The following is a 72,089-nucleotide window of genomic DNA, read 5'->3' as shown; positions in this document are numbered from 1 at the left end:
CCACCTCCATCTCGCCGTTCTTCTGCTCTTTTCCCTTCCCTGCATGCTTTCCCTCTGTGAGCATGTTGGAATAAACTACTGTTGTACATGACGCGCTGCAGGGACGTGAGGCCTTGGACAACTTTCTTCCTTCTTTAAGTGGGCCGAGTGTTGCGTTCTCGGACTTGCGTGCTCGCCGTGTGCTCGAGAGCGTTAGCTAACCTTGTCTTTCATTACCGTTTCTGTCTTTCGGCAAGTTGTCTTTCACAAATCGGTTTCGGTTTCACTTTCCAGGTTTCACCGACGAGGACGGACGTTGAGTAAGTTATTGCGCGTGTTGAACATGGCGCGCGTCCTGTAAGGCATCACGCGCCACCCCGGCCCACCCAAACGAAAGGAAAGGGCAGTACAGTACCACCAGGCTAATGCTAGCGCCGGGAGAAAACCTGTTCTGTGTTTGTTTCACCCTTTTTTTCCTCTCTTTCATCCAACCCGTTGCTGGGATGTCCGTCTGCTTTATGCGTCCGTGCTGTTTCCTGTCTTGACCGGGCCATTGCTTCGGAGCTGATTTTAGATGCGCGTGTTTCTAAGTCACCTCCGCCACGGCTCCCTCGGCTGAGAGACAATCCAGATGGGGTCGGAAATGACGTCATGCACAATGCACGCGTTACAAGCATTGTAGGTAGGATTTAGTGCTGGTGAATCGCTTCGGTGATGGGATAGAAAAATTAATCGATTGTTATTTTGATAATCAATTTTTAGTCGTTTATCGAGTATAAATACCAAACACTGCCTGGACACAGCTTCACAAGTGCAAAGATTTGCTTGCTATGGGGCGTCCGGGTAGTGTAGCGGTCTATTCCGTTGCCCACCAACACGGGATCGCCGGTTCGAATCCCCGTGTTACCTCCGGCTTGGTCGGGCGTCCCTACAGACACAATTGACCGTGTCTGCGGGTGGGAAGCCGGATGTGGGTGTGTGTCCCGATCGCTGCACTAGCGCCTCCTCTGGTTAGTCGGGGCACCTGTTGGGGGGGGGGACTTGGGGGAATAGCGTGATCCTCCCACATGCTGCGTCCCCCTGGCGAAACCCCTCACTGTCAGGTGAAAGGAAGCGGCTGGCGACTCCACATGTATGGGAGGAGGCATGTGATAGTCTGCAGCCCTCCTCGGCTCGGAAGAGAGGGTGGAGCAGCGACCGGGATGGCTCGGAAGAGTGGGGTAATTGGCCAGATACAACTGGGAAGGAAAAGGGGGAGGGGGGGCGCGGCACAAAGAAAAGAAAAAACATTTGCTTGCCATATCATTAGATTGAATACTTCAGGCGGGATTTTGGGCTGCAGGTCAGACTAAGTAAACAGTTTTAAGGCATCACGTTGGGCTCTGGGAACCTGGGATGAGCATTTATCATCATTTTGGACATTTTATAAAGTAACTAATTTGTTAATTCAGCAAAAAAAAAAATCTAAATAAAACTGAATGCATAATCAGTACTGAAAATAACCACTAGTTGCAGCCCTGGTGTTAAAGCATGCATGCATGCATCATCAGATTAGACGGTAGCACTCCTCTTCAGACGGACTCACACAACACGCCCTCCCACTTCAAGGCCCGAGCAGGGAAGAGGCCTCCGCCTAAACCTTCCCACATAGCGGACGGTTTTGTCAAACGGCCCCAGGTATAATTAAGGCTAAATAAAACTCTGGTTCTGGCGAGGACTGTCAACACTTGCACAGCGTGATAAATAATATAATTCAGCGCTGGCTGGCGTGCGCACGCACGCACGCACACGCACGCACGCACGCACGCGCACACACAAGGATTGGGGCCTGCAAGAGACATATGCAAAGACTGAAGCCCGGTGACAAGTTAAGAGAAGTTGAGGCAGACAGTGCGCCACATTCATGAATACAACCCCAATGTGTCAGGTTTTGGAATCCTCCTCCAATCCCCGAGCAGCACGCGGCGGGGACACTCACGCTGTGCAGAAAGTAGGCTACGCTGTGCTTAACATGGCACCGCAGCCACTTTAAACACGAAAAGGTTAAGCCAATGTAGTCAGCGATCCCCCTCCCCACATCCCTGACACACGCGCACACACACGCGCGCACACACACACACGCACACTACGGTATTACACACGGGAACGAAAATGAAACTTTGCATTATTTTTAGAAGGAAATTATGTCTCCGCATCACAGTAATTATAAAGCAATTCAGAGCTGACTGATAGGCCTTCAGTCCACTTTTTTCCCCCCTCTTTTTCTTTTCCCCTCTCTCTCTCCCTCTCTCTCTCTCTCTCTCTCTCTCTCTCTCTCTCTCTCTCTCTCTCTCTCTCTCCCTTTCTCTCTCTCTCCCTTTCGGCCTTATCTTTCTCCACCACCACCGCTGCACCGACTTCCTACATGCATTTTAATACAGTCATTATTGAGAGAATTCTAAACACCGTATACGACAGAGCTGGTGAGAGAGAGAGACAGAGAGAGAGAGGGGGGGAGAGAGAGGGAGAGAGAAACATTTAAATGGGATTCAGCTTTCCGTTTCCTCTATTAACACAACTCATACTCCCTTTTTTTGTGATTAGGAGGATTTATTCATGGTATTTATAGCCCCCCCCTCTGTGTGTGTGTGTGTGTGTGTGTGTGTGTGTGTGTGTGTGTGTGTGTGTGTGTGTGTGTGTGTGTGTGTGTGTGTGTGTGTGTGTGTGTGTGTGTGTGTGTGTGTGTGTGTGTGTGTGTGTGTGTTTTGGCAAGCACGCTGTTTACAGTTTTCTGCACCCTCAGCTCGTTTGGCTGATGCGCAAACGAGATAAAACCAAACCTGAATGGCCACAATGGACGAGAGAGTTGAATGAAGAACAAAATAACAATAATACAATAACAATAATATAATAATAATAATAATATCATTGTTAGGGCTGGAAGCGGATGGCTTGGTCTCAGTGATATTGTCCGGTGTGGTCCGGCCCTGCAGGGTTTTCAGTCCCGGTCTTCTTGTTGTAATGGAATACAACGCTCGTGGGAAGCTGAGTTAACAGATCGCTGTTTGCTTTTCCGGTCTCGGGCTGAGCTACAGCGGGGGGGGGGTCCAGGTGGGGGGGGGGGTCCAGGTGGGGGGGGTTCTTATTTGACAACCCCGCGGTCTCCCAAGTTATTTTTCGGCAGCTAAAGTAAACGGATACATATGGAGATAGTGAAAAGAGGAGTAAGGGAAGGAGGTCAGGGACCTCCCCGTGGACCTCCCTACCTCCGAGCAAGACCTTTTTTTTCCTTTCTCCTGGTTGACGGAGCTCAACAGACAGGAGGTTTTCCCCACCGTGGCGAACTTAAGGGGGAGGCAGCAGCTCCGGTGGCACGGGTGAGAGCGGCTCGACTCGGCTTACCAAATCTGTCAGAGCGGACAGGATGCCAAGCGTGCCCTGCCCCCCCCCCATACTGGAAAAGGTCTGGAAGGTCCATGGATCCACGCCTTGCAAGTTTGCCCCCCCTTTTTTCTCCCCAATTGTATCCGGCCAATTACCCAACTGTATCCGGTCAATTACCCCACTCTTCCGAGCCGTCCCGGTCGCTGCTCCACCCCCTCTGCCGATCCGGGGAGGGCTTCAGACTACCACATGCCTCCTCCCATACATGTGGAGTCGCCAGCTGTTTCTTTTCACCTGACTGGGCACTTTCGCCAGGGGCACGTAGCGCCTGGAAGGATCACGCTATCCCACCCCAAACAGGCGCCCCGACCGACCGACCGACCAGAGGAGGCGCTAGTGCAGCGACCAGGAAACATACCCACATCCGGCTTCCCACTCGCAGACACGGCCAATTGTGTCTGTAGGGACGCCCAACCAAGCCGGAGGTAACGCGGGGATTCGAACCGGCGATCCCCGTGTTGGTGGGCAACGGAATAGACCACTACGCCACCCGGACGCCCCCAGGTTATCCACCTTCAGCAGAATGTGCAATTACGTCAATTTCGTCCTTTTCCACAGGAGTAAGCCTGGGTCACGTGATCAGTCAACTGGGAAGTGAATCATCTACAATAAGCTACAGCCAACCCAAGCTCACAGACAAAGCGTTTGTATAGCCTTACTGACACCCTACTGACACCCTACTGACACCTTACTGACACCCTACTGACACCCTACTGACACCCTACTGACACCTTACTGACACCCTACTGACACCTTACTGACACCCTACTGACACCCTACTGACACCCTACTGACACCTTACTGACACCTTACTGACACCGTACTGACACCCTACTGACACCCTACTGACACCCTACTGACACCCTACTGACACCTTACTGACACCCTACTGACACCGTACTGACACCCTACTGACACCTTACTGACACCTTACTGACACCGTACTGACACCCAACTGACACCTTACTGACACCCTACTGACACCCTACTGACACCTTACTGACACCGTACTGACACCCTACTGACACCCTACTGACACCTTACTGACACCCTACTGACACCGTACTGACACCTTACTGACACCGTACTGATACCTTACTGACACCTTACTGACACCCTACTGACACCTTACTGACACCTTACTGACACCGTACTGATACCTTACTGACACCTTACTGACACCCTACTGACACCCTACTGACACCCTACTGACACCCTACTGATACCTTACTGACACCTTACTGACACCCTACTGACACCTTACTGACACCGTACTGACACCCTACTGACACCTTACTGACACCCTACTGACCCCTTACTGACACCGTACTGACACCCAACTGACACCTTACTGACACCCTACTGACACCTTACTGACACCCTACTGACACCCTTCTGACACTTCCCACAGTAGAAAGAAAGCCAATTCCCCCTCGGGGATAAATAAAGTATTCTGATTATTTTGTCATTGTGCAGGTTGCAGTGAAATGTGTTCTCTGCATTTAAGCCATCCTGTTGTATAGGAGCAGTGGACAGCTGCAGCGCCCGGGGACCAACTCCAGTTCTTCTTCCCATTGCCTTGCTCAGGGGCACAGGCAGGAGTATTAACCCTAACATGCATGTCTTTTGATGGTGGGAGGAGACCAGAGCACCCGGAGGAAACCCACGCAGACACGGGGAGAACATGCAAACTCCACACAGAAAGGACCTGGGACGGCCTGGTGTTCGAACCCAGGACCTTCTTGCCGTGAGGCAACAGTGCTAACCACTGGGCCACCGTGCAGCCCAAGGATGTTGCTAGTTATCTGTTAGTGGATGCACTGTATGTCCACTAGTCTAGTTACCAGACACATCTACGTCACTTTGTGGTGAGACTACCTGCTTGTATACATCGGGCTGGTGAGATTACATGTCAGACCACCTTCTGTCACGTGCATGTCATAGGTATTAGGACAGGCATGGTACCGTTTAGGTATGGGTTCGGTGTGGTTAGTGTCAGATTAGGGATCTGGCAGACCGGCCATTAAGTGTAATTATCCGTGTTGGGTGTGAATTGGGGTATAAAGTAGATCTCAGCGGATGTGCTTAAATACATCTTCGGTTACCAGTGAGTAGTCAATGAATACGTTTTGGGAGCTGCAAACACGTTGGGTACAAACAGTTAGTCTCTGAGACTGGCCCTTCTGCAGCCCAGGTTGGCGTTTTGGGGCGACAAAGTGGAAGTTGCAGGAACGCGTTGCGCAATTGTGACGCTGATTAAACATCTAAATGGTGCTGTGTACTGTTCTAGTGGGCTGAACTGGGCCCAGCAAGAGCTTCAGCAAACAGAGCCACTAATAAACCAAAAGCAATTAAAGCTTGCACAGTGCAGGGACTTGCATCGTGCATCTGGGCAGTTGGAGTTGTTTGGGCGATGACAAAAGTGAGCTACGTTTAGCTGGATGTGCTCTGAGCTAACATGCAGCCGCCATGTTGAAATCGAGTCTAGTGTGCAATGACATGTTCTGCACCAAGTTCCCTCTTAAAGCAAGAGAAGCTGTGCCCCCACCAAAACAATACATATTTTGTTAGATGATGGAATATATATATATATATATATATATATATATGTGTGTGTGTGTGTGTGTGTGTGTGTATGTATGTGTGTGTGTGTGTGTGTGTGTGTGTGTGTGTATATACGTGTGTGTGTGTATATATATATTTATATATATGTATATGTATATGTATATATATATATATATATATATATATATATATCAACATCAGTTCAGAACTGTTGCCTCCAAAATTGGTGACCGCCATCGATCCGCACACTGGAGATTTGATCAAGTCGGAGGTGACCATAAATCGGCGAGATGAGAAAGTCTCGCCTGCATCACTTTGTATTAGAGGTGTGCATGTGTCTCCCACCTCTTGACAGGCGCTCATCCCTCTGCTCAACCCTCCATCGCTTATTCTGTCTATACACTGCCAAGACTCCCGCTCTATTTTTCATGCTTTCCCTCTCGCCCTCCTATTCTTTCCTCTACCTTGCTCTCGTGTCGCCCCCCCCCCCCTCTCGCTCTCTCGCTCTCCCCTCCTAGGTTAGCTCTGCAGCCTAGCCCGTGGGCCCGGGGATGTTGTATTAATTAACTCGCCTCACTGCACTCTCATCAAGCTGCCGGTAAATGGCCTCGCTCCAAGTTTCCCTCCCGGAGCGCGCCAAGATGGCAGCATCCGTAAACAACTTCAGATTTACGGTACCGCAGTCACAGCGGCGCGTGCCCCGCTATTCCATATGCTGAGGGGAGGGGAGGCAGGCAGGCAGGCTGGCGCGTGCGGCTCCAGCAGAGGGGCTTCTCTCTGCTTGCCCCTATGTGCTTTAATATGTAGCCCGGATGTATTTTCCCACAAACGCAAACTACCATATTCTCTCTCTCTCTCTCTCTCTCTCTCTCTCTCTCTCTCTCTCTCTCTCTCTCTCTCTCTCTCTCTCTCTCTCTCTCTCTCTCTCTCTCTTTCTGCTTCTCCCGCATTTGCTATTTGCAGTTGCGGCTCGGAACAATACAGTCGTTTTTAATGTGCGCTGCAATAAGCAGCGCGCCTGCTGCACGGCGGCAGGGCGGCGGGAAACAACTTGGTCTAACTTTTGTTATTACGGCGCGTGATTAAAGCGGATGTGCGGATCTTTGTCAATATTAGCACGGCTGACAAGCAGCCATGCATATGGCTCCCCTCCTCGGAGAGGGTGCAGACTGTAATGAGGTAAATACTACACCCCGTTCTGTTCCTCTGGCTGGGGACGTCAGAAGAATTTGAGCTGGGCTTGCTGAGGGGAACTCAAGGTGGGTAAATAAGCCACACGAGCCCCCACCAGCGCTGCTGCTGCTACCCCCCCCCTCCCCCCGTTCCCACAGGACTCCCGGGTCCCACTTTGTGTTTGATTAGCTGCGATAAATTACAATCACATAGGAAATGTTAATAAAGTGTCTCCTCAGCAAAAGCATGCTACTTATGCATGGATGCAAATGGCTTCATTTGCACCCCCCCCCCATTTCTGTGTGTCCCCGAGAGTGCAGTTCACCCCCAGTCTTGGTTATTGTTCGGTAAAGCGCTGTCAAACAGCGCACGTTATCCAAAGTCTGCTTCCATTTGTCAGTTCCAAGACGTCCACGAGGAACCGAACACAGCCAGCATGCGCGCTTCCTGGTCGGGATGCTCTCAAACCAGTCCGCTTTACTGTGCAGCCATTCAGTGTTTCACAACCCCTGCTTGTTGAACCTGCACCTTTGTCTGCAGGTTCAACCAGCCAGTTGTTGTGTTTTCTCCATGTTGTGGTTGCTGCTGCTGCTGCTGCTGCTGCTGCTGCTGCTGCAGCAACATCGGCTCCCATCAGACGGCATGCATGTGAAATGCGGCCAACCCGAGCTGATCGGGAGCTTTTCTTCGAGATGCACCGAGGGGCAACAGCGGAGCGTGACTCACACCAGACATGGGCAAGCGGGGCATGTCTCGATGGCAAAGGCCCTGCACAAGGAGCACACCATCCAGACAACATCCCTAAAACTGTCTGATGGCTCCTGCTGACACACACTCTACGTATGTGTGTTGGCCTCCTGCTACTGGCGGCAGCTGGCGGAAAATGGCCCTGGCAGAGACACACCCGGTGGCGAGTCCCATCAAACGTCATTATCCCCCCCCCCCAAATAAAGATCGCATCTCTACACGGGCTGCAGAAATAAGAGGTGGAGGCGCTGCTGTTCCCGCGGTGCTCTGGTCATCCTGAAACCAGGCGCTATTAGAGACGGAAGCGGGGTGAGACAACCAGAGAAGCAGCCAGCAGCTATCTCTTCCTCTCCCTGGCACACACATATAAACACAGCCATGCAATACTAACATGCATGCATGCAGACATGCACACGCATGCACACGAACTCACACAGGCGCCCAGCGATGCAGCACTAACGCACACGTACATGCGCGTGCGGCATATACATCTAGTTATGTGACACGCAGAGTGATGTGTAAGACAAATACGCACATATGCACACGCGCGCGCGCATGCACACGCTCTGTAATGCCGAGCATGTCCTCCACCAGGGCATCCGCGTTCCATGGAATGTTCCATTTCTCAAGGCGCACATTATCAGACACAGCGGGGGCTCTGCCCTCCATACAGAGTGCCCGGGTTGTCTGTGTGATGAGGGAGTGGTTGGAAAACACAAATACATAGTAAGACTCCGTCTTTTCCCGGCCTGTGCGTCGCCCCCCCTGCCCCCTCGCCCCCCCCCCCCGCGCCTCGGGCTTTTAATCACATTTAGCGGCGGTGAGTGCACCGTGGGAAAGAGATGGAATGGCAGGTATGGTCGGGGGGTGGGGGGTGGCTGTGGGACCAACACGTGTAAGGAAAGCGGGAATCACAAACCTGTCTCACGAGGGCCCGGGCAGCACAGAAAGCCCCAACCCGCACAGCCCGTCTCCCCGAAAAGACACGGCTGAACGCCATCCTGGCATGCTGTCGTGTTGCCTATGGAATGAGATTATTCCACTTGTCGTGAGTGCAGAAAACACCGGGCCCACGCTGTCGGCCGTCACACCGCGGCTCACAATGGCGGAGTCGCAACGCGGTGGGTGAATTGAATCACAGGTCGCACCTGTACACAGCGCTGCTTCCCATTGTCATTCACACCCTCGCCTGTATACATAGCGCACAGATGGTACAAAATGGCCATAGAGAATCTCGTTGCGCTCTTTTTGCGATGGAGGTGGCTGACACCCGTGTTGAATAATGCTAAGGCTGCACCCCGCCCCCCCCCCGTGTGTGTGTGTGTGTGTGTGTGTGTGTGTGTGATGCTTTCTCGTGTCTGCTGTGATTTCTCAGGGATTGTATTGTGCAGCGTGGAGGACAATGGCCCTGGCAGCCGGTGATTTTACAAGCCCCGTCCGCACATCGTCAGGCAAAACGTTACGCTCGTCACGTGTCCCAGTACAGGTTCACCGAGGTATTCCATGCACAGCATTCTGATTCATTGTAAGATAATAACTCAGTATGGGTGTGCTGAAATACGGGAGAATGGGCAGTTGTTGGCTCAGAAAAACTTGAAAATGGGGCGTCCGGGTAGCGTAGTGGTCTATTCCGTTGCTACCAACACGAAGATCGCCGGTTCGATTCCCCGTGTTACCTCCGGCTTGATCGGGCGTTCCTACAGACACAATTGGCCGTGTCTGCGAGTGGGAAGCCGGATGTGGGTATTTGTCCCGGTCGCTGCACTAGCGCCTCCTGTGGTCGGTCGGGGCGCCTGTTCGGGGGGGGTGGGGACTGGGGGGGGAATAGCGTGATCCTCCCACGCGCTACGACCCCTGGCAAAACTCCTCACTGTCAGGTGAGAAGAAGCGGCTGACGACTCCACATGTATCGGAGGAGGCATGTGGTAGTCTGCAGCCCTCCCCGGATCGGCAGCGGGGGTGGAGCAGCGAGCGGGACGGCTCGGAAGAGTGGGGTAATTGGCCGGGTACAACTGGGGAGAAATTGGGGGAAAAGTCCAAGAAAAGGAAAAAAAAACAAGTATGGATGTGATGAAATACAGGAGAACGGGCAATTATTGGCTCAAAAAAACAACTTGAAAACTGGGACTTGGATGATTCACAGGATTTAATCCGTGTGACAGACAGTCGCAGTCTATGCATGCACCACATCTAAAGTCCGCTTCACACTCTCCTGCTGACTTTCCAGCAAACAAAAAAACGTCCCCAGAACGTCCCCTAAAGGTCCTCCGAACGTCCGGTAAATGCTATTGTGTAGGGTTTTAATGACGTCACGGGGACGTTATTGCGAGGACATCAGGGGGACGTTAGAGACGTTAGGGGGAAGTCTTCTAGACGTCCCTGGGACGTCATTGCGGGATGTTCGACGGACGTTTGGGAAAAGTAATAATGATAATGATAATAATGTTATTACTAATAATAACAATGGTATTAATAATGTAATCATTACTGTCATTGTTGTTACTACACTACAACAACTATTACTAATAGCGATAATAATCATGTGGTGTTTTCTACAAAGCAAAAAGACGTCAATAACGTGCCGGTACCGTCCCTCAGAGAAGGTTGTGGTGGGGACCAGTGGGGGATGTAATGAGTGTCCTGTAAACGTCTGTAACGGACGTCCCCACCCAGCTGGGTGGGCGCCGCCTGTTCCTAACCGAGGCCAAGAGGAGAAGGTTTGTCCATGACAATGCTTGGCAGCGCGGCGCCCCGTCCCCCCGATGAGGAGGCCGCCGTCCTCAGACTCATCATCTCTGATTTCCGAAGGCAACGGTCTGAGGCACCGATCCCCCCCCCCCTTCTCCTCAGACTGTTGTTGGCAGGGGGCCTGAGACGAGGAGACAAGTGAAGAGGAGCGAGATGGGGAGGAAGCTGTGTTTTTGTTGATTGCCATCCCTTCGCCGGCGGCGTGCCACGGCCGCTTTTCTGGGGGCTTGTTTTTGCGTGGGGGGCTAAAGAGACAGAGGGAGAGATTCTGCCGCCGCGCTGCGAAATGAGAGATGACACGCTTTCTCCCCAAACGTGGCGCCTCATCGGCCTGATATGGATTAGTTAAGGCTGTTATTCTAATCCGCGCCCCTTTTCTTCACCACCTCATTATGGGATGGAGGTGCCAAGGCCTCATAGGGAGAGCAACGCGGGGCCCTGTTAGCGGCTCTTCGGAAAAGATAGATGATGTCTTGTCGATGGGAGCCGGAGCTGATCTGACAGCATCGGAGGGAGCCAAGCTTCCGCCGTTAGTGGTGTAGGCGTTCAAATCCAATCAGCGAACATCCTCCGGTGTGGACCCGAGGAAGTAGCAAGACGTCAGCAACATCCGAGGCCCAGCCGGAAGCCAGCGTTGATGTGTAATGAATGGGGAGACAACAAGCGTCCAACATCCTAAATCACAGCAGAGCCAAAGATAACGGGCACGTCTGACACCGAATGTGTGTGTGTGTGTGTGTGTGTGTGTGGGGGGGGGGGGGCGGTGTTTCTGCAGGATCTGACAAGTTCTGAGCACCATATTTGAGTTTTTGTTTTGTTGTCTTCAGCCTTCGGGCTTTAATTGAAGTTGGTGACGGTGGGATTGTGCGACACGCCGGTTTGGGTCCATTTAAATGTCGTCAACTTTTTTCCCGTTTACTCTCATTTGGATTTTGCGCGCAATCAAGCGGAATCGTTAATCACCTCTCGAGCAGATGTGTGAGACGTCTTAACCTTTGCAGCTGCTCGTGAGGAATAATGCTGCAGGAGGTGCTTGACGGCGGACCAGACGCACACGAGCGCACTCATCAGTTTGCCTGTGAAGCGTCGGTGACACTTGGCCATGAAAAAGGCTGGTATATAAAAAGGCGTGTAAAAAAAAGGACGCCTCTCAGCCACTCCACCCCAATCAACTTAAAGCCCCCTTCCCACCGAGACCCTTCAAGAGCGACTCCAGACCTGAGATGAGACGGCTGCGCTGGTGAAGCTATGAATAAACAGAAGACAAATGATGCTGCTTGACTATGTTTGTTACCGCCTCTTGTTTGTTTTTTGCCCCCCCCCCCCCAAATTGTACTTTACCCAACTCTTCCGAGCCGTCCCGATCTCTGTTGCACACCCTCTGCCGATCCGGGGAGGGCTGCAGACCACCACATGCCTCCTCCGATATATGTGGAGTCGCCAGCCGCTTCTTTTCACCTGACAGTGAGGAGTTTCACCAGCGGATGTTGCGCGTGGGAGGATCACGCTATCCCCCCCCCCCCAAACAGGTGCCCCGACCGACCGGAGGAGGCGCTAGTGCAGCGACCAGGACACATACCCACATCCGGCTTCCCACCCGCAGACACGGCCAATTGTGTCTGTAGGGACGCCCGACCAAGCCGGAGGTAACACGGGGATTCGAACCGCTGATCCCCATGTTGGTAGACAACGGAATAGACTGCTACGCCACCCGCACGCCTCCGCCTCTTGTTTGAGGAAGTTCAAAACAGCACTTATGTGATTCCTAACAGACAACTCGCAGTGTCATAAATAAATAAATAAAGAATCGGGTGTGCAATATCGTGGTGCAGATTTCTGGTGTGACGCGTGTCAGGGGTGTGTTTCAAGCTCTCCGCTGTGACACTGCAGCAGATGCGCAGCGGATATACGGTCCAAGTACAAGGCGGGAATGGTTTAAGCAGTTCTGTATGGGTTCCTACGCTCGAGCCAGAGGCTGGCCTCTGGCACGTGTCTGAAGATGGCTGCAGGCTCAAGTTTACGACTTGCTAACAGAGACCATGCGAGCCTCAAGTTCAGTCCTGGACTCATGAGGTCTCACTTTTTAAGTGACCGAGTACCCCAAGGCGAGAACGTCGCGCTGTAACTCCTCCGTCTTATTTGTGACGACACTTCCTTCTCGAGAGGAAACACGAGCGCGCTCACCTCCCTCGGTAAAACAGCGTAACGTTCAAAGCGGAAGAGAATTCAACGAATGGGAAACGTGCAAGCGCTCGCGTTCAGGGGCCTCGAGGTGTGGCGCGTGGAGGTAACGGAGAGCGCATCAAATGACCTGCAAAGCCAAGGACGCTGACTTCCCGTTTCCTCCCTCGTCCCTTCCTCTTACCTCATTCGGCCCGAGTTCGGCTGGGATGAATAATAGATGGGTAAACAAACCGCAGGCTGATCGGTTTTGAATGCAGTTTTATCTCCAAGTCGCCAAATAAATCATGCATGGCTTCAAGATGGCGCCGACAACGCACGCGTGTTGCGTGCTCGTGTCAGCAGGCGGCAGGATCTCTTCATAACCATCAGAGCCGCGACGCCATGGTTCCGGATCGCCAGTGCGGCCTCTGGGCCAGGCGTCACGGCACTGGGTACACGTGTAGAGCGCAGATAAGGGACGGTGTCAGCATCAAGTCATATAGGAAGGAGCCACGAATGCTAAAAATATGTTGCTGCGTCTGCTTATCTGACGTCCATGTTATGTGCCACACAGTGTCTCCGCGGAGGCAGATTCTACCGAATCCACGGGGCGCTTTGGTTTTGATAGCTATGGATTATGACAAAGTGTCCGTCATTGTAATCTTCACAGTTGTCTTGCCAGACCAAGTCAGGGCTTCTATTTCGAGCACCGACAGCAAAACTTCATGCACGACTTTCAGGAGCATTGGCCAGTTTGGAGACTTCTGCTGTGATCCAAATTGTTTTGGGTCTCCCCCCCCCTTCTGTTTTGGTAGTATTCACCTCTTGTTAACCCAATCATGGTCACTCGTCTGCACGAGCTGCCAAAACTACAACAGTGAAAACAAAGCCCGTGTGGATCAGTCCAACAGAAAAGGCGCAGACTAAAGTTAAGCATAACAGTAAATTTGGGGCGTCCGGGTGCTATTCCGTTGCCTACCAACACGGGGGGTCGCCGGTTCGAATCCCCGCATTGTCTCCGGCTCGGTCGGGCGTCCCTGCAGACACAATTGGCCGTGTCTGCGGGTGGGAAGCCGGATGTGGGTATCTGTCCTGGTCGCTGCACTAGCGCCTCCTGTGGTCGGTCGGGGCGCTTGTTCGGGGGGGGGGGAACTGGGTGGACTAGCGTGATCCTCCCACGCGCTACGTCCCCCTGGCGAAACTCCTCACTGTCAAGTGAAAAGAAGCCGCTGGCGACTCCACATGTATTGGAGGAGGCACATGGTAGTCTGCAGCCCTCCCCCCGGATCAGCAGCGGGGGCGGAGCAGCGAGCGGGACGGCTCAGAAGAGTGGAGTAATCGGGGAGAAAAAGGAGGGGGAAAAATAACAGCAAATTCGGCATGCTATATAAGCTAGCAGACGCACCTCGTGCAAATGTGTTTATGGACATCTGCTGACGTCGACGGAGCACGAGCGGATTTACTGATGTTTTATTTATTTATAGTCTCTCCCCACTCCTACACTCACACATGGCAGGCTTCTTAACAAAACGGGTTTGATAGTGGGATGTGTCCACAATAGGGAAAACATCCGTCTTACCCCAAACACGTCTTTTTTTGGGGGGTGGGGGGTGAAGGTATAGAAGGCACCGCCAAAGGTCAGATGTGCAGGCTGAACGCCTCCCCTGTGCTCCGCTTTATATGCTGCAGCCTAGTAAAAACCCTTCGCAGCGTGTTGGAGCTATAGCAAAGCGTTCAAGGACAAACATCTAGCTTGTGCACCATCCTCAGAGGGCCGCAGTGGGAGCCGGTGTTATCAAGTGTAATTATCCTCTAGATACGCTGGTAATGCAGCCAGCATATTCTCTTCTTCTTCTTCTTCTTCTTCTTTTAAAGGTGGAATTAAAGAGAAGACATCAATTAATATTTCCCTCATTCGACAGAAAGGATGCCGGCACACATCTGAAGATATTCAATGCGTTTCCCCTGATGGTGTGAGGTCGCTTTTGACCTGTGACTTTCCATCCAAATGCAATTTCGTATCGCGGCCCTCGCAGCGCGGGCACAGCGGAGAGGTCGCCGGAGATGAAATGGTGCGCCTGGTACAATTTAAAAAACCAATTCATCCCCTCGCACATTATGCGTCGTTCGCTCCGAGCCGCTCTCATCTTGTGACGTGAATGACTGCGCGTTCAAAGCTAAAGAGTCGGTCTCAACTTCAAGCACCAGTCCAAAACTGATTAAGCGTGCTAGCAAGGGCGGTGGCAGGGGGGGGCAGCGGGCGGGCGGGCGGGGGGGGGGGCGCATACAAATGTGCTGAAATACTGGAAATCCGTTTTGCATGCCTTAAAATTTTTTTTAAAAGAAATTGCGGGATAAGTCATCGACTTCAAACCACTCACGCGAGATGGCCATTAACTCGCTGCAGCCTGTCGTCTAATCCTGTTTTTGCTGGTAGCGTGTAATCACAACATATGGCCAGAGGATCCTCCATCACCGCCGTCCCTTGTCCGCCATGACAACGCCGGGCTCCAGCTGGGCGAGGGGCGTCAAGCAGGCCCGATAAGACCCAACGTGCGGCCGCCGAGCCGAAAGCCTCGCACGTGAAAGCAGCAGAACGGGACGCTTTTCAGCGAAGTAGCTCAAACCCGTTCCCCCTCCGCTGCTTAGAAATGCCAGTCAAGAGAGATTACTTCCGTTTTAACATGCCAGGCTAATGGACCAGTAAATTTTACACAGACCCCCCCCCCAACCCCCCTTTTACCCTTCGCTGGCCGTGCAGAACCGTAAATAGTCTAACGCGTGATTGAAAGCGGCATAAAGACCCTCATCAATAGATGACGTGTCAGGCCGGGGCTGTTTTCAGCGCAGCATGCCTGCCAACATTTCGGACCAAGAAGAAGAAGAAGAAGAAAAAAGGCGGCGGCGTGTTTTGCTCCAGCGCCCCTTAAAGCGACAGCCCGGCCGGCAGCGTGAGGCGGCCGCCCAGCAGGGGGCGAGCTCTTCAAAGCCGGCCATCTCATCTCCGCCGCGCCTCAAGCGGAGCGCGAGATGAGGAGAATCGATACTTCTCCATCAGGCCTCTTCCCTTCTTGTGCCGGCGTGTTATCACGGCCTTGCCCCTGAAACGCCGCCCCAATTATCCGTCAGAGGCGCGACTCGGTAAGCAGTACGGAGCCTCGCACACGGGCGTTCAACTTTGGGGCGTTTAAGCACCCCCCCCCCGCCGCGAGGAGAAGACGCAGCGAGCTGATTAACATTATGTGACTCTTCCTGTTACTTCAGTGTCGTGGTGCGATAGGAGGCTTGGCTGGAAATGCGAGTGCGAACTACAGAAATAACTGTCAGAAGGATGAAGGGAGCATTTTAAACTGCCGGAAAGAAGCAACACAACCAAACGCCGACCCTCACCAGCGGGGCGATGGGGGGGGGGGGGGGGTTCTGTCTGCGCCGAGTCCTGTATTCCCAGCGACTCTCTGGAGATTCTGGTCTATCTATTTGTTTTGCCCTTTGTTCGTGACTGCTCTGTCTGGGATTTGTGACGGCTCCGGCTGCACGTCAGTCTCACGTCGTCTGGGAGTGACGTGTCTGGGTCTGCCTGCTATAAAGCCTACGAGCTCTAGTCTACTTCCTACAAAGGGCTCTGTGGCCCTCTGCTAATGTTAAGCAGGACCAAAGTGCTGAGCGACATGCAAGATGTGATGATGATCCGAGGGAGTTTCACACCGCCGATACATCACACTATCTGCTTACGTATGCAAAAACACCACGTCACAGGACCCAGCTGAGGTTGATTCCCCCGAAACGTCTGCAGGAACACTTTATTTGAAGGGGTGTGCATAAGACTGACATGACACCTGTCGTAACCATGACATGACACCTGTCATGAACATGGAGTCTTCATGAATGTTTATGACCATTGTCATCAGCTGTCATTTGGTCGGTTATGCCATTTTCAATGCAAAGCTGACATTGTTTGAGATGTCTGGTTTCGAGCCACAGATGCACCAAGTACATCAAAATCGAGCGGATTGGTCCCACTCGAGCTGCTGCACCAAAGTCATCTCAAACAATGTCAACTTTGCATTGAAAATGACATAACTGAGAGGCATCTGGGTAGCGTAGCGGTCTATTCCGTTGCCTACCAACACGGGGATCGCCGGTTCGAATCCCCGTGTTACCTCCGGCTTAGTCAGGCGTCCCTACAGACACAATTGGCCGTGTCTGCGGGTGGGAAGCCGGATGTGGGTAGGTGTCCTGGTCGCTGCACTAGCGCCTCCTCTGGTCGGTCGGGGAGCCTGTTCGGGGGGGGGGGGGGCTGGCGGAAATAGCGTGATCCTCCCACGCGCTACGTCCCCCCTGGTGAAACTCCTCACTGTCAGGTGAAAAGCGGCGGCAGGTGACTCCACATGTATGGGAGGAGGCATGTGGTAGTCTGCAGCCCTCCCCGGATCGGGGGGGGGGGGGCGACCAGGACGGCTCGGAAGAGTGGGGGTAATTGGACGGGTACAACTGGGGAGAAAAAGGGGGGAAATTTAAAAAAAAAAGAAGACATAATGGGCCAAATGACATTTAATGATAGCAGTCATAAACATTCATAAAGACTCCTTCCTGTTCATGACAGGTGTCATATCAGTCTTACGCACACACCTTCAAATAAAGTGTGCCCCCGATTGCCGAAGTAAAGCCTATCAAACCCAGGCACGTTTTCGAATAGTCTCACATATGCCTCCTCGTTCTGTGAGAAAATTTAGGCGACATTCACCAGACGACAAAATGGCGTGCCACGATATGTCGTCCAAATGTCACCCCAACACAATTCCGCTGACACTATTTGCCTATGCTGGCGGGATGGCGCTGCAGCTGTGATGGAGTTTCGTTCATCAGTGGGGTCTTCCCCTATAGCGGCTAGAGTATTGCTAGAGTATTGCCAGAGTATTGTCACCCACTGTCCTTCACCGCATCTGCCCGTTGTCCCTCCGTGCGAGCGTCAACCCGGGAGACTGCGGCGGATTTAAAGCCAAGCACACCACCTTGCGTTGTGACGGCGAGCCCGGCAGGGTGCGCTACACTCACGGCCAAGGCGTTAGAAACGTCAGTCGCAATCACACAGCGCCCCGCCCGACTCAACTTTGAAGAGCAGTTAACGGAGCGAAGCGGTTATCGGTATAGGTTACACATCACAGGCACGTTTCAGAACAAAGAATAAAATAATAATAATCATTTGGAAAACATTATTTGGTTCACATGGCGCGTCGGTGATCAGATGTCAGGCTGCATCAGCGCGTTAACGGCAGTAAACGGTCGGTGAATTCCGCGGCTGCCAGAGAACAGCCTCGCGCTTCTAATCTCGACACGCCGCTTCCCCCGCGAGGCTCGCTTTGAAGTGGATTAAAGGAAGACGGAGGGAGCGCGGGGCAATTAATTGCACTAAAGGAGGCTCCGGTGGCGGGGATTCGGCTTAAAGTCACCTCTATTCACGAACAGGGAGCATTACAACACAACAACTCAAATTCACAAATTTGAAAATTGAAATATTTGGACTTCAAAAAGAGGAGGGGGGGGGGGAAATCAAGAAATGAGACAAAAAAAAATGGTCACAACCCAACTTGGCTGAGAGAAGCGGAGCGCCCCAAAACGGTCTTGGTGATGTACTGAAGCTTGTGAAGTGACGCCAGAGTAAACGGGATCCATTCAAAGTGCACTGCCCTTCAACTCATTTATTGATGTACTTAACATGGAAAAAGTCCAAAGTATTCCAAACACAAAGTAAATAACATGTACATCCTTTTAAATACTCAACAAAAAGATATATTCTAATTCAAAAAATTGCTGTGAACCAAGTCAGACTGTACAACTTCAAATAAATAGTCATTCTCACATTAAGAATTGAGATAAGGAGGGGCCAGGAGGTGCATGTTTTAACCGTGCCAGGCCGTCAAGCGCACATTTTTCAGACCCAAACCACTGTCAAGTTGTCCTGCCTTACAAAAAGCCAGTTACTTCCAGCAGAGGTCTGGCACGGGGAAAACGGGCAGCCCCAGACCCCACAGCAGCAAGTATCACAGCTCTAGACTCAAAAAGTTTTAACTTTTACACGCAACCCAAAGAAGGAATAGACAGAAAAAAAAGCAGTTGCAAAGATAGATATTTAATGCATAGCACACTGCTCATTGTAAGGGGAAGCATGACTAGTTAACTGGTTCGGATACCAAGCAGAATGCAGGTGCGGTATTCGGTGCATCTAAGGCCTGAGCAGCCACCGTTTCGCTTGTTCGAGACAGACGGATGTTGTTAGTCGAGCTCTTGCAGCCCTTTTTTCGCTATGGCCACGGGACTGCTTCATCATCCTTCCCCAAAAGTGAATAAAGCAATATACACTTTACGACAGGTTATATGCATTACGTATATGAGTATGAAAAAAAAAAAGATAATCAAATTGTTCAAAACTGTGGTTTAGGCTATATCCATTCTTTACCACATAAATATATATATATCTATAATGTTTATATATAAAAAAAAACAAAATGTCTATAGTTAATACCTTTTTTTTTATTACGAAGCAAGACTATCTACAGACCAAACAACCAACATATTTGATGCACTGTAATGCTTGTCCGTAGGACAACGAATCAAAATTGAACTGAATGTCAACAAAACAAAATAAAAAAAGGTAATATCCAAAATGAAAACACTTGAAAGAAGAAAAAAAAAGCACTTTTGCAATCATGTCCAAAAGGAACCAATAAGTTTGCAAAACATAAAAAAGGACTTATTTACATAGCTCAGGAGTAGTTCGTTCTAGTCATCATTCAAACTGGTTTTCTTAAAACTGCTGCCCTCATCAGCTTGACCTCAGTCTGTCATACAAAGCAGGTAAAAACCCCTATTGGTTGATATTAAGACAAATCAGTCCAATGATAAAGCGTAAATAACACCACAAAACACCATGAGCTCTGTCTGAAGGGAATCCTTAAGGAAGAACTGATTTTTTCCCCCCATTTTAACCTTTTAAGATAGTACCACATTATAATTTTGCATGCACTTTTTGCGAATAAACCTTTGTATTTTTCTGTCAGTTTCCAAGTCAAATCGGAAAGCAAGTCGCTAGTCATATAACAACCAGGATGATGGGACGACCCACAGATGATTCTGCAAATGAAACCAGCACTGCCATTGATTTCTAGAATCTAAAGATAATACAAAGATCTCAAAAGGTATCTTTTACATCATAAATCTCTCCAGAAATTTCAACCACTGCAAACTTTCTGGTAAAGTTCAAAAGCTCACAAGGTGTCATATGAAGATATTTCTCAAAGTATCCAAGTCAAAATATTTTGTTCCAGGTCCAGTAAAAAGTTTCTCCAAATTTTTCTTTTTATAAAAATAGATACTTCTTAAACCCACGTCAAAGAGGTTCTTAGCTCTTTGGCAAGGTACTGCTTTAAGAATTTTTTTTGTCTTTTATCCATTAATTTTTACAATAAGCAACATTATGCAGCCAACCAATAACCCAACTGATAATAGTACAATAAACAGAATACTTACAAAATCAACCAAACTGCAAATAGTTCAAAACAAATACTTAAGCTTTAACCACTGTAGGCGAAACGCACCTAAGGCAAATAAGGACACAAAAATACAAAGTAAATCACTACACAAAGCCTTACAAGACTTACTGCTTCAAAGCAGATGTGCAACAAAATGACAGAAACCCATTTGTAACATTTTAGAAGGTCCATTGGTAAAGACAGCAAGAGAACGCAACATTACAGGCAAAGCCTGCAGTATTTTTTTTAGATTAACATAAAGTATATCAAGAAGATTCAAAGCTTAGCAATGAAGAAAAAAAGAAAATCACTTTGTCGGACGCTAAATATTGTTTTCCTTCGCAACACTGATTTACAAAGATGTTTTTACTAATGTAGAAAGTTTACGGTCATTATGTTTTTAATTTTCTGTAGTTTTCTAGAAACAATCTGAGTGGGTATTAGGCTTTGTGCGTTTTGTTGGTTTTGAATGACACTTGCAGAACTCTGTCCCCAAGGCGGTATCCATTCAAGCTGGCAATGGCCACGGCTGCTTCGTCGTAGTTAGTCATGGTGACAAAACCGAATCCTTTGCACTTGTTTGTGTTAAAGTCACGGATGACCTTGACGTTTGTGACCGCACCAAAGGGCCCAAACATCTGCCAGAGGATGCTTTCATCCGCGTCTGGAGCCAGGTTGTAGACAAAGATGCACCAGCCGGTGCTTGCGTGCCCCGGGATGTTGATGCCAGCTAGGCTGGTCACCCCATCGATGGCCATGGGGGAGAACCTGCTGTACAAACACAAAAACAGCTCAGTTCAAGAGAAGAATGAGGAGAGGGCCCAATGGGTTTCCTAGAGACAAGAAATCACAAGGACGAGCTCAACAGAATCTGACAAGTCTCTACAGGCTTTAGTGACAGTACTACTGCAGTCACAGTCAAGTTTACGTTCTTCTTGTTCAGGAACCCCCCCGCCCCCCCCCCTTTTTTTTTTTGGAGTTTTCTCCCAAATTGTACATAGCCAGTTACCTCACTCTTCCAAGCCATCCTGGTCACTGCTCCGCCCCCTCTGCTGATCCAGGGAGGGCTGCAGACTACCACATGCCTCCTCCGATACATGTGGAGTCGCCAGCCGCTTCTTTTCACCTGACAGTGAGGAGTTTCGCCAGGGGGACGTAGCACGTGGGAGGATCACGCTATTCCCCCCAGAACAGGTGCCCCGACCGACCAGAGGAGGCGCTAGTGCAGCGACCAGGACACATACCCACATCTGGCTTCCCACCCACAGACACGGCCAATTGTGTCTGTAGGGATGCCCGACCAAGCCGGAGGTAACACAGGGATTCGAACCAGTGATCCCTGTGTTGGCAGGCAACGGAATAGACCGCTACATTACCCAGACGCCCCTCCCCCTGTTAATCTTTGGATCACCAAGCTCTCCTTTGATGCGTGACCATTTTCTCTTGGGTTAGAATTTTATAGCTTTGTCAATATCAACTGGGTTGTATCCTAAATGTGAAGCAAAACAAAAAACAGGCGATATATCTGGCTCACAATCATTTCAAAGCTCAACATTTTCAAAACCTCCACCCTTCCATGTTGAAGCCTCAATTGTTTTCTGGACCAACTCTGCACTGCATGAAAGACGTGGTCTAAAAATAACAGTTGTAACAGATGTAATGTAAAATAACAGATGCCCTAAATGGACCACTTCTACAAAAGTATAAGCTCATTTCTTCGAAAACATCCTTGACAGAAGGCAACAGAAAACAAAATTAGAAAGAACATTAAAAATGTAGTCTGTGCCAACAATAGAATAGAAAAGGGACACAAAAGCCCCGATCTTGGGCAAATGCGGTTTTGCAGTTTGGAGAAAAAAAATCCAAAGTGCATAGAAGGGCCATGAATTATTGCAGCAGGTGTCACAGGAGATTAGCTGCTCCAGTTGGCCCTCCCAGGGAACATCCACCATGACAGGTGTGCTCCCAGCATCAAGGGACCGGAGAGAGATTTGGCAACCAAGACGTGAGTCAACGAGTGGGGCAGAGGAGAAATCACAAGTCTACTGTCGCAAGTGACGGGCCTTTGAGCTTTTAGGGGGGATTGCACTTCAGTCATGCTCTAAGGAAGGCATTCTATGAAACTGAACTCAAAAACTGCTGCCCTCGCGATTCCTGAAAGACGTCTGACGCAACAATGTTTAAAACGGGACAAGGGTGTCCATATTAGATCAAGGTGAAAGAGGCAGGATCTCAAAATACAATCATAGATGCAATTTCATGCAACAGGGTGTAAGAGGTTATAAAATGTTGTCAGCTGTTGTTAAGACAAGCAGTGCAGACAATGCTTTAATCTTGACAGGATGCTGTGACAGCACGCTACTTGAAAATCTTTCATGAGACCACTTCTTGTATTATACCAAGTTTAACTGACAAGTCTTAACACTTATCACCATTACAAATCCAAATTAAACTTCAAAACGTGGCGTGCTCGATTTGCTCACGTTTCCTCAACAGTGGTTAAAGAGGGGAGCAGCACAGTGTACGAGTAGACGAACGGAAAATGATTTGTCAGGGTGACAGCAGCAGGTAGGCGAAGTTGCTGGCTGACACGTGACCTGTCACTGGCCTTTCTCCTGCCAGCCTGAATTAACCTCAGTGCCAGCACAAACTGTCCTCTCCTAAACCTCTCGTCTTCCCTTCCTCACACCTCGCTTGTCCCCCCCATCACTCTGTCTCACACCGAACATAAAAGGAGCTGTACTGTAAAGCCCTACATGAACAAGACTTTTTCCTGCCACTGAACTGGCTCCATCAGTTCAGCCCACCAAGATGGCGCCCCCCCATACCATATAAAAACGAATTGGCATTAGAAATGTGAAGTTTTATATATGTTTAAATACAGTTTTAGACACATTTACATAGCACAAGGTCGAACTGTGTGCATGCCAGAAGGCTTGAAAAGAGTACTGCGTACAAGTATGTACTCTCACTGTAGCCGACTCCAAGAAGTTCTCAAGTTTGTTATATATGAAAGCAAGTTTACACTTATTCTCATCATGAGATGCTTGTAATCAACAATGTTTGAAATGCTTGTAATCCTTAACAGTACCTTTTGCGACTTAATGCCATGCTCTCTCATACAGCATGTTCTGCACGCATACAATGCCAAGGAGTAATGGTAAAAAAGTAAAAAGTATGTCAAGGATAATCAGTTTACCTTTTGACTCCATAGGCCATGTTAAGTAGGTTATCCAGCCTTTAAAAAAAATAAATAAAAAGACACATGTCAGAATATATTTTAGAATAGTACATTAGGTTGTTGAATTAATTTTCATCAAGTATTTCTCAAGATGCCACCAAGATGACCCAATGAGTCTAAACTAAGTGACGCCAGCTGTCTCACACTTGGTATTTTATCGACCTGCTGGCTTTTACCTTGTGTTTTAGTATTCTACCTACCCATCAGACATGAAGGAAAAGTTCACTTCACAGAGAATAGGAGGTTGGTTGGATGTAACAAGGCAAAAAACACACCCCATTTAAAGATGGAGTGAGAGGAGATATCTCTTGGTGCATGAAAGCTCTTATAGACCACCAAGATCACAGCAGGTGAGTCAGTCAGCTCAGCGGTGAGGTGAACAAATCATTAATGATTTTTTAGATTTACAGCAAATTTGTGGCTTTGTCTATAAAAACCACAGACTGTGTGAGACAACCACCTGTTGTCTTAATTATCCAAATTAAGTATTGTTCATCTCAGTGCCATGCCTGATGAAATCCCTTCAAACCAAACAGTCAAGTAGGCCTACATCTGCAACAGGAGGAACACAGCAAAGTTAAAATATGAATATGAATTTGTAAATTAATGAATTACTTCGTCCAGAGTGTTGATGAGTTTTGGGGGATTTTTGGTGTGCCCCTCTTACCTGAAGCGCTGCGCCTGCTGTGCGAGGGGTCCAGGGTACCTTCGATTGGGTGACTGGTACAGCTGGGAGAGGAGCGCCTGGCTGGTCTTCTGGCTGGGGTTGTTAGCAAACTTTACTGTGATGGGTTCAGCGGCGCCAGGTGGTTTCTGGCAGTTCAGGCCCTTAATGGCCTCCTCAGCCTCAATTCGACGGTCAAATCGGATGAAGCCTACCCCTCTGGAGACACCTGAGAAAAAGGCATTCCACAGCCATGTTAATTATGTTCAACTCCAAAGCAATGGCCACAGCAACATTCAACACAGACTCACATGGAGGAATTCTGGTGCAGTTCAAGGGTTCCAAAAGAAAAACAGGCAAACACCAACACTCAGGTGTTATAATGGGCAACAGCTGCTTCAAGGATTCACCAAAGTCACTACTTGCATATTTTTCAAAACCTACACTCATACCTGGAGGCTGCATTTCTTTACATACAGGAAACAAGCCACAGCAACAAAGACATTAAAAATATAAACAAGAGGGTCCAAAATAGACCTGAAATACCACTGCCTTGGCAGCAAACACCAGACATCTTTACCCAAATCCTTGTCTGAAAGGATAATGTACACGGCTGAAGTGGGGATGGAAGCAGATGTGGGATATGGTGCGGTGATAAATTCTGTTTATTATTGGGCCCGCTTCTTAAGGATTGTGTCTCCATATGGAATATGGAGATTATAACTGTTGTAAATGCATTTTACTTCTTGCCATCATACAGGCATTTCAGCTACACCGCAGGGACTGCAAAGAGAACGGAAGGGCGCAGGGAAGATGAACGCAGGCCGAGGGAGAAATGGAGAGAAAGGAAATTACCAGGCGTCCAGCCTTGCTACAATTTTACACTCATTTCATATTCTATCCATCTATGTATATTTATGAATAGCTCCAGCGGAAAATTGCTTTTTTAGAGGGACCGCATACTGCCACCTCTGATGTGTTCCCCGGGCCGACTGTGGAATCTTGTTGGCGAGCCAAGAGAGAGGGATGGGCTAGAAGGGGAGACGAATAAGACAGTCTAACTCACCGGTCACCTGGTCAACCAGAATGCGTGAGGTAATGATTCGTCCATACTGAGAGAAGAGCTGTTCCAGTTCTTTCTGAGTCATGGTTTTTGGCAAGCCACTGACGTATAAATTTGCATCTCTGATGGAGGCTGAGCTTGGACGTGCGTAGGAAACCTGCAGAGGAGACCGAAACCGTATGACCTCTGGTTAGCTTGTCCAGAACATTATAGACAATTTCTTCATTACACATAGGACAACAGTCACACACAGGATGATTTGGCTCAGAGGGGGTGAGATCATTCATGTGCTTTGGTTAAATTTTGTCACATCAACATAAGAATTGAAACCACGGCCTATTTGGGCAAAAAAAAAAAAAAAAAGGAATATAAAAGCAGAAACCGGTCTCTCACCCTAACAAGTTCAGGTCCAATTAAAAAGGATGCAAAACTCAATAATATGCAACCCAGACTTATTTGCAATTTCAAACAGATTTAATGTGCTTTATAGAGTGGTGTACTTGAATAATACATCACCACACAACTTGGAATGGCAACAAGTCATCAGTTACACTGAAAATTACATTTTCTCCGTCTTGTTTTTAAATGTATGTTTTAAATGTATTGTTTTTATGTGGACCCCAGTAACACTAGCGGTGCTTTAGGGCACAGCTAATGGGGATCCTGATAAATAAACAAATAAACCTGATGGTTTCAGTTATCCGATATAACAAAACAGCTTCTCTGCCCTTTAGTCTGACATAAAGTCAAAAACCTACCATTGGCCATATATATTTTCCATCAGAATTTAATTTGTACTCTGTTTTAATTTTGTATAGTCAAACTCAGTGTGGTACATCAATCCCTATCTCTTGGACACAGCACAATGTGATATTTGCTGCTTTAACAGTGAACTGCCATGATAACAACAATATGTAACAGGTGCACCTAATCCTTGATAAAGTACCGTTAAAAAAGGGCAACATGTCTGGACTAAGTATACACACACAGATTTGCAAAATGTAGTTTGTTCTGAGGCTGCATTTTTCAGAAAAGACACATTATGAGGTTCAAAATAACACAGCGTTCGGTTGTGTTAAATCTGTAATAGTAGTCACTCAACTCAATGCCTGTGTTATAATCCAAACAAACAGGCCCCTCTCAGTCAACTTAACTGTTTTTAACCTGAGGCCATCAGGTCTTTGTAAGGAGTGTTCTCACCCTTGCATAAAAGAAAATGTCTGCAGCGCAGTCATAAATCAGCATTTGTCAATAAAAGGCATGCAAGTAACAGAAAATGGAGGGAACCAGACAGTTATCTGCGAGGTACTTTAGATCAATACATCATTACATCCATGAGTAGTCATAAATTCATTTTCCTCAGTGCACCATCCTTTCTGCAGAGCCTCAAGGAATTCCGTGTACTCCGAGACGAGCATGCGGACGAGGCCTACATTAGGAGCTGATGTGTGGGGACGGCCTGATAGCGCTTTTGCCGGGGACTGATCGAGAGCAAGTATGTGCGAGTGTGTGTCTGTGGGGACAGCGCAGTGTCTGAGTCTGCTGCATCCAGCAACTCGCTGGTGCCAGGCGCCTGAAGGTTCTTGTGACAGGGCCGTCCATTATCTGAAGAGCACACCCCAACCGTATTTAATTACGCTGTCAGGCCTTCTAAATGGTCCTACGGCAAGCCCCTCTGTAATCTCACCCAATGAATTGTATCAATAAAATTCTCTTGCTTTAATTAAAACTGCAAACCGGATCTCTTTTGCTGCTCCCCAATCGATGACACCCCCCCCCCAACCCATTTGGCCACCCCTCTCCCAACTCCCCCACCCCCCATTTTATCCTGAAAGCACACAAGGTGAATGTGAAAGCTCAAGCTTCCCTCCAACAGGCTCCATCGTCCTTCTGCTTCTCACCCCCCCAGCCCTGCCACTCCTTTTCCCAGTCTCACCTTCACAGTGCATTTGATGCTAATACTTGCAAAGTATATTCCTCTACCTCACTGGGGTTTATTTGCACTTCTGACAGAGCAGCTGGAGAATTTTGGTGATGTGTGATAGGAAAAAACCCCCCAAAAAACAAATGTTCCCATGCTCTACTTTCAGACGTATGAGCAGAAAAAGGAGAGATAGAAAGGAGGGGAAGCGGTATTTGATTCATGCAAATGAAAAGGTGCAGCTAACCACGGCTTCTAACTTCAATAAGAATTTAATGTAATCAACCTTGCAGTATACTAGTTGGTGCCATTCAGATAAATAACTTGCCACTAAACCCTCCCTCCACACTCATTCCCACCCCCTACTCCCCATGTGCAATATCCTATAAGGCCTATGGAAAATGAAGAAAAAAATAAATAAATTCATATCCAATAATCTTGACTCCCATATCAACAAGCTCTGCTGCTCTATATGAAGCGAATGGGGGTTTTCCCAGCAGCGGATCAAGTCTGCGCTGCCTGCCTGATGAATGCTAATTGCCACCACCTCCCTGTACCAGCATCACACGTCTGCTATGCTGCAGCACACGCAACCATAGAAACAGTTCTGCTCTACTTGAGGTCCCGACAAAGCTGCCTGCGCCCAAATTAACAAAAGCCTGCCATTCCTCCTCATCTCTGCTCCCTCACAGTGCTTTGACTCTGAGCCACATATCGCCACACTCACACTGTATGTATTAGACAGCTCTGCAACCAGGTTTTTAGGTTGACAGATTTAAACAGGCTTTGATTTCAACAGGATATTATTCCTGATTTAGTAAGTCGAGAGCGAGAACAAAACCTAAAAACCTCAAGAGGAAAATGCATGTGCAGGCTACAAATATCTTGAGAACATTTACAAGTAGAACTTACCTTAATGGTTTTGGTCTGAAGTCTCAGTCCGTTTAAGGTATTGATGGCTTTTTCGGCATCCTTTGGGTCCACATAATTCACAAATCCATAGCCTAGACTCTGCCCTGCAATCACGAGAGAATATGTAATACGTGAGGGATTTGCTTTTTTCTTCTTCTTTTTTTTTTCCAAGTGCAAACCACAAAGTCAAAATATATTACTACTTGAAGAAGCCCGTGTAAAACGCCTCATGGCTGGATTCATAAAATGCAGTCTTACTCTTTGGAAAACGAACGACAAATTGTATTTAGCACTACCAAGACGCACTCAGAAACATTCACAGCCTTTATTCCTTATCTAGCTAATGCATGCCACAATCCATTTTCTTCAATGATGAAAAAGCTCCGAGAGTATAGCATAATATTCATCCCACAGCTACAGGTGAGGCCATCTGCAGCATATACATTCAGCTTAAAGAGCCTGAAGTCTCTGGAAAACTCCTTGACCAAAATGTCTTAAACTACTGACAACAGGTGAACGCCCTGGTTTCACACCAATTCATCTGAGACAGCTACTGAAGTTCTGTCCTCAGTTCCCTTGACAGTTTATCTCCAAAAATACACAACTGATTGACACCCACTCTGTGTGCACAGAGGCAGCTAAATGTCCTCCACCACGCTGCTGCTGGGCATCTACACATTAGCAGTGCTGGCCAGGTCCACTCAGCAGGCAACTCCAGCAAGTCATGCACAACATAACTAGAATGAAATGGAAATGTATGAAATCAGTCTGAACATATTCAAATTCCCTTAGTGGCCCGTTTGAGTAAACTGTTCCGAAAGATCATGCCCATTCAGGGGGTAAAAAAAACAAACAAACAAAAGTAAAACCATCAACATGAGCAGGATTCTAAAGAGTCTAGAATTCAAGCGGGTGGCGATCTAACCTACCAGAACTTCATTTTAAAAATCAATATTTCCAGTGTGGTTAATATAGCTAGAGATGCACTGATCCACTTTCAGTTCTGATCCAATTCCTCTACCTGAATGTGGCTATCTGCTGACACCGATACTGAGAGCTCTTGTTTTCTTCATCATCATCCTCATTATTGTTGTTGTTGTGTGAGGTGACATGAGGCAGTAAGTAAACCATAGCAATTATTAAGAGCAAAAATATACAAAAATGCATTAAATTTGTTTATTCCAAAGCAATTTATCTGAGCTGTAGTTTAAGTAGGCTTCACATACAAACAGATGTAGGAGTGCAAATTACTATGGCAACTCCTTTAATGAGTTAAGAGTCAAGCTGTGCTTTTTTCCCCCTCTCTCCAAATTACCCAAAATTATTCATTCAACTTTTTTACATAAGACCTATCCTGTATTCATTTCATTTTAAAATGCCAGAAAGATTTTGTTGTTGTTGTTGTTGGTGGTGGTGGTGAAAGATGTAAAACATTGACTAAGAGGTGACCTGTAAAAGCGACTAACTGACCAGGTGGTTAGGTGTTTGGTGATGTACACCCTATCTGGCCTGGCAGCACTGACCCCATTCCCTGAAACCCTCACCCATGTGTACTGTCTGGTGTTTGAATTTTACTCTCCGAGCATTAATCAAATCAAATTGTGACAATAAGCTGGACAAAGTGAGGGAAGACTGTAAACTTGGGTCTTCACTTGGTCTGTCCAGGGTGAAATCTGTAGTGCAGGCCCAAATCCCCACCCATGTCTGCATGTATTTCCTGAAAAAAAAAAAAATCTAAACGTTCCCAGGTGCAAAAATCAAAAAGTACCGCTCTCATCTGCCCATTTCTCCCTCCATTAATGTTTAAAGACCCAAAACTTCAAGTCTGCATGGGGGAAAGTAAGATGAAAATCAGAAAAATAAACAGGATGGACAGAAAGAAAATAATGACACCCTGTGAGTCATTGCAATATTTTGTTAGTTTGTCTTTTAGTGTAATTCCCTTTCTTGCGAACAGGTGTTTTTTTTTTCTTAAGGTGGTGATTGTTGCCTCGCTCCCCCCCCCCTCACACCACCACCACCACCACCTGACTGGCAGCTTCTGCATCCTCCGCTTCCCACTCTCTATGCGGTTAAGTGAAGCATTTGTGTTCCACATCCCCACACTCAAAAAAAAAGAAAAAGAAAAAAAAACACTTCATGCTACCTGAACTTGTATATACCGTCTTGGCTATGGCCTTAAAATTGCATTATTATATTATAAACACCAGACTACGGAATCTGGATCGGTCATGGATCAGTAACATCAGTCCGATATCCGATGAGTGAATTGCATCAGTATCCGCGCTTGATACCCAACTCTAAAAATATCTTTGTAGATGAAAAAAACCGGATGGGGGAAGAAAAGCAGGAGAAAATGCTCTAGCAGACTGCACGCTTCAAACCACATATTTATTCAACGATTGCAACCAATATCCATTTTGCATTTCTCGTCCCTTGTCATGCTTGCATTGTCAGTTTTACATATTACAGACCATTTTATCTTGTCACTAAAATATGCAAATAAAATGTTGCATTTGCATACTTAACTCTGCAACACGAACAAGCATGAGAGGCTGACAGCACTGCTGCCAAGTTAGCTTTACCCCGCAAGTGCCCATATGGTCTTTATCTGGCTTATCACCATGAGTCACTGCTTTCATGGGTTTCTCAGCTATGTTCAAGAAGAGTTCATAAACTTAATTTCACCTTGCATCTCAGGGATTGCTATAGGCAGGAGAATCACGCAGCGCCTTTGAAACACACTTGTAATGTTAATATCACACTTACTGAAGCCTGGAAGGCAAACAAACCCTACTTCACTGTGCTATGTGACATGTGTGTCTTCCTATTGCAACATTTGCTCTTCCTTTTGTTAAAACCAATTCCTCAAGCATCTGAAATATCTCTTGAGTTTTGCAGGTAGCAGAAAGGAAAGAGGCCTGGTGGGATGCCCTCTGAAACACGAGGCTGCACCCAGCCAAGAGTCACGTCTGCAGCTGCTGGCTGGGGGAGGAAGGAGGGTCCATCCATACAACAACACTCACAGCCAAGCAGGAAGACATGCGGCGCTCTGGGAATTACTTAACATCTGACGTAGCACATGCACACAGATGTGGGTTGGATTTAATAAACTGCCACAGGGCCAAGGGAGAGACGGAAAAGCAACATAGCCTATCTAGAAAGGCATGAGGGTTGTGCAATACTGAAGATAAAAAAAAAAAAAGAAATCGTGCATCATATGAGAAATGACATGAATTTCTAAGTTTGATTTCAGCTTTTACAGATTGTAAAAAAGTTTAACTGGTTTGACTAAACATTAAAAACAGAATTACTTGCTGTCATCTTGAGAAGTTTATATTGATATACAAAGCAGATCTATAATGTCATCCATATGATTGGGGAGGATTCTTACAAGCATTATTATGGGTGCTTATTATGGATAAGCTCCGACATATCTCAGCTTATCAGTAGAGGCCAAAAATTACTTCAACATGTGTCACCAGTACTGGGACAGATATCAAAATTATCCTGCTGTGTCACACCAATGATGCATTAATGATGTGCCAACGCCGACGCCCGGCATCGATGGAATGACAGGTCACGCTACAGACTAAACAGAAATGTAAGCCCTTTGATATTTCCAAAAACTGTTTTCACACAAGGCAACACTGCAATAATCAGCATTTCACAGGAAAGAGATATTTCATGTTTCTTCGCAATTTCCAAATATCTACAGCGGAATGCAAACACTTGGAAACGGTGTACCATTTAGTAATGGACTAAATCAGAACAGGTATGAATAAAGCATGGAATTTTTTTGGCATGTCTGCATCTATCCAATTTCCCCGCAGGAATGAATGAAGTATTTCTGATTCTGCTCTACAACCAAGCATCACAGTTAACGTATAATAGGTAAACCCCACTCGTGGAAACTAGGACACATGGTGGCATTACAATGAGTAGAAGAAGAAAAAAAAACCTATCATACTGACCGAAATAACCATGAAAAAATGCAAAAATGTCATTATTGTGCATCATTTTATAAACCTTCAAGTCATAAAAATCTGCTGTTCTATCTGCAGCAAACAAACTACTTTGCTGATGCATTGTTGTGATGTACAAACAAAAGTGACAAACACAATCCTCCAAGCAATCCCCTCACAAAATCTGCTCTTAGTCAGCAGTATGAGTGCAGGTTAAAAAAAGAAAGAAAGAAAGACTAGCATAACATGATCACCATCATTACAGCAGTATAAGGTGTTTGGACATGGAGTGGTGCATTAGCTTGTTGCCCGATTTGAGCATCTACAGCTGAAGTCCGCCACACAGGTTGCATCACTCTGTGTAAAGATGCAATGGTCTATCGTATCAGCCGATTTCAGCACTTAAAGCAATAATACTGAAATTTTTTGACTTATTGTGAGAATATTTCAAATATTTTTCTGCCATTTATTCTGATATTGTGACTTTCCCTGCTCAGTTTGAAGTCATTCATCTCTGGCACCATGCCTGAGTGACTGGCTGATGGTCTAACATTAGTGAGGATGACAACAACACTGAGCCATTTCACGGTTTCTGACAAAGACAACAAGGTAGTCGCCTGTAAAAGCCGTTCTGCTGAAATAAACATGCACATCGGCAGAACTTTTCCAACTAATTTAATTTATCACTTGAAAACATGGCAACCCCCGATCAGCAATGAAGCAGCAACACCTCAGATCTCCCCCTCCCAGCATTTCAAATGTTGGTGGCTGCAGTCAAAATGCAAAGAGTGTCGAGTAAAGCCCAATAGATCAGCCTCATAATGGTTCTCTCAATCTTGGTACTTTAGGAACTGAATTGCCATTAAAAAGCATAAATTCAAATCTACACAATGGTATACATTTTTAAATAAACAGAAAAAAACAGTATCAGACAAATTCTCATTTCAGCGCATCCTTAATTCTGTGTTTGTATAAGCTCACTACGCACTGAATTTCAATTTAATCCCATGAAAAGAAAACAAAGGGGTTAATCCAAGGCCATTTTATCTCAGTAAGGGAGATTTTACCAATTCATATCTTAATTAAGGTTTACACTATAGCCGACACTGAGATTTAAAACCTTGAGTGAAATAAGTGACAACCATCTCTAACGGATGACCGTTTTATCTATAAAACAGAATAATAGTCGATCTCAGAAGCAATTCATAGCTAGAACAAGCAGCAGCCTGGTTTGGCATACACAGCATAGCATTTCATTTGTCTTGTCCTCACTCAAACTGAAAAAGACAGCGGATTAAAAAGAGCAGCAAAGACATACAGACAGTAAATACTCGTATGAAGAATTACCGGCATCATGCAGGTAAATAGCTGTATGACCATCTACAAGCCATGCCGACACACTACATGCTTTGATTTGAAGGTCCCATTCAATTCTTAAAAGCTAGTTAAACGGAGAAGTGATAAAATGTGTTGATTACTATATATATATATATATATACACATACACATACACATATATATATAAAGTTCCCTGCACTAACCAATGTAGCAAATTTGCCAGGTCTCCCACATCATGGGCGACTGCGCCAACCAGTCAACTAAAGGGTACGGCCCCCGGCTAGCGAGTCTACTCATTCATGATCATTACACTACCCTGCACCTTCGGGAAGCATGTCCTCGCGCTTCAGCATATCAGCTCCCTCACGCCTCTGGGCACACACGCTTCTGATGGCCTCACGGTCTCACCATTCCACTTCTGACACCAATGTAGTGAATTCAGGGGGCAGCCGGGAACTGCCGCAGCCAGGATGCGAACCCGGGTCTCCCGCACCATGGGCGACTACGTTAACCAGTCGACAAAAGGGTCCAACCCGTTATCCAAGGGCTAGCGAGTCTTCATATCCATGGTCGTTACACTACCCCTCCCCCTCCTTCGGGGGGTAGTGTAATGACCACTAACCAAGGTTTTAGCCTGGCCAGTAATTGGTTGCTGCCTGAATTTAGATCGATTTCTGCTAACCCATGTTTTCATAGGAGGATGATTTCAAACAGATTCATTTAATTGTTGACACCAAAATTATTCATAGGTGTTGCTTGTAAAGTTACTGTTTGATATGCATCCTATCAAGCCATTTATGTTTAACCACCCAAGCTGTTTGTGCTCAACACAGATTTCCAAGCTCACTTGTCAAATCAGCTCAAACCACTTCACACAATATTAAATGCTTTTGTTCCATGCATGGCTAAACAAAGGTGTTTGTTCCATGCACGGCCGCTCAGAGGACTATCGCAATCATTACATGACACAAACCCCACACTCAGCCACAGACATGTATGAAAACAACCACTTTGGTCAGCTGGACTTCAACTGCTGTCACCTTAATTGAAAGAAACAAGTCTGCTATCTCACGATTTATCTACAAGCCCGCCTAAGCATTGGTGGTTCAACAACCACTTACTCCCCTCAGCTGTGCTATATAAAAATGTGAAAGTGTATGGGTTTTTACCACTAGTCAGCTTATAATCTCTTTAAAAAATGTGCGACAGCCTCATTAAAGATAAAGCGATGAAGCTACGGGGAAGTAGGGAAAAGAACGCACAAAGCTAAAAATACTCAGCAGTCACATTTTTAGGCTGGGGAAAAAGCCATTTACGAGGTGCAGAGTTACTGTGAAGCACGCAGAAGACAGCCTCTATTGAACAGTGGCCAGCTATATACAAGTACTTTAAAATATTCAACGCCATGAATATTTGACAGCCAGGTGGTTGTGTGCACATCTACATTCATTTAAATGAAGGCAAAATACGCTGGAGTCCCAAACAATGAAAATGATTTGTAATTACAGAAACATTCAGCTTGATTTTACACTCAATTCAAGCGGCCGCGGGCGTTACTCACACACACACACACACACACAAACACAGTCTCCCGCTCCCTGGCCTCCATTCAGTGGGAGACATCAGTTTGCAAAATTGAAGCAGTGGACATTTCAGGGCAAAATGCAAATCAAAGAGATCCTCGTTCTGCCTCAGAAGGCCAGTGAAGCTCAGGTCGCTGGCAGTCAAGACTGAGTTATAAGAAGCAGATGGAGGAAGGTCTGGGTAACCTTGACCAGCACAGCAAGCAGCACGAATCCAGCAACCTCAGCCATTATCTTCTTGCTCACGTCTGAGGGGCCGTGTCAGCGTGTGCCTCTGCCAGCTGCATTACTACTTGAGAGACGTCTAAAAATCATATTCAAGTCTTCCACTTGTCAAAATAAAAAGGAACTTAAAACATGATTCTAGACAGTTCCATGGAGGTTTTTCCAACTAGATAAATGTTCGGAACCAAGGAAACACTGTCTTTCAGCAGCAACCCTTATATCCCCGTGGTTTTTGTTCAGAATCCCAGAGGGCCTCCTTTATTCAGGCAATGCTAGTTTGCTAGTGGCACTGCAGAGGACGTACACCAGTACTTCACTGAACCAGTAATATTTTAATCTAATCAGTTGTTAGAGTAAGTCAGTATATGGTTTGCTTTCACATATGTTCCATTAAGGTTACTGCTAAAAGACGGCTCCTAACAGCGTCCCACCTAATGAGCCTTTCTGCCTCGAGTATAGTCAAAACCCCAAAATGTAAGAGCTCTCCTTTCTGCCAAATTATAATTACATTATCCATGACCCTGATGTTGATCAAATAAGAAAAGGGGAATTCTGTGTGAACGCTTACACAGGAAAAGCTTACTGTCAGTAAGGCCCAACGGATACATTTCGGTGCATAACTGATGCCAGCAATTAAGAAAAAAGGTTCATTTTTCTCCAATATATAATATCACTGGCCAAATATCGGTGCCAAAATTGATTTTTTTCCCCCAATTTTCTCGGTGCGTAACTGGGGAAAAGTCTGTACATATCACTATTCTAACCAAGAACAGCAGCCACTGAGGAAAATCAAACTACAGATGTATCAGTTGGGCCCCATATAATCATCCAGCCAAAACAATCGCGAGATAGTATCTGTACATTACCTGTTATTTTGTCTCGAACAAGTTTACAGGACTCAATTTCTCCGATGCTCCCAAACAAACTCTTCAGCTCTTCCTGGGTCATGTTCTGAGGCAGATAGTTGACTATCAAGTTAGTTTTACTGTCCTCTATGATCCCTGATTCTACGGGAGAGGAGCAGTTGTTTGTGATTGTTGAAGGGCCGTTGCTTGTGTTGTTGCAAGTTTGCCCATTGGACAGCTGTGTTTCCATGGCAGCAATTACCTGCTAAAGAAACAGAAAAACTCAAGTCAGAGCTGCATGCCAGGTAATGGATAAATATCCAAAACAATTAGAGATGGACTGTTTAAAAAAAGGATGCTCTTCACACATGGAGACAACTCCCCCTAAGGAGCAATTTAGTCAAAATGTTAATTTTGTTGGGAAAGTGAGCCATGACTGAAAACATTAAGACAAGAGTTTTAACCACAACACAAACCATTGCAAAGCCAGGATTTCAAGAAATTGCAAACGTAACTGTCATTTATGTCAGTGTACTCCATAATACTTTCTATTGTGCTTTATCCTGGACTACCATATGGGTGATTTCTCTCATAACCACTTTCTCACAGTCCTTTAACCGCTCATTTTTCCCCACTCACAACATGACCTGTTGACAAATATCACACAATATATTTTTAAAGCATGTTTAAGGCTGAATAAGAGTCCAAGCATTTTTGAAAATCAATGTTAATTTTGAAAGATGTAGTTGTTTTTATTTGGTCCTATCTGGCCGCATATGAAAACACTAGCTCGTGTCATTACCACAGGTTAAATATTAATGAAAAATACAAATTGTAAACTGAAGTGCATCTCAGCTGGGCCAAAAAATGACTACTACAGTTTCTAGGTAGTTAAACATGAGATTTTCTACACTGAAGAGACAGAGAAGTGCTACTATTAATCTGTCATGAACACAAAACTTGATAAAGCAGAAGGCCTATGAAAGCTGATGTGCTCAGAAATATTTTTCAAGGTTAGATGTGGCAACCAAAAAAACGAACATTTCACTGAGCAAAATATCCTTATGTGAAGAAGCAAAGCAGTGCTAATCTGCAATCATCAGTTCACAAGCATTGGACAACAGGCCTTTAGCAATATGGTAATGTTTGCAGTTAAAATCCTACATGTTAAGGCAACTAGCAGCAAGTTGATGTATGAAGAGTCATCCTTTTATCAACATATCCAGCAATGTGCAGTATGCAGATCAGTTTTAATCACACTACTGTCCATATGACTATTCTTCATAATCAGATTTGGCAAGACATCATTTGAGTTCAGAAACCATAGAGCCAAATCTGAAAATTAATTCTAAGCGGCATAAACAGTCAATATCAGAAAAAGACAGTTTTAGACCATACCATGGAATCACATATTAACTTGGGAACTTCTCATACACTAAACCAAAACAGGGGCCATGAATTCAGAATTGAACACAATCAATTAATTTGAGCATCCAAACATGACTGGGTGCTGGAGTCATTGGTATGGCCTGAGCACTGAGACAATACGCAGGCCTACTGGCTGAAATGTATTCACAGAAAAGAAGTGCCACAGACCCCAGTCCAAGGCTCAGCTGCCCACGAACCACTTCTAAGCAGAGAAGCCACATCGCACAGTCTGACTGCCATGTTAGTTTGGTGTTGCCGTCTGCAAATGTGGACACAAAGTACTTCATGTTAGATCAACAAGAACAAAAGCATCAGTCAGTAGTGATCAAATGTCATTGTTGGAGGGGAGGAAGGGATAGCTATTTTTTTGGAACTGGCTGTCCATGCAGATTGGCTTAAATCCGGGAGAGGCAAAAGGAAATGTTTCACTTAGTCACAATTCATCTTCAGCAAAGAGCAACAGTGGAACCAAGGGATGCAGAAATGTTCAGTCAAAGAGAGGAATCTGGCCACAAGAACTGGCACAATAAGCATAAAGAATGGCATTTAGTAAAATGGATGGGGGCGCTTCACATGGATGTGCACCAAAATTGGACACCACAAATCAATCATGCTGCTCAGCTTGCACGTATCCAGTGGATAGAGCCACTGCTTGAGATACACTGACACATCGAGCATTTTCTGAAATTTAAACAGAACACAAAGCACCAACATTACCCAGCCAAATACACTGTAATCGCCAATATATCAAAACCTGGAAAAAAAGCCATGTATATTAAGAAACCAGTAGCAGGCACTTGGGTCTCTTGAGTATGAGCGAACAGTGAGATGATGTGCCAAAGCTTACCAAAACACAATTTACAGCAAGGAATAATTTACAAAACACCAATGATTAGAGTTCACAACCTTGTGTCACCATAATAAATAGGGTTAAAACAGCATACAATCCAAGTTCTGGATTTATTTGACTACCTACATATAGGTAGAATAGTAGCAAACCCAAGACGTTGCTAATGTGCACACCAAATAGGACCTACCAACATACTGTTTGTAAGATAACAGCATTGACATAGGCCTAATCAACATTTTCTTAATGTATTAAAAATTTGCAAACCAAAAGAGGTTGCCACTCAAAAAAACTCAACTGTGGCAAATGTCTTACAGACTATCTCCAAGCAAATTTTCAATATCGTGTTTCGATATTTGCCAGCAGTACAAACTGGTTTAGGTACAAGTAGATAAATATTAAAAAGGGTAATAAGAAGTGAATACACACATCGAATGGCTGCAATCCACTCCTTTAAATAAGTATAAAGCCAAAGAGAAATGTTGCCAATGGCAAAAGCCTGACAATGAAATCTAAAAGGTTATGTTTGAAAACTTGCTCGTTTGCTTGAAAAACAAAATGTTTTCAAACTCCAATTCATATACCATTGAGCCACGCTGTACTAAATTAGCCCCGGCATTATTTGGACTGGAGCACATTCAACTCGACTGGCCGTTTTGCAAAATAATCGAACCTTTATATAATCTTCTGAGTAGCTTTGATCTGAATTTTCATTGTCTACTGAACAATTATTTGTTACCTATGTCAGAGGAAATCTTTCCTGTCAACTTCATCCTCTGTCCAAAGTTCAAACACTTCCTCCCTCACATCGCTGGCTGTCATTCTCTGTGCTGCATAACAGCACTAGTGATAGACGCACATTATGTAATCTCAAAATAAAATGTCTAACTAGACAAACTGCAGAAATTCAGGTTCATTACTATTAGCTATGACAAAGCGGTTCATTTATCCATTGCTACTGCTCAAGGCTGTTCTGCAGAAATGGTCACATGCTGCAACCTGATTTAAGCAGTCACTTTGGTCCACCATTATATTCATAATGCTCCGGCTAAGAGCCCGTCCATTTGTCCTTTACTGTGGCATTGCCACATCAACATGTTCAGTATTCCAAAAAAAAAAAAAAAAAAGGTCATTCTTAAACCCAAGCTATTTATGGATTTTACTGTTTCGATCATTTGAACAAATGTCTCATTGCAGGACAATTCTTTATTCTAAAGTCCCATATTCAGATTAAAGCCGACGAGACATAACACACTAAAGCCTCCCTGATTGTGCTCGAGTCGGCATCAACTCTAAATATGCTTACTAAACTTGAGTTATGCAACAATGTGGAATTAAATTTCATCGCCAAGGTCATCACTTCAGTCACTTTTTCAAGCTGCTAATTTGCTTAGAAGTCGGGTCTAAAACAAGTGAAGAGCCTGCTCCACAGCAGGTCTCGACTACTTTCTATTGTCAACTCCTCAATACAGTTGGATGGGAGAAAGGATAAAAAACCTGAACGAAACATAAAAGTTGAAATTTCACTTTCTGCCTTACAGACAAATTCTCCTCTCCATTTGTAGCTTCCCCTGCTTGGAGAGGAGGGGGGGGGGATCAGTGGCCCTCAACAGATATGGCAAAAACAACATTGTTTATCATGAAAATGACTATTTCGTCACCAATTCATATGTTTCACCTTTCATTTTAAGTATAAAGAACAAACATTGGCTATTGTCCCACTGGAGATGGTGCCACAAGGCAGAAATATTTCATTAGATAAACACTTGGAAGAAGGAGCCTGGCAAGGTGCCCCTACCCAAAAATTTCAGTGAAGGCTTTCAGTGTGTGTGCAGCCAGCCAGCAGCCTCCTCCTAGTGCTGGCATTTGAGTGTGGAGCATCTTGTTCCCCTGGAGGCCTTGCCTAGCAGTTTTCATCGGAAAAAAAATAATAAAATAAAACCCAGAAAGCCCCAGTTAAAGATCACAAGGCTCTCTTTTTTTTTGTTTTTTGTTTTCCCATCATTGCTAGGATAAATCCATCCACCTCCACAGTTTTACCCCACTGAGCAGGCTCCCTTTTAAGACTCATTAAAGTGTAGCATGTTTAGTTACTGGTATTCTCAGATCCCCCTGCATCTGCAGAGGGTGAGACAAGCCTTTGCACGCAACATTACCAAGAAAAGAAACAATCTGATGAGTGAAAAAGATACTCAACCCGACTAGCAAATGTGTCCAATTATCAAAAGGTGAATATTTGACATCTAACACAGCTTTAATATTTCATGACCACATGTAAACAACCTAATTGCTATTCAAAACAGATGTTAGAGCTTTGCCATATTTTTACATCCAAGTGTTGCAAGTCAAACTATCACCACAAGCATTACACTATGCCTCAACTTTGAGAAGTTTCTCCAAATGTCATCCTTCAACTTCCAAAGGTTTGTGGTAATTCTCGTAATCCTCCTCTGATTAACTGCCAGAGCCAGTTAGATGGATAAGTGACAATGGTTAGGTAGTAGGATAAAGCCAGCTGAAGCCCTACTGAAAGAACTACACAAGTGTATGGGGATCACAACAAGCAGACGAGTCCATTTCACCGTATTTCTAAGATACGTCTTTGTAAAAGTGACTTGCTGTGCTAGACGACCACCAAAACATTAAGATTCAAACTTGTCTAAGAAAAGCAGCTAAGAAGCTCTGGGGTTTAGTATCAACCATTTCAGGATGAAATAAATTCTAACAAAAAAAAAAAAAAAAAAAAAGACAATTTTCAGCTTTAGATGGACTGAACAGACAAGATTAAAGACAAGTCACCAGAAGAGGCTCAAACTGACTACCATCTTGCTTTTAATTAGTGTTGGAGGCTGTCGAGGATTCCACATTTGCATCAGCCTCAATAACTACACTTAGATGGAAAACAAATAACATGATTACTGGAGTCAAACAATATTTCGATTAAAGGGTTTAAATGGTTTGGAATAACCCAGTTTCTCTGCAACCTGGGTATACTTTTCTACTTTTGTAATCGCTAGGCCTATATGGTGCATTGGCTCTTCCAATACTTCCTGTTGTCACTGCCCGCAGTCCGCTAGCGAGTCGATGTCTTTTTCCGCCTCTCTGCGTTTGCATTTTACTCATTAATGCAGAACACCATATACTGCAGTGACACAGTAATCCATTGCAAACTGAAGTCAGCAATATACTCAATTTCATTCCCCATATGCCATGCCCATGTCCACGATTCGAACAGTAGAATTAACAACTAACTTTTACCACAAATCAAGAACAGAAAAGACACAAATGAAGAGGAGCATCGATAAGATGTTTAGAAAATAGGATTTTATACAAATTGTGTAAGGTTAATAGTGAGTCTCACCAAATAACCCAACATTGACTTATTTTGAACTCTATCTAGGGAAATCCCTGCCACCTTCCAGTCATGTCTTTTCTATTCATTGTGATAAAGGAGAAAAGGAAGTCATTCACTTGTTATTCCGATTCCTGACAAGGCCATGCCATACATTGAGCGTACTTGATTAGTGCTGCACGACCCGTGTAACACATTACAACCTGAAATTATTGGTTAATAGCATTTAGTGTCAAGTCTCCCTTAAAACGACGTATTTTGACATGTCTGTATTACTAAACAATATCCCATTCCCTGTCTGGTGTCCTTTAACATGTGCAGTTTTAAAAGGCTGATTGTTAGAGGACTGCTTTTACATGAGTTAAAAACCCCCAATAAAATTAGCTGACTAGTTACGCTTAGGCCCAATTTCATCCTTACTCTGTTAAAGCCATATACAAGACTATATCTAAAGTCAGAGGAATGTCTATGGGTTTGTTTGCATGTAAACTTGCTCAAAACAGCCCATTTCCTATTAAGCCATTAAGTATACCCACCCTGGATAAGCATTTATTTACAAATGCAATAATCTTTGACAGTAGATCCAAGGCAGACAATTTCATTTAATTCATCTATAAATCCGATAACGCTTAGTCAAGTCGGAATTCATTCCCGACTAGCTCTAGCTGAAAGCAATAGTCAATGAGTTCAAAGTCTAGTGATGTGACAGAGCACTTATAAGTGAGGGCACAGCATCTCTACCTCCAACCCCTCAGAGGATTAAAATGACCAAGTATGCGTGACAAGTTGCAGAGTGAAGGGCTCCAGAGTGCCTACACTGACATGCATGGTCTGCCCTTGAAAACTAAAAGCCTTCTACAGCCAGAACATAACATTTCTGAATATTCCTGCTGAAGAAGATACCAGACAAGTCTACCCACACACCAAGGCTGAAAACAGCCAAGATAAATGGCAAACAACACGGTAATATGTCCTAACACTTGCCTCCAGTGGGAAAATGACAAAACTTAAGACCACGGCGATGCTAAAACCCACGCCAATCTAATCTGTGCTCAGAGTTTAGACGTAGGCTACACCTTCCTGCTAAAATATGAAATGGTGACATGTCAAGTAACTGACCACGCATTGCTGGGATTAATAGATGGTTGCAGAGCATAAAGTCATATGCAGATCTAATTTGATGACAAATTTGAGCTGATTCATCATTATGAGTACTCAACAAATCAAATGGAAAATAATGAAGCAATGACTTCATTTTGCACTGAGACGAGCTCATTCTGCCAAGGTTTACCAGAATGTATTTGATTTCGTTCCTTAAAAGTGACCTTATATTATAAATGATGTGACTGGTTATGTAATGACATATCTTTGAAAAATTAACGAGAAACCCAAACAGATCTTGAAGAGTCATTCTACTGACAACTTTGTCGGAAACAAATCCTTATTTTGCAAAAATTGCAAGCACTAGTCTGAAATATCTGACAGAAAGCAGTTTGATTTACCTGAGCTCCTTACAGACTTGTGCATAGGCCTAAATACTATAACACAGGTAAACACCATTCAGCAACATAAAAAAAAATTGTATCCAAATGAAGCAAATAATACTACAGCCATTACACCGAGCAGAATGGCACAGTGGCAGACCTACAAGAACTGCTGCGATGCAGTGACAGGGTTCAAGGACACTGCGGTGCCGGCCCCTGGCAATGACCTCCACATGCAGAGGGAGGGATGCCTGCACTCATCACATAACACTTATGGAGGACCAATTCCTATGCATCATCCACATACCTCTGAAGAGGTTTGCTGCAGAGGTAGACTGAAAGGAGGGGGTGACGAGACGGGGATGGGACATTGGAGGAGGACAAAGGGGCCAGAGATTGTTTACTAGTGCAACCCCTTTAAACTCACCCAATTCTCTGGACAGCAGAGAAACACAACACATGGCCTCTGAAATTTCACTCCCCTGCTTTTTAGTTGCACAGTCAGCAGGCCCAAGAAAGCCAAGGATAACCAATGTTACTCCTTGTCCCTCACGAAACAAGCTATATAGTGAAATTGTGGAAGGCAAAAGAGCATTTTCAATTTTCTACTAATATCTTCGGCTAAAAGCCCAAAATATTAAAAGAAAAGGGTAACATGGAGATCCCACAGCTACACCAAAGGAGAGAAGAACCCATGACCAACAAAGTGATTTACATTTAGGATATCATCTAAACTCTTCTCTATACTGGGTCAGTATTATCCCTGACATACCTGCACTCTCGTAACAGGGTATAATACTAGTTGATGGTAAAAGGATCTCTAAAAATATTTAAGCTGGATCGGAGGATGACATTTAAAAAAAAGCTTACAGGAAATTCTTGCAACTTTGTTATCAAATAAAAAATAGATAAGAGTGAACTTATACAAAACATAACCCACTGTATTTCATTACTGGTTCAATACTTCCCGTTTGCTCAAACTATGCTACATCCAAAAATATTTGGAGATTATGTAAAGGAGTAATGCACAGTAATAAAGCAATGCCACTCAAGCTGCTACTCGGTTATATGGTGTTAAACTGGAGAAATGGATAAACTGGAAGCAGAATCTGTAGTCTGTAGGTTTTTCCAGAAAGGGAGTGCACCACACCCTTAGCCCTTTTGCTGACACTCCCATTCCCGTCCACTGGCCCATATACCCATCCCCACAGGACCAAGGATGACATGCATGTCAGCAGCCTCCTTGTAAGTTAACTGGTCAGGCTTTTAGTCGCTGGCTTGACGATACGTGATCTATTTGTGACCTTCTGACAGATGATTACTCACCGTAGACTGCTTACTACAACTCAAATGCCTGAGGCTTCTCAACATATTGCCTGCTCAGTATTCAAGGCCACATGTGCTATAGCAGTAAGCACCGGGGTTGCTAACTAGACAGAAGCTATCATTGACAATATGCAAAAAAAAAAAAAAAAAAAAGGAGCCGCTACTGCTTTCTCTTGGTTATGGGGGGACCTTAAGGTCTCAACTGTACTTCCTCCTCCGTGGTACATGTTATTCAACAATTTAATCCATTGACCCTGTAAATAGCAAACAAGTTCAAATAAATGAATTTAATAGCATCACCACACTTGCCTTGAAAGAAGAAAAAAACACCTTTCTGCACTAAAAGCTCTCCTTTACACGGCAGTTCATAATGCACCAGTGCAAAAATGCTTTGCACAAAAATGTCGACCGTCACTGCTAAAGAAAACAAAAGACTACTGCGTGCATAATTAAATACAGCTCACAGCACTAAAAAATAAAAGTCATTCCATCACCATTACAGAAAAATGCAACGGCAGTCTTGGAGCCGGTGTGTGTTGGTCGACCAACAGGGTGGAACACAAGCTGGTCTAAGACACACCTACGGTTGCAGTCGACACACCCGTGTGCCAATCGATGACGGCTCAAAGTCAATTTCAACATATGAAAAATATTGAAAATTCGCCCAAATCACCAAGTCAGTGACAAATCAAGGTTAGCTAGCAAGGCGGCTAATGCGGACAACTAAATTTGCTACTTGCAAACCGCAGTTTCCCTTTCTTTACCACTAGCAACCGGAGCTATCCCATTAGCAAGTTAGTCACCAAGACACCACTCGGAGCAAGCGTTGTGTACTCAAACTCCGGCAGACAAATATTTTTAAAAAAGTGAAGCGTTTATGTTCGGTAAATAACGTTAAGGCGGGCATTGCGTGCATTAAACAGAACAAAGATGTAATTTGTTTGGTTAACATGCTCGTACGTACTAGCGTGTCAGAGAGCGTCTGTGGGAAAGCAAAATGGCGCAGGGTTGATTTTCCAGTTTTACTCTGCTGACGCCGGCCTTCTTTTAGCGACTGATTCGACACAACGCTACTTTTTGACAAACGTTATTTGCGTTTTCTTCAGGCGACGCACACATAATTCAACAAAAAATGGTCAACTGAAGTTTATCAATTTATCAAATAAAGTTTTAGGAGCAGCAAAAAAAAGATGACGGACTTCGAAGCCTGTTGTTAACTTTAGCATTACAGCCAGCTAGCTAGCCTACCGCGTCACTTTACAACCCAACCGTATGGGGACGACGTTTTGGAGGTGAATGCTTTACCCTAACTACTTGTGAGTGTTTATCTTACCTTACGCGTTGAAAACGTGTCGAAGATATGTGTTGTTGTTTTGTTGGGTTTTTATTTTTGTTTGTTTTAAGCTCACATACAACAGTTTCCGAGTTGTAAACTTCGCGCAATGAAAGCGGGAACTCGGCTAACTTAAGTAAACTCGTCACACCCGCAGCCAATTACGTGGACGGCGGACGCGTCCATTGGTCAGTTTCGTCCCAACAAGGATTTGCCCGATTTGATTCGCTACAGGTGTTCACACACGAAAAAAGAAAAGAAAAGCTAAACCTGACCGTATCTATACCCAATACGCACAAGAGAATACTAACATCACAGCAAGGTTTGCATGGAGGGAGATCAAGCTGAGCATGTCTATACACACAGACGGGTGAATAAAAATGGTTGATGTGTAATATCCGTAATAGGGTTGTTGCACAGGAATTCGACATTCCACTTATATTGTAGCCTACATCTGCTTCTGGGGACATGCCCCCCCCCCCATTGACAGGTGAAGATTCATTGTCGTTGCAATATCAATGGAGTCTGCAAGCACCAACATTTCTATTTTGCAAAAAAAAAAAAAGTTGGCTCATAGTCTTAAATCAACCAATAGTATTGGTTGTAGTGCAGGCACAGGCTGTGTGTAGTCTACCTACCCTATAATGCACAGTTTCAGTATGGTGGTCAGTGGGGTCTGCAAGCTCCAACGTTTCTGAAAATTTTTGCACTATATTATAGCCTACTTCTGCATCTGAGAACATGCCCTCCATTGACAGGTGAAGATCCCTTGCCGTTGCAATGTCAATGGAGTCTGCAAGAACTAACATTTCTATTTTGCAAAAAAAGAAGAAAAAAAAGTTGTCCCGTAATCTTTAGTCAAACGATAGTATCAGTGGCACACGTTACATGGTTATAATGTCCGCAAGAGCTGCACAATCACCTGTGAAAAAAAAATTAAAAAATCCTCAAACGTCTGTCTTTTGGGTGTCGAACCCACCAAGTTGTCCCAGCCCCATGCAAGGTGGATCTTCTCCAGTTTACGCTGCAGCTTTTAGGGCATTTGCGTGGCTGCAGCTATTATTGCAACAAATGATGAATAATATAAAATGCAGCAGAGTGGAAAGGCGTCCAATATGAATAGCATATGCAAACCTGAGCACTTGAGCCCTCAGATGCGGTAACATAGCGGACTACCGAAGCCGGGTCCCACGTTTCAGCACTCTAACCAAGGCCCATTTCTGCACACTATCCGCGACTGAAAGCTTTGTGGAGGACTCTGAAATGGGCGCATGTTGGGAGATTGTCTCCCTATCATTTAAGCCTACACCATTTACCGATTCAGGAAATTCAGAGTTAAATTCATCAATGGCCAATGAATAGAACTGCCACGTCTGCGTTCACTTGGATGCACCGCGATGAACATGCAATAAGAGACTACAATGGATGCATGGTTATCTACTACTCTACTCAGGCGGCTGACTTAAAGGAATCGGTGCGCTGAAAATATGAATTTCAAAAATGTTTTAGGGTGAATGAGCAAATGTTTAAAATATCTTACCGTTTCTACAAATGAATGTTACGGACGTCCTTAGGCAAACAAATCTCTGAATCAAAACACCTGGCAATAGCTCGCAAAATGACGAATTCCGCTCTCACTCACAGTTCAAACTTGGGAAACATAAAAGCCAACACAAACAAGATAAAATGAGGAAATGAAATATTTATTAAATCAAAACACAGAAATGGGTTCCTGTCAGCAAATGCATCAAATCAAAAAAGGGGAAAAAAACAACAGAAGAAAGAAAAGGAATCAAATAATTAAAAAAAGTCGGCTGCTGCCCGTCTCGCTCTTTACAGGTGCGCCACACAAACACGCGACATCACTGGGTGAGAACCAATGCAAGGTGGTTGCCTTTAAAAGGAAGCTAGTCCTGCCGGCGCATATATAGGGCCGCATCACAGCGCGGCTATACCTCTCCGCTCTCGCAGTCTGCCACCATTCAACCTACACATGAGCACGCAGACACGCGCGCGGAAGTATACCCAGAGTATAGCTCCGTCCGTCCGCCGCCGCCGCCGCGCGCACACACACATGGCGGCGCTTCGACGTAATTGGCTGCAACGTGGCTCTCGTCGGGCGCCCCGTCTCCCCGAAGCGAAGACGCGATTCGTCCCCGCGCGAGTCCCTCAGAACGACGAGGCGTGCTCCTAAACATGGCACGAGAAGTCCGAACGCCGCCTTGCAGAGGCATGCACGTTGCAGCACGCGGGGGACAGCGTGGTAGTAGAGTACTCCCGGTTTACCGGGAACTACATCTTACGGCCGCATCGTCTTTAACAGATCCGCCGGGATGTAGACGCCGCCCGCCCGCCCGGCTCTCCCTCTCTCGCTCTCTCTCTCTGCGACCGTCTCTCATAAAGGAGGAGTAGATTTACTTGCATGTGCCCGGCCTCGTTTATTGGGAGCTGCTTTGTCTTTCTACTCCGTTGGTTTTATCATGTCTGCACGCGAGGGGGGAATCGAACACGCAAATAAAACGACACAGCCACATCGTTTGGGTCTCTCTCGTTTGGGCCTATAGCGTTTCGGCGTCGCCCGTTTTGCCGCACAACATGTCCCCTCTCACGACCTGCGCCATTTCGACATCCTCATTTGTTTTGGTTTTTTTTTTTTTGTTGGTTTTTTTTTATAACCAGGACTAAAACACGCGCGCGCGCGCGCGCACGCTCACACATGCAGCGGAAAAAGCTGCAGCGGTGGTTTCAGCACCGCGGACAGCGCACCGCCGGCGGTACAACGCTCAGCATTCGTGCACAGGCAACACCGAAACACACAACCCCGAAACAAGACATGCGCGGAGATGCGGGCCAAATTGTCACATATTCAAGTTGCGTCAATAATATTAGGGCAGGGCGGGTGCACAACTAGAGGGAGCGTGACATCGCCAAGAGGGTATGATATAGTGAAACATGTGCCGGAGAGCCCAAAAAGAATGAGCAAGAACAGGCTGCGTCCCCCGTCCGCACAGCTTTTATTGACTTTAGAGGGTGGGGCAACAGTTAAATACGAGCTGGCGGAGCCTAGAAACTTACCATGGTTGGTTATTTCAAACATCTCGAAGTATAAAATGAAAGCAGCTCATATTTGCCCTAACTGGAACTAACAGGGAGCGATTAGCAAGCACACGAAGCCATTCATTGTTACTGTTTTATGCTTAAAAGAAAATGCACACAATTCATTATAAGGTCACGCCAGGCGTCGATCCCAATTCAACCATGCCAATATGCCAGACTACCAAGTTTTCATATCGAGAGCGAAATGTAAGCATTAAAGGCTTAACTCACTTCAGCCTTAGATCAGGGTGTTGCAAGTTAGACCGTATTGAACCCAATGGGCGGAAACAGGGAGGGACACCATGGATACCATGTGCAGTTTATTTTGTGGGGCATGCCACAAGTCTGAGCCAATTCCCATCACAGCCCACTAAGAAACATATAATAATTTGCAATCCAAAGTTTTGACAAGATGCATTTTTAAAAGAAACCGACATGCCCAAGACAGGTCTCGCAATCACACAAACCAAGTGAAGAAGTCTTACTCATGAACATTTTAGTATTGTCCGTCATGGAGTACACATCCAGTTCTGGAGTTGAGTCACTTTGACCTTCTCCAGTCCTCAGAACCACGTGTTTCTGTTCCCAAACACACAATCTTCTCAGTGAGGAGGGTTCATTCCCATGTGAGAGACAAGAGCAGTGGCATCATCAAGCGAACGATGTTTGAGTGTTGCACAGCCACGGACTTGCTGTCACTATCTGCAGACCCTTGATGGATACCGTTCATATTTCACCGCACGTGTCCGCAGCACATAATCAACCAACCACTTCTACGGCTGCTAACTTTACAAATGTCCCGCTCCAGTACGCCGAATTACTGTCATGCTGATTTCCTTAATAATTTCTCAAATCTTGTCTGGTTCATTTTATGCTTTGCCCCATCTTGCGAAAGACGCATACAAATATGGAGAGCGGCATCTCCAGGGATGTGGCTAAGAGCAGGAGAAGGACAGGAAACCAACTAACAGAAGCTATTCCACGACCCGCGAGATGAAGAGAAAGCCACATCCTTGGATCTCTCATTTGGAGTGCAGGGGAAATGTTTGGGAACTGACTTAGTTAACGTTGGACTAATAAGGTGCGATTAGAAGCATGCAAATTAGGGGTTGGTACCATTCTATGCCGGGGAAACACAACTCGTTATAAGGTCACTTGAACATGTAGGAAGGGCAATAGCTGCAGCCCCATCCCACCTCATGTATAAATGGTCGGAAAAACACAGGCGAATCCGTTGTGCACCTCTGTTTGCGCACCGGGTTATATGAGTTGATTTAAATATTAGGGTTAGCAATCCCATCAATAACAGATGACAATAGCAAGCGGAAGCTTGCTGACACGACTGGGTGCTTGAACACGTTCGTCATGATAATGCCAGTAAGATGCTGTATTGTGGAAGATTTTCAACAACAGATTAAAGGAATGGTGGGAGGAAGACCAAATGACTAGTATGCAGGCCAAGATACATAGGGGCGTCCGGGTAGCGGTCTATTCCGTTGCCTGCCGACACGGGGATCGCCGGTTCGAATCCCCGTGTTACCACCGGCTTGGTCGAGCGTTCCTACAGACACAATTGGCCGTGTCTGCAGGTGGGAAGCCGGATGTGGGTGTCCTGGTTGCTGCACTTGAACCCTTCGCATTTACAATTGCTTGTTATGGTGTTTACCAAGCGCACATCAGGAAGTCCTTCTCCTCCTCCATTTGATTTCTGAGATCCAAAGTACACGGAGGAGTCAGCAAGTTGGGAAAAGTAAAGGAAAAGCCTGGGTGCCAGCGCTTCTGTTGGTCCGTAGACTTGTGGTATTGTTCCTTCAGTACTGACGACCGAGCGGTTTGTTTACACTTGCCTCAAGGATGAGACAGAAGACAGGGGAGCCAGTTCCTTTGGTAAAATAAAGCAGCTTCTGAATCACACAATCTCTCATTCACATTACAGGATAAGAAATCATGCGTTTCTCTTTCTTTCTTTGTTTTTATGGAGGGATAAGGGGTTCCGGGGTTTCTGCTCGGCAAAAAACATTTTGTCTTGCCTATTTTCGAGAGAAAATCAAGAGGAATCATTCCCATCATCTGAAACACACGGAGGCGGTACGTCTTCACCACATAAGTCGGCTAAGCCGCCCCATCCCGCCCCCGAGTCAAAGTTAGATGGATTGTATACTTTGAAAATCCATTCCTAAAAGGCGTATATGTTCTCGGTGGATTCCACAACCTTAACAAATTGACAAAGTACCTCCTTTACTGCAGGTACCACTGGGTCCTCATGAAGCACCGGCCCAAATGTAGCTGCATCGAGGTAGACAGATACGCATAGATGAGGCAAGGAAATTATCCCAGCCTGGCACGCTTGAAAACATATCCAAGGCTCACTTGTTATTAAACACACGGCTGCTCGTGAGGTTTACCTGCAAAACGATCAATCAAGAGGAAAAGGTGATTACAAAATCTTACCTTGACTCCTTTGGCTCTGCTGCTGAAACGTCCTTTGCTGTCAGGCCTTCACTGCGTGCCCTTGGCCGGCGGTGCCACACCCAGGACGCAGCAGGGAAACAACCACCGCGAGTCCACTGAGGGGGCAAACAAGCAGAGCACAGGCTTGGAGAAACGGCATATTTGTCTTTGCTAGTTACACTAAAAAAAGAACATGACTCAAATAAGAAACACAGGGAGGCACTGGGAAAAGCCCATCTACACTTCAAACACCAAAAAGTTGGACGATGGACAATATTGAATTAGTTGGGGGTTATTTCACAGGGTTAGGAGGCCTTCAGAGAGCAGCAGCTGACAACAGCTAAGACAACATACAACATGTTCACGATGCAACCTGTTGCTGTGGCAAACGGTTCCCTGGCCACGCCCATTTAGACTCTGAAGGGGCGTGGCCTTTCTTAAAGGAAGACTTGGTGAACAAAACAAAAACGAAACTCAAAATGTTCACGAATGAATCCCCATTTCTGAGAATCTGTGTGACATACATATATATATATACTTTTGCCTGAAGCAAGATTTAAAGAACAACTACAAATGGCTCTGTTTAAGAAGAATTGTATTTTTGCCGATTTAGGTTATGGGTGGCGATGCACATGCTCGACTTACAAGGAATTTTGAATACTGGGATGCCAATCACTGTTGGGAGATACCACTATGTCACGCTGTATTTACTGGCCATGAACTAAAAGGTGGCAAAGAGGTTCATCAGGGGACTCTTTATTGTAAGGCAATCAGCCTAATGGAGAGAAAGCACTCGCATTCAAGCTTGACAGAATCAAAGGGTCTGGTTGCTGTCCATATTTCAAAGCCACAAATATGTGCAAGTAGCTCCCCCCCAGGAGGGAATGCAGCTCAATGCTGGGGTCATTAACCTAATCCATCTCTGTAATGTGGAGCACATGGCATGAGACCATTTAGATCCTCTCAATTTCTCTCTATTCCCCGATAAACTGTATCTCTGGTCCTTTGGGTCATACCCACTATTGTTAAATATCAAGGGTGGGTGCTCTTGACCTCCCTGCCCTCTCCAAGCACTCACCGGCAAGTCACAAACGCTGACAGAATGGTCTTTTTTTTCTGGACGTAGCTCAGTATCTACAATGAATGCTCACAGAGGGGCTAAGACATCAATAGTGGTTCCTCTGAGACGTCGATGTGCCTTGTACTGGAGCCTCCTGAGTGTCAATAGCCCCATTGTTGCATCCAGGTGATTACTATTGCTCCCTGCCGGGAAAAGGCTGAAATATGTCAACATGTCATCCAGACGGACAGTGAAAAGGGGGCCAATAAGCATAATTGTTGTGAAGTGGTTCTTTTCACACCCTTGTTTCTTCTGCAGCAGTGGCTATGGGGAGGGGGGGGGGCTATCCAGAACTGTCGCATGGGTTGTGTGAAGTGTATGACCCGCACAGGGCCTCACGCCTCTAGGGGCTCATGCCTGGCCTGCAATCCTGCAGATTTTTTTTCAATTTGTGATTTTTTTATGACCCAACATGCGTTTAAAATGAAATTCTTGTGTGTCAGTTCCATTATGCATAGTCACGGTCACATGAAAAAAAATCTGGAAAATTATTCGGGTTTTTTCACTTTCCATATTACGTCGTTACGTAGTGCGTGCTTCATCGCTCTGCTCACTGTGAGGAAGAAGAAGGGGAAATAATGCTGCATGAGAGCACAAGACCAATTTCGTAAACCCGAGTCGGGAGTTGAGAAAAGGAAAAAAAATACAATGAAGGAAGAGTTTCATAAGTCACTGCGAGTATCGCTTGATAAATTTGTCAACAGTTCCAGATATGTGGTGAATAGTTATATGCACGTGACTGTGACCGTAGGCTATAGGGGTAATGACCGGTCTGAAAAATGATCTAAAATCTGAAAGAAATGTAGGCTATAGAAATATTGAATTGTAACATACTGTCATACGTCAACATGCCAAAATGAAGTGATAGCTGAGCTGACTTGATGATGCAAATCCAATAGTTTGATAGTTGATTTTTTTCCCTTTGAAAGACTGTAATATCATAAAGTCCTAGCTGAGACTCTGTGCATGATGATGCTGTGCTATTCTACTGGTTAAAAATGTATTGCACCAAGATTATGTGTGCAGTAGAACTAGAATAGCTATATGCATGTGACCGTGATTCATACGCATGCATGTCAATGATGCCTTGCACCCCCACTCCCTCCGGCCGCCCCTGGGACAGCCCTGGAAAAGCAGTCTGTAAAATGATCTGGAAAATGGAAAATGGAAATGGGATAAAACAGATTTTCACTGTGTAAGAAAAAAAAAGCCCCACCAGTTTTTATTTTCAAGTACTAATTTCAGCGTAAAACATGTCAGCCAACTTGAGAGGTGGCTTGTACATCAGGACCCGAACAGATGGAAACCTCTACAATCTTGTGAGACTCAAGGCGTCTCCCAAAACAAGAGAACTCTGTGTTCGAGAGCCTCTCTACGCAGATGACTCAGCTCTGGTTGCTAATGATTCTGGAGAAATGCAAGAAATAGTAGACCGGTTCTCTTCAGCAGCTCCCTCTTTGGTCTGAAGATCAACAGCTTCAAAACAAGAGCTTCTGTACCAGCCTCCCCCTCGGAAAAGCCCCGAAGAAGGTCAGCCCAGTCTTTTGGTTAATGCAGCAACTCTGAAGACCACTGAGTGCTTTAACTATCTGGGCAGTGCTGTGACAGATACAAACTCCTCTGACTTAGAAGTGGACAGAAGAATCCAAGCGGCCACAAAGGCCTTTGGTGCCCTCCACAAATGACTTTGGTCCCATCATGACATCAGGCTGACAACAAAGATCAAGGTCTTCAACACAGCTGTTCTCCCGTCTCTACTATACTCCACTGAATGCATGACTCTGTATCGCAAGCACATCAAGAAGCTCTCCAGCATACAGCTCCGTCATCTGCCAAAGCTGCTGCGAATCAGATGGGAAGACAAGGTGCCCGACGTGGAAGTACTGAGACGTGCTGGTACTGTCAGTGTTGAAGCCTTAATAACAGCCTCCCAGCTCAGATGGGCCGGCCACGTGAGAAGAATGCCAGACAACCACCTACCAAAATAGGTTTTCTACGGGGAGCTGTGTCAGGGAAAAAGGAAGCAGGGAGGCCAGAAGCTATGCTTCAAAGATGTGCTCAAGCACCACATGAAGATCTGTGGCATAGATGACTCCAGCTGGGAGACAGTGGCCCTGGACAGACAGAGATGGCGCTCCACAGTAAGGCAATCAAGAACAGCTGTTGAACAAAAGAGACAAGAAGCCTGTGATGAGGCCCACCAAGCAAGGCATAACAGACCAACTCAAACAACATATGTCTGTGACAAATGTGGACAATATTGTCGCTCTAATGTGGGCCTGATGGCCCACAGGCGTGTTTGCCAAGCTTAAACTGCATCACAGTCACCATCGTTTCGATGGACTGCCGAAGAAGAACTCAAATAGGGAGGGGGGGGGTGAAAAATTAACTCATAAAACGTCCAAACTCCTTTTTTTCAGCCTGGGTCTTATTTTTGTCCTTTTCCCCATCATTCATATTGTTTATGATATTGCTTTACTCACTTGACTCAATGTGGAGATTCTGGATATGGGACCACTGCTGGATATGGGATATGGGATCACAAGACTTTACAGTTTCATCTTACTGGTGGACAACCGAACACGAGTGTCAGACATGTTTCAAAATGTTCAATTTAACCCAATAATCTAAATCACATATGTTTGGAGTCAGTGGCATGCTCAGTCCTCTCTGTAGTTAAGTAATATATTTGTTGGGTGCTCTTTGGTCCAAGGTTAGTAGTTTCAGATGAGAAAACGAGAACACATCTCTCTGACCAAGGCACTCCGTGTAATTAAAAATGTCTTTATTGAAACTTGGACATATCCAAAATGCCCACGCGTAGCGGCTTGGGCCTTCTTCAGGGCAGGAAGAAGGCCCAAGCCGCTACGCGTGGGCATTTTTCGGTCCTTTTCAGATATGTCCAAGTTTCAATAAAGACATTTTTAATTACACGGAGTGCCTTGGTCAGAGAGATGTGTTCTCGTTTTCTCATCTGAATCTAAATCACATACTTGGATGTCATTCCCAGAAATATCTAACATTTCACTGCTGAGCTACTTTGTGGTTCAAAGGGCGGGTCCATTATTTTTTGTGTTTTTGAGGTTTTTATATCATTCTGTGGCTTCCCAGTAGTATTCCCTGTGTATTCAAATCCGAAAATTCTAATTTTGGTCGAAGCACATATGTTTTAGCATCAAAATGCTGTTTTCCTAAGCCCTTCTAAAAACTTTCGCCCATGTGACCTGACGTAGGTTTCTGCACTTTTGTTACTCTCCGTGCTTACGCCCTCAGCGATCTACGTGCGTGTGTGTGTGTGTGTGTGTGTGTGTGTGTGGGGGGGGGGTGTTGAAGGAGGGGAGCAAAGGGCATCAGCGCTCTAAACTCGCGTCACTGATATTTGCTAACAGCTGAGTGGGCGTTTCCCGTTGAACAACCCGGAAAAGAACGCAGATGACGTCACCCCTTGCAGGAACGACAGGAGGTAATAGTACTCATTGATGAACTACCAGTGCAGACTACTCAACTGCCAGCGCATTTGAGAGGCCAGATGATTCATGTACACAGATTAAGTAAGGCACTATAGGGTTTCGTCATTGCTGAAAGGGCAGGTTTAAGGATTGTGTTTAGTTGCCCCATAAGAGGCTACTGTAATGCTGAGTCCAGCGGTGGTCCCGTATCTAACATTTTCAAAATGAACCCGATGAGTAAAATGATATCAGAACCGATTTGCGCGACTGCAGAAACTACGAAAATAAAACCCATCCTTTAATGCCCTCACAACAAGCCTCCTTTCCCTTTACACTCTGCGGTCATTTCAACTGCTTCAAATGAGAGATGGCAGGAGGGGTTTGGGGTGTGAGATCACATCCCCTCTTAAGATTTCCCAGGACATTCGGGAGGGTGACAGCGGTGTATGATGTCATGGATTGTGCTGCATTCAATATACAGTCTGCTGGGAAGCAGTACTCCCACTGTGACCATTAGGGCCATGTAATGCAAGTCTGAGTGATGTCATCGCAGGGCAGGGAGACCCTTATGAGACAAAAAGATCCACCTGACTTACACACAATACAACTAGACAGGTTGATGGGAGATTTAACACGGTGCTTTAAAGGAAGCAAGAGAGCGAGAGAGAGAGAGAGAGAGAGAGAGAGAGAGAGAGAGAGAGAGAGAGAGAGAGAGAGAGAGAGAGAGAGAGAGAGAGAGAGAATACTCAAATTTTGGAGTAAAAATCGACCAGGAGACTCACATAGAGCTATGTGAGTCTCCTGGTATACTTCGATTTTTACTAAAAAAAAAACACACACAAAAAAACCCCACAAAAACCAAAAACAAAACAAAACTTGCACCATACCTGTGTGAGAGTATTATGGTCACAAGTTTTTGTTTGTTTGTTTGCGAGTACTTTCTGCATGTTCAGATCATTGATTTAGTAATGTTGTGTTCATGTTCTGATTATTGTTGTACTGTTCGTTTGGAGGTTTAACTCGGACTGGGTAGACGACTATTTTACTGACCGTAGGACCGTGACTACAACTGATGTGTTCTAGAGTGGCCTTGTTAGGGGAGGCCATTGTTCGGCAACCTTTGGGCAGGGGCAGGATAAAGGAGCACTCCTGGGGTCGTGCGGTGTATGGGACACAGGAGCTGCGATCAGGAGAGATCTCTTCTCATTCTCCACCCAAACTCGCCACGATACAGCACAGTCATGATTATCAGTCATTACCTGAGGATTTTGAGGTTTACTTTTTTATAATCTGCCGGATATGATGATAATTGAGTTTCTTATGACACGAATTCAGTCCGATTTTGTCGTCGCCGACAAATTTCCAGCCATCGAGCCCGATTATGGAAGTCGGTGAACGGGAGTCTTTTACCTCGTGTAGTGTGACATAATCGAAGAACAGCGACGTGGCATCTGGGACACCCCGACGAAAAGTCTAGCATGTCAGAATGTTTTGTTTTGTTGTTGTTTTTTTTTAATTGCAAAAAATACACATACAGGAATCAACATAACAGCAATGTACATACACCTTCAAACAGAAACTCACAATGAACAAAACAGACTCCCCATTTTAAAATATAACCGTGTTCTCTAGAAGATATTAAAACCACAGTATAGCAAAGAATTACATTCACATGTTGTGGCTAATGCTAGCTAGTGAAGGCTAGTAACCATAGGCTAGTCACATCAACGTTGCAAATATATTTTTGAACCACGACATTTAAACTTTTACTTTTCAGGGTACTTAAGATATTCAACACAAACTATGTTACACATGGTACTGATAGGTTAACACATGCTTACCTAATATAAGAAATAAAAAATGTTCAGGTTTGCAATTAGGGTAACGACTGGTGACCTGCCAGCTCGCATAGACTGTAAAGCAGAAGAGTACCGCCCAGCAAGCCTGACGTAGGATCACGGTCCCTTAAAATGACGGTACCGAATTAGGCATAAGTACCCATAAATGTAAATGAACTATTGTAACATGATAGGGGGTTACATTTGCATTTACGAAAATGTGAGATCTAGGGGTGGCTAACCATGTGCCATGGAGAGCCATGTGTATACGCAGGTTTTCATTCCAACCCGACTCCACACCAGGTGACTTCACTGATACATTCCTCCTCTTTGGGTGAAGGGTTGCTAATCCGTGCAATCGCCTGGTGTGGAGTCCGGCTGGAATGAAAACCTGCGTGTACACATGGCTCTCCATGGCACATGGTTAGCCACCCCTGTCCTAGATCTTTCCAAAACATATTCGTTACTGCACAACTAACAAATAAATGGACAGCAGTCTCTTCACGTGTTCCTTGACGTTAACCAATAGGATGACAGAGTGCAATTGCAGCCGTTCTATGCGCCTTTATTTGAAATACTTTCCTTTATTTTGACGTTCTCAAAACCGGAAGTAGTGCCCATTAATTCCGTAAACTTCACACAAGGACTGAGAAGCGCCTGTAGTAGTACTGCAACCTTGCTAGTTCGTTTTTTTGGGTCACTCTGCGCTTTGTAGTTTTTCCACTACGGTTACATATGAAAGAGTTCATGTAAGATTGAAGAAAAGTTTATGTTCAAACATCGTATTTGGACTGAGGAGATTGCCTGGGAGAAATATCCAAGATAACTGCCGTTGGTTGAGAAGCAGGCTAAAGTGGTTAGTATTAGCTTATGTTTTTTTTTTAGCTGTATTAGCTGCAGTGCTAAGCAGTGCTATTTTCCTAATGATTGTACAAGCTGATGTTGTTTTTTCTTTGTCTGTCTGCACTTTTAGTTCTACGGTGTAAATGAAACATCAGTAATAAGAACTGGAGTCTCGCATCCAATCAGTGGCCGGCATACAGAGTGCTCTCTGGCGCACATGTAAACATGGCCAAGAGAAAGCGATGCTGCTGTTGCTGCCGTCGGGGGGAACGACGAAGCCGAGGAGAGGTTCGTTGAGCAGTGGCAACGATACCCCTGTCTTTTTGACGTTTCCTCGAGGGAGAACCGTGGCAAGAGTCAGAAAAGGTAGGTTAAATGTTGGCGAGAAAGAGCGGAGGCACTTGAGCAACCAGGTGAGTAGTTGGCTAAGCTATGCTAGTGTAAACTACTAATAAGACACGTTAGTCCCTAGCTAAAGGGTCCGACCCTTTAGCCGAGCGGTTAGTGATGTCGCCTTGTGGTGCAGTACACCCCGTATCGAATCCCGCACCGGGCAAGAAAATATGTACAATACATCCAAAGTGCCGAAGGGAACAGTATGTAAACATTTCTATACAGTATATCAGGAAGTACATAGAGATTGAATGTCACATGACAAATATACGGTAATGTATTATGAAAATAAGGGTACAAACAATAATAAATTAAATACATGACATACACTAATTGAAAGTAATAAAACATAGTCCATCATACAAGGGGGGATTAATAAGGATATCAGTCTTCTGATTCAGTGGGAAAATGTCTTAACACCTCATAAATCTTAAGAGCTTTTGTATCGGTCATTAGTTTTAAAGATTTCAAGTATAATCTAAATTCATTTAAAAAAACAACAAATTTGGGTGATGACTTAAAGTATCTATTCTTATGAATAAAGAATTTGGCTAAGCAGAGGATTACATTACAACAGAGTTCATCGTTTTTGTTTTGCAAAATCACACCAAATGTTATATTGTCTCTAGAAATCGAAGTTGGAAAGGACAAAATCCTTTGCTTTATCCATTTGTGAACGTCAAGCAAGAACACAAGGACCACACCACCAGGGACGGATTAAACCAATCTGGGGCCCGGAGCACAATAATTCACGGGGCCCCCCTATAACAACACCAGAGAGTCTGAATGCAATTTCACCAAGCAGTTTTGATTAGTCATGTGACTTACAGTAATCACCGGAAACAACGCAACGCGTGTGATATTATTAAAGGACCTACTAAACGTTACATTATTATTATTATTATTGTTGTTGTTATTATTATTTCACCTGTCACCAGCACTAACTGCTAAGGCGCGCAAACGTCATGTTAACGTTACCTCCCAGAATGCATTAAATATGTAAGGGATAATGTACAGCGAGTCGGTTATTATTACGAAATAAACCCCGACAGGGTGATGCAGGACCACGATGCGAAGCGGAGGGGTCTTGAATCACCCTTGAATCACCCTAATGATTTTTGTTTTTGTTTGTATGTGTAGCCTATAACATTTAATTGTACATTGGTGCTAATGAATCCATATTTGAAATAATACAGGAATATTTTTGGCATACAATTGGAAAAAAAACATTGTAGTGAATTCGGGGGACAACGCATTCACAGGAACTGCCGCGGCCGGGAAGCGAACTCGTATCGCCCGCACCGCAGGAGATATCGCTAACCGCTCGACTAAAGCGTCGGACTCACCAGTCAGCGGCCATCGTGTCTACTTATCCATGCACGTTACAATATTTTGCCACCATGATTGAGAATTCTAGTGAAATCATGTCTTATATAAACCCAGGTAATCGACATTACCTCTTGTAATGATTATTTATAGAAGGGGTAATCATTGGGCGGATTTCAGAGGACGTAATTTCGCTAATCTTTGGGGCCCCCAGAAGGGCGGGGCCCTGGGGCCCGGGCCCCGTCGGCCCGTGCATTAATCCGTCCATGCGCACCACATGAGAAAAACACGCCGGTCCAACGTGTCGAGGTGAAGGCAGGTCAGGGGAGGGATTTTGGGAAATGCTGTATGCTTCTTTTCCTTCGTGGAGAGTTGCTGCCATTGAGTTAATCATCGCCCCCTGCTGGCATTGCACCTTCATACACGCATGTGCTTTTCACCCCTAAGCGAGTCAAACACATGTTGGACCTGCGGGTGTATTAAACGCTTTGGCGTGATACTGGGATGGCATAGGATGATTGGCCGGGGTCATACTTGTAGTGTTGCCGGTCTCCCGGTCAAGACACGGCAAGCATTTATGGCACTATCAGCCCTTTTTCCACTGCCCTGGTGCCGGTGCCTAATCTAGAACCGGTTCCACGTTAAAAGTGACTTTGAAAGTAACTTTATAAAAAGCAAGCCAAACAAATGCGTTCTTACCACGTTAGTGTAAGGTAGTAATGTAAATCCGCCACAGGGTGGCACTGTTACGCTGTATGTTCCCCTGGGAATGCCGCAAATGGCGATGTTTGTCCCTTTTGCAACACCGTACCCCTAAGTCTTGTCCCGGGCAAAAGGCTACGTTGATCAAATGTTTTTTTTGTTTCTTCTGCCGGAAGCTGTGAGTATGATGAGGCTGATTGATGAGAGGTGAAGTGTAAGCGAGTGCCAATAAAGTGTCCAGGTCTCAGCCACGATCCCAAGCCTCCGCCTCCTTCCTTTTCCACGCAAACATCATACTACAACAAACACAACGCAGAGTCCCAGGGCGTGCAGGGAGACGACGGCCGAACGCAAAGTGCGGGTTACATTAGCATGTGATCTCATACGTAATGTGTAATGCGCAGCTATTCTGATAAAATGTGCGTACACCATTAAAGATGCTCTCTTCCGGTTTACTAGCAACCGATGTGAGCTGTGTGATCCGTTACCTCCGGTAAAATAAGAACCTACATAATTTATCCCACACGAAAATGGCTGCGCCAACAGGTTATGGGCCCAGGAGGGGTATTGGAAGTCGATGGAATAGGTTGTACTTTGACGGAGATGGGAAGAATCGTGAGCTTTGGGAGACGGACGTTTTTGGACCATCTGCGTGTGCTGGGCCTGAAGGAGGCCATGCTAAATGAGGCCGCCGCAGAAGGAGCGAGAGAGGAGGACGCCGAGAAAAACGAAGAAGCATATGCTGAACTGGTTCCGTTTATGGACGACAAAAGCCTGTCCCCGGTTATGAGAGAGGCAACAGATAACGGAAGAAAAGCTTTATTGAGGGACCATTCGGCAGGTAAAGGAAAGCCCCGTGTGATTAGCCTGTACACAGAGCTAACGCCCTTGCAGAAAACTGCAAGTGTCACAGACTGCATTGTTCGTGCAGAAACGGCAATTACAGCACCGAGGAATGCGGAAGAAACACTAATCAGTGTTTCTCAACCCAGTCCTCAAGGAACCCCTATCCTGCATATTTTCTTTGCAACCCTGAATAGGTGTACCTGTTTGTAGTTATTCAACCAATCAGCAATGCATTTTGTCAGACGTTGCACACCTTGCATAATGAAGTGCTGCGAGATGATTGGTCGAGTAAGTACAAGCGGGGCTACCTATGCAGGGTTACAATGAAAATCTGCAGGATAGGGGGTCCTTGAGGACTGGGTTGAGAAACACTGCACTAAGTCATGGACTTTTGCTTGCAATGATGCTAAAAGGTTTGCCAGTGTCATTTAAGCCACGTGTCATCCATATCACGCAAGGTAATGAAGACATAACTTTTGTCGAGTTCAAAACCAAGCAGAGAAGTTTCGAAGACGGAGAAGGATCGTGCTAGTTCTGATGACAACGATATGAAAGTGAGTACCTTAGTCCCGGACTCCCGGACTGGAAAGGGAGAGAGAAGAGCGTAGGCCCAGACGTTACATGTTACAGCTGTGGTGGAAAGGGACATCAGGCATGTCCGAACGAACGTCAGAAAAGACAGACACGGTGGTGTGGTTACTGCAAAAGATCAACCCACAAAGACGCCTCTTGCAGTTGCAAAAAGAGGGATGACGTGAGGCGAGCGGCTGGTGGAGGGGATGGAGAACACGCGTCTGCCCTCAAAGCAAGTGACTGTCAGCAACAGGGCGTGAAGCACAAGGGGCTTATGATCGACACAGGAGCGACATCGCACATAACCACGGACATGCGACGGTTTAAGAAATTCGAGGACACGTTCCAGCCAGAAAACCCCGTTAGTGAGCTGGAAGACGAGGGCGGGCAAGCGGCGTGGCGCTGGAGGGATGACGCCGAGGTGAGCCCAGTGAAGCACAAGGGAAGGCGGGTGAAGGCTATGCTGGAGAAAGCGTTGTATATTCCGTCCGATCCACAAGACCCCTTCTCCGTCAAAGCAGCGACGGCCAACGGAGCTTCAACCCACTTTGGACAAGGATGTGACGAACTCATCCACAAGAGCGGTGCCAAGTTTGACATGAAAGACAACAATGGACTTTATTACTGGAACACTGTAGATGATGAAACAGATGATAGTTGTAACAGCTGTTACGATATTCAAACTTGGCACGAAATACTTGGTCACTGCAATTATGATGATGTTTCCAAGTTGCAGAATGTTGTAGAGGGAATGAAAGTCAAGGGTAAAACGGATACGTTTAAACTGAGTTGTGAAATCTGCACGCAGCGAAAATTTGTTCAGACCAGGGACAGAGAATCGGATGCACGAGCAAAAGCAGCACTTGAACTAGTGCACACTGATTTGGCTGGTCCTACTGACCCAGTAGCTAAAGATGGGTTCAGATATGCTCTAGCCTTTACTGATGATTACTCAAGTAATCTTGCAAGTACTCTTTGAATTTCAATCCTATCATAGGTAAGGTACAGGGGGGGGGGGGGAGGAAATTATGGCTTCAAAGCAGGGGTGGGCAATCTTATCCAGAAAGGGCCAGTGTGGGTGAAGGTTTTTGTTCCAACCAAGCACCTGATCCCAATGATCAACCAGTAGAGTCTTTGCTGAGGAACTTGATTAGGAGACACAGCTGTGTAATTGCTTGGTTGGAACAAAATCCTTCACCCACACTGGCCCTTTCTGGATAAGATTGCCCACCCCTGCATTAGAGGAAGAGTTTTGTTAACAAAGGCAGAGGGCATATTCCGACTTAATTATGCAGCCTTATCTCTAGATGTGAACAAACAGACCTCTCTTGCCATTGATAACATGCTCTATAATTTTATGTGGAGAAACAGAATACGCTGTGTTCGAAAATCAGTCTTAATGAACTCCCATGAACATGGTGGCATGAACTTTCTTGACTTTTCCACCCTTAACAACTTTTTCAAGATAAATTGGATTGAACAGTGTCTTAGAAACACGACTTCTAATTTGGAGCTTTATTCCCAATTACTTGTTGTCAAAACTTGGAGGCCTTAAATTTGTTTTACTTTGCAGCTACAATGTGGGGGAAAAATCCCCTTAAAATTGTCAAATTTTCACAAACAAATGCTGGTCTTTAATTTAGAAACATAATCCCCCCCGCCAAGGATACTACATATGGAACACTGGAGACATATTATATAAACACAAATCATTATTCTCGGAAAACTGGGTTATCCATGGAATTTATCTGGTTAAGCAGCTCCTCAATTCTAGTTGCACATTAATGTCATACTCTGAACTTCTAGATAGATATGGTATTCCTATACCACCAAGGGAATATGCTTTAGTTTTTGATGCAATCCCCTCTGGTGTCATAATGCTTCTTAGAAACTCAATAGTATCTGAACTGACTTTACTACCACCGGATCCTGTTGTTACTGGTGTAGGTCGGATCGGTTTCTCCCCTTAAAAGAGCAATGATAACCGTGATATACGTGCTTTATTACAAAGAGAAATAGTCTCTGTTCCAAATGTGTCTTACTGGAACAATTTTACTTCAGACCTGAACTGGAAGAAGATCTGGTGCTTGCCTTCTAAATGTCTTATTATTAATAAGGTTAAGGAAGTGACTTTTAAAATAATTTATAATTTTTACATAATTTACAATAATTACATTTATTTCCCAATATATTGATCCCTAATTTTCCCTTTCCTATGAAAATGTATTGTTTGGCTTCTTTGCTTATAATTCTAGCAAAGCAAATCAATATGTTATCATCAATTTGATTTCATTACTTGCAAAATCACATTCCTAAATCTGTTTTCCAATCATACACCATCTTTTTTTTCATTTTCGAAAATTAAATCAAACAATACATTACAACAATTCCATATTCTAAAAATAGGGAAGCTATTAAAACCGTAAATGTATGTACCCTTTATAACATTTTTGTAAGCTGATTTGTGATGATTTCTGTTAATGTTCTGACCCCCTTACTATATAATAAATAAATAAAACTGCATACCCCATTAAAGATGTTCTCTTTTCCGGTTCCCACACAAAAATGGCTGCGCCAACAGTCCGCCATGATTATTTTTTTTCCTGCGGAAATTACCCCAACTTCCGCTATGTAACGTGCCGTTGGGTTCTCAAACCTGTCGAAATGCGGGCCGGTTCTCAAAAGGCACCGATGAGAACTGGCTCCGCACCGGCACCGTTCTGGTGAGAAGAGGTCGCCTAATCTGACACGGTGACCATCGTGAAAGACCAAAATATCGTGTAGTCTGAACCCGCCATTAGAAACTCATGGTCAAGAAGACTGAATACAACGTTTTCATACACCAGAACTAACTGCTTCGATTTTTTTTGTTTTATTTATTTTTTTCATTTGTTCTTTTTTTGTGTTTTTTTTTTTTGGGAACGGCAAAGCGTGTTTTTTTTAAATGTGATGACTGAAGATCTTTTACGTTTGAAGGCCGTGATGGTTAGCTGAATGAAAATGAGTGAGGATAAACGTGGCTTGGGAACAGCATAGCGGGGCTTTTGCAACACTCCTGACGAACCTGCGCACCCAGTCCAGTGGGCTGTTCTGATGAAAGGAACTCGAGGTTGATCGGGATTCATCTTTCATTATCTTTCAGACAAACCAAACCAAATGCAGTCACTTGGTCCAGTGAAAAAAAGGGGCACTTTTATTGAAAAGCTGTTCTGGTGCGATAAAAGTCCTTAAAGCAAAAAAAAAAAACAACAACCCCAAAACAAAACAAAAACAAAACAAACAAACAAATAAAACCTGAAAACATTCTTTCAACTAAATCCTTGGGGAAATACAGCTAGCAGCAGGAAAGGCCGAGGTTTCAGATCTCAGAGTAAATAGGGCATGAAATCTCAATTAGATGTGTCAAGATCCTGGGAAAATTTCGATGTTTATTTTTTCTTTCTTTCTTTCTTTTTTTTTTACACACCCATGTTTCTGGGAGATGGCTGAAAAGCTGGTGTCCACCCAAAGCCTCATTCCCCCTGAAATAGCCTGGTCGAAATAGTCTGATTGGAGAGCTGGATGGACGGCATGGGCCCGTCTCTTAGGAGGTGCACGGGAGGGGGAGCAGGTGCAACGGGAGACAACGATCGATTTGGTTGTCCACAGATAAAATAAGAAATCAAGGGGTTTTTATATGGCACCACTCCAAGTTTTCACAGGGTCCAGGAGATTAGAAAGCGAATTTCCCAGACAACAAACAAAGGGCATCATTAAGCAGTGGCCTTGGCCTATTCGCCACTTTGTCTGCTAAGTGTGGTTTGATCTTAGGTTCCTCTTTCTTCTCTGTTTGAATGCCAGGAGTCTTTGCTGTGCCATTAGATGAGAGAGCTGGCGATAAATGAAGATGTATTTTTACTCAAAGTCTTTGAATTTACAGAGGAGATATCTCAAAACAGCCAATCAATGAGCGTGAAAAAAATTGATGAGCAGAGCTAATAGTGAGGCAGAGTAGTGGCCTGTGGTACTAAGCTTTGATTTCAGACGAGGACTTTAAATGAGGATTAGACAAAACATCGATATTATATCTATCGTGATATAAGACTAGATAGCATTGGGATTTTGGCTATTGTAATATCATGATATGACATAAGTGTTTTCTTTTCCTGGTTTTAAAGGCTGCATTACAGTAAACAGATGCAATTTCCTGAAATTATTAGACTTCTAGCTGTTATATTATTTGTCTCTATCCATTTGGACATCATATCCCCCCATTAATAAGGAGTGTTTATCAAAAATGTCATCGTGTAAATATTTTGTAAGAACACCAATAGTCATGTCTACAATATTGTCAAAATATCGATATCAAGATATTCAGTCAAAAACGTCGTGATATTTGATTTTTTCCATATCGCACAGCCTTACTTTAAATGAAACTAATATGTGCTTTCTTTACAAGAGAGATAGTTTGTGTCTATTCAAAGAAATGGACAATGTCTGTATCCATTTCTTATTCATATAGCATGCAACCCAGCCTGTGTTGTGGTAGTTTGTTATATCGTCCATATGTCAGCTGGTGTTCAACGAAGGAGGTGCAAGTGACTGATCAATTACCCATCTGATTATAAAGATGTCAGAATGACAAGAAAGTGTGTGCATCTTTCAGGTTGGTCCAAAACGAACGACTTTCAAACTCTTGACTATGGCAATCAGGTTAGCAAAATTCCCCAGATAGCACCATATTGTGGGTTAAATTAGAGGTGACATGATTCACTGAACTTTGAGCTTACTAAAGTGTATTGAAATAGCTTCCCGGCAAGTTACTGAAAACTCAGGTGGATGCATCTGTGTAAGACTCACTGCAGCTGTGTTGTAGAAGGGAGCATGATGTGGTGAAATCCTGCAGAAAATAGGAAGCCCCGCTCAGGCCTCAAGGTGTAACTGACCTTGCATGTCCAAAGTGTCATATAAATGCAATCATTATGCGTTAGTCATATTGACATGCAGATGGTCTAAACATGAAAAGCCAACATCTTTTTCAAATTAAGGAGACGCTTTCATTAGGAAGCAAGGAGGGAGAATTGTTTTACGGTCCGGTCAAACAAACGCGTGATGGAATGATTAATTATTCACCCAGTGCAAATTGCTGAGATAATGAATTCTCTGCCCTAATGAATTTAACTAAAGACGAACACATTTGGATCCTATTTTGGTTCACCAATTGAGGTATGAGTCAGCTTTGCGGTGTCAAATTGTGTTATCGTTTCTATCCAAATAAATATTTGGGCAAACTAGACAGCATAGATTTCCTGGGATGATGAATGAAGTATTTATCCCATTCATTATTGCAGAGGGATTTATAATGATGATTAAAAATTCACCTTTAGAGGACAAGGAGGACTGACTCGCCTATTTATGAATACTTTTATTCAACACCTTGGCCTTTTATTCAGCACCTTACTTTTATTCAACACCTTATTCCACCATAGCACACCACATACACTCACATCTCTGTAGTCACAACCAGTTCTCAAGCTGCAAAGGTAATAAAACACTGAAACGTTGTCATTAAAGGCATATTGAATTTCGGTGATAACGTCACCCCATATACATGTGATAGGAGAGTCAGGTGTTGACAGGCAAAGATCTTTAGGTGTCTGTCTGTCACAATGTGAGGGGAGGGGCAAAGAAAATCAATTGTGATTTTCTCAAATTTCGACCTCTCATAATCGAACAGGCGGGGGAGGAGTGGATATTCTCTGGCAAACCTTTTCAAGGGTCGCTGACACTGATCATGTCGGCCCCCTTGTGATCACAGGGGGCTCAGTGGACGCAGTCCCGGGGGACGACGCCATCACAGGAAAACACTCGTGCAGCATATAGCTTACGTGACCTGCAGCCAGTGGCGCCTCTTAGCCCCATTCCCTGACTTCAACGGTTTTGAGACAGTCTGATTCACCGGATGTGGATTGCCATTTATAAGCTTCCCATTGGTGCTGACTCTTTTGGTCAGTATTTGACTTTCTTCCGCTATCCATGTATGTCCATTAGTCCTCATTACTATGAGCAACAACAATGACAATGTAGCTAGCAAGCTACATTGTGCTACATTGTTCCCATGGAAAACTTTAGCAGGGATTTGGATTGTGCAATGAGGCAGGCCTGTTTGGCTCACTCAGTGGATTTAAAAAAAAAAGATATTCAAAGGATATGTTTAGAAAACACATTATCCTAAAGGGAGATTTGTGCTTGTATGCTGATTGGTAACAGCTGAGGAATTGTCTGTTTTTTGTTTTGTTTTGTTTTTTTCGTTTTTTTTAAATAAATCCAATGAGTTTCTCCAGAGTTAATATGTAATACGATTTTACCTCTTGGATGCTGATTATCAAATTATGTTTGTGTTATCTGTAAAAAAAATCTTTTAAGAATTGCATAATCAACACACATCATCGACACATAATTATTTTGACGGAGCTTTATTTTGAGGTAACTGATCCATACGCAAGGGCTCGCCCCCCGCCATGATGTGCAAAATGCTCCACAGTTTCCCATTGGTACAATTTTGCAAGGGCACCGGTAAGCACAGCACAGTTTAGTCCTGCCCCCAATGGTTCCGACTGGTTTAGAAAATACACAAAACCCAGAAAAGTTTTTCTTTTACCTATTCAGAGTGCATACACTTTTTCAACAATGGTTTTGAATTACTGTTCCATGATTTTTAGCTTATTTTCTATGACCAGAACTTATTTTTAGAGTTTCCACTGAAAAGATGTTGTTTTTTTTGGGGGGGGGGGCTTTTTTCTCCCTAATTGTATTCAGCCATTACCCTACTTTTCCGAGCTGTCCTGATCGCTGCTGCACCCCCTCTGCCGAGCCCAGGAGGGCTGCAGACTGCCACGTGTCTCCTCCGATACATGTGGAGTCGCCAGCTGCTTCTTTTCACCCGACAGTGAGGAGTTTCACCAGGGGGACGTAGTGCGTGGGAGGATCACGCTATTCCCCCTAGTTCCCCCTCCCCCCTGTACAGGCACCCCGACCAACTAGAGGAGGTGCTAGTGCAGCGACCAGGACACATACCCACATCCGGCTCCCCACCCACAGACACGGCCAATTGTGTCTGTAGGGACGTCTGACCAAGCCGGAGGTAACACAGGGATTCAAACTAGCGATCCCTGTGTTGGTAGACAATGGAATACTGCTACGCTACCTAGACGCCCAGAAAAGATGTTTTTAACACCATATATGATGTGAAAGTGAGTCTATATTTCAAATAACACAGTATGTGAGCCACTCTACTTTCGGCAATATTTGTGAGCAATATTTTGCACTTGTCCATCTGAGGCCACTGGTTGTCTGTTGAAGCTGCTCTTATCCAGCCAGGTCCACAGGTCCACCTAAAGGCATAATAGGTCTGTGGTATGGAGATGCAGCTGGCCATTAGAGACTAGCTTTAGGATTGTGGCCAATGCAGATATGTAAATGACAACTTGAAACCAGCAGATAAAATAAATGCTGGCTAATTTGAGGGGGGGGGCAGAAGCCACTTTGTAAGGGTTATATTGGTGAATTTTATCCAAACTGTGAAATTGGGAAGAATAATTTCAAGTCAGTCTAAACAGGAAGGCATGGAAGATAGAGAATATTCAAGTGGGTCTTGACCACTCAGCCAACCAACATTATGTTAAGCTCAATGACAAGGCCTCCAAGCCGTTCCTGTGATTTTTACAATTTGAGAGACATGTTTTCATCAATGTAGCCCATTTCATCCATCCCCTATTCTCATGCAAAGTTAACTATACCTGCACTTGCTGTAAAATGAATGACTACTTACTGTACAGAGCCTGGAATCGCAAATCCGTTTGATACGACTCTTTTGCAGATCACACACAGGTCTTGCGAATTGCTGCTTTTCCATTTCAAAGGGCTACAATCTGGGATTTTTTTTTCTCATTTAAAATGGATCCATAATTGAATCTGAGATCATGTGCTCCCAGATATGGTGCCTTTTCCCTTGACACGAGTACATCAGAAGCATCCTACATTTCAAAAAGCTTTCACGAGACTCTATGAGAATTCGGCTAATACTGTGCGCTTAGCCACATCACAATAGGTCTAATCCCACGTTTGAAAGCCTACCTCCCAGTAGAGCACTAATAATAAAGACCCCATCGCCTCAGACAGACCAAATGCATCAGTCTTACTGATTTGTTTTGCCTCGAGACCAAACACCTCAAATGTGGCAGCTACAACAAGACTATTGGCCTTTGCTTTACTTCTGCTGCAGAGTAAACAGGCAGAAAGAGACAACAGATGTTGGAGGCAAAAAAACTTGTTCCAGGAAAGGAAAGAGGATCTCTTTTGTGAAGAAGTGTTGCCGAAACAAAAGATTGCCAATGTCAAGATCGAATAAAAAAAAAAGAAAAAAGATGTGTGACTGGCATCTGAGAGGTTATAGTCACTTAGACTATGTAATGCTGTGCCTTGGTAATGGCTGTTTTAAATTGAAGGCTACTCTGTGTAATGTATTATTTGATCCTTTGTTGCCATTGGTAACCCTTCACCACCACCATTTGCCACCCAATTAAGAGAACCTTTATTCATAACGCTCATATTTTGCTCCACAAAATATAATTTGGAGCCAGCTGGCATATTTTTAGTGTTCGGTGCTGCTTCTGACTGTAGCACGCCGTTCTTCTGGGAGGAAGGGAACGTGTGTTTTTGAGCAAATCAAAATCAATAACAATCTAAAGGGACAAATCCCCGAGCATTAATCTTCTGGATTCACCAGTGAGTCTTACTGTAATTAATCAATGCTGAAAACTGGCGGGAAATTGGCAATTAATCTTTAATTCTCCAAAGGAACATGCGCATAGGCAAAGTGCAGCTATCGGTGAGGCTGAAGTTGTACCTGCGGCAGGCCTGTTCAATACCAGTCTAATGAGGTCTATTATGGGCCTGGTGGGATCTTTTTGATACAGCTGAGGGTGCAGGAAGAAGAGGGTACACAAAATGGAGGGTTTTTAATGTATATGCTCAACGTCTGTGCAAAATGCACAGCTGTTAGACTCCACTCTCCTCTGTTTAGATTTGTCTACCCCCCCGGGGGGGAAACATTCAAGCTTAAAGAGCATCATATCTCCCGTGGCATTCTTTGAACTTTAGAGGAACTTGGTGTCCATCTCTAGTTGAAATCTCTAGGCGTTGCAACGGCCGCCAGTGTCTTCCAGACGAGCGTTTTAACAAATTGTCCATCATGCTCTGTTGTGTTTTTTAGCATGACACGCCAAACCTGCGCTCCCTGATTGGGATGGCGGGGATGGCCTTGTGGTTAGTGAGGCCCAGGTTTAATTCCTGTACCACCTTACCTGCCAAAGTACCCTTGAACATGTACGTGTTCCAACTTTTTTCTCTTTTTTTCCTCCCTGGTTGCACCCAGCCAACTACCCCACTCTTCCGAGCCATCCCGATCGCTGCCCCATCCCCTCTGCCGATCTTGGGAGGGCTGCAGACTACCACATGCCTCCTCCGATACATGTGGAGTCACCAGCCACTTCTTTTCACCTGACAGTGAGGAGTTTCACCAGGGGGATAAAGCACGTGGGAGGATCACGCTATTCCC

General features: G+C 45.1%; 1 protein-coding gene across 9 annotated transcripts; it reads right to left on the bottom strand.

Moving 5' to 3' along the window:
- Positions 1 to 20,767: 20,767 nt before the first annotated feature.
- On the bottom strand, positions 20,768 to 37,764 carry LOC130130370 (ELAV-like protein 2). Of its 9 annotated transcripts, none has more exons than XM_056300059.1 (8): positions 36,106 to 36,349; positions 28,129 to 28,232; positions 25,299 to 25,452; positions 24,236 to 24,461; positions 23,527 to 23,565; positions 22,343 to 22,369; positions 21,739 to 21,744; positions 20,768 to 21,098 (listed from the first exon to the last, which is right to left on the bottom strand). In XM_056300059.1, exons 1-8 carry the CDS (start codon positions 36,332 to 36,334, stop codon positions 20,768 to 20,770), a joined length of 1,116 nt encoding a protein of 371 aa, XP_056156034.1. In that variant the 5' UTR covers positions 36,335 to 36,349. The 9 variants fall into 9 exon arrangements, with proteins under 9 accessions (XP_056156034.1, XP_056156033.1, XP_056156032.1 ...); XM_056300058.1 differs by lacking the exon at positions 21,739 to 21,744 and adding an exon at positions 21,532 to 21,546 and having other exon boundaries at positions 20,768 to 21,095; XM_056300057.1 differs by lacking the exons at positions 21,739 to 21,744; positions 22,343 to 22,369 and adding an exon at positions 37,681 to 37,764.
- Between the last annotated feature and the right edge of the window lie 34,325 nt (positions 37,765 to 72,089).

The sequence above is a fragment of the Lampris incognitus genome, chromosome 20 (genome assembly GCF_029633865.1).
Source record: "Lampris incognitus isolate fLamInc1 chromosome 20, fLamInc1.hap2, whole genome shotgun sequence".
Classification (NCBI taxonomy): Eukaryota; Metazoa; Chordata; class Actinopteri; order Lampriformes; family Lampridae; genus Lampris; species Lampris incognitus.
This window is presented reverse-complemented; position numbering and strand designations above follow the sequence as displayed.

Coding starts and splice junctions, on each gene's coding strand:
- LOC130130370 (XM_056300057.1), bottom strand. CDS start 37,752: ATGGCAGTCAGACTGTGCGATGTGGCTTCTCTGCTTAGAAGTGGTTCG. Junction 28,233..36,105: donor TGTTCGAGACAAAATAACAG/GTAATGTACAGA, acceptor TCGTGATTGCAG/GGCAGAGTCTAGGCTATGGA. Junction 23,566..24,235: donor CAGCAGGCGCAGCGCTTCAG/GTAAGAGGGGCA, acceptor TTTTTTTTAAAG/GCTGGATAACCTACTTAACA.